This window comes from Melanaphis sacchari, unplaced genomic scaffold (genome assembly GCF_002803265.2).
Source record: "Melanaphis sacchari strain LSU unplaced genomic scaffold, SCAv2.0 Contig130_pilon_pilon, whole genome shotgun sequence".
Taxonomy (NCBI): Eukaryota; Metazoa; Arthropoda; class Insecta; order Hemiptera; family Aphididae; genus Melanaphis; species Melanaphis sacchari.
The window spans coordinates 210,310-282,398 of NW_020270535.1; the positions used below are offsets into that span (position 1 = coordinate 210,310).

Here is a 72,089-nt window from a genome sequence, read left to right on the forward strand (position 1 = left end):
TTTGTAATTCCGCTTTACTTTGTTTTTTTTTTCATTTTATATTTTATTTATGTGTTACAAACCTTACTTTTTCTCTATTCTTTTTTTAAACCTATTATAGTCTGTACATATTACGTGTCGAGTGTATTCAGTTTTATATTTTGGAGTTAAAAATATTAATAATAAATTAATTTTTCAGTACCTAAATAATTTATATTATTTTAAAACAGTTGAATGTTTGTGGTTTATACAGTTTACATTTTCTAAAATTATAAAAACTGTTTGAATATTTGTATTTTTCCACTAACACAATACTAACTTAGTCCTATATTGTTGTATAGACAAATAAATGTTTATTATGAATATAATAAAATATATAAATTAAATTTCTGAAATATTGTTAAAATATTTTAAATTGCAGAACATATACCTTTATTAAAATAGTACTATCTATAAAAATTTTGTTACTTTGTCTTGTTATGTAAAATTGAATGTGTTTGATATAATTTTAATTTGTAAAACAAACTATGCAATTAATAAGGTACAATATAAAATTAGGATATTTTTAAAACGTTCATACCTCACCATACTAGAACTTTTTATATTAAAATTATGTTTCAGTACAACCATATTCAATTCCATAAAATTAAGTTAAAAATCTGTTGGTTTTTTTTTTTTTTTTTTTGTTGCTTATTTAAAATTGTGAAAATAACTTTGTACAAAAAATAACGAGCTTATATTTAACTTTTGGTTTTTGCTATAATAATTATTTAATGATACAATAAACCATTTGTATTTTTAAAGCAATACACTAATCAATTTTTTTTATGTTGTTTAATTGATTTAAAATGTTTAGATTATGAAAATGATAATACACCTTATTATTTTATCCTAATTTGTCTAAATATTTTAATCGTGAATTAAAATATTGAATATAAGGGAATTAAATACATTCTAAAATTTTATTTCATAGTTTAAGGCTGGATTTTTAAGAAAAATTATTTCTGAAGTATGAAGATTCTATAAATTTGTATAAAGCCACACTCTAATACTTTCTGATGTTCAACAAATTATATAGGTTCTATATGAATGATTTAGAAAATACTTTTGTCCAGAATATATATTTAATTAAAAATGTTGAAGTTAAAGATAATTTTTGAACATATTTAACATTAAGATAAGCAGAGATCTGAAATTAGAGGATTATTCTTGTTAATTTTACTCCGCTGATCTAAACTTAAAAATATTAAAAAAATTATTTGTTCAATATTTAAAATTTATTTATACATCAATGATTTTAGAATACATAAATTATAAATTAATAAACAAAAATATTTATTTAAAAAATATCATAAAATTACTATGATAAAATAAATTAAATATTTTTTCTTGTATCATTATATAGTACCATAAATATTTTAGATTATATGAAAACGGTTTATTCAAAAACTTAAACATTGATCACAACTAGTGTAACTATTTATTACTACAACAAATCTGTAACAATTATCGGTGGGAAAGTACTTTCATACACATACATAATATGTAAACTAAAATATCTCTCTAACAGTTTAACATAGTAATAACACAAATAAATTGTATTTATTAATAGTTTTTTCTTCATTTCTATTAAATTTTCCAAAAATCTTAGTGGTTACTGTTTGTCAAAAAAAAAATATTATTATACATCTATAAATATATCTATACAAATAAAATCCAAATACTTCACTCACTGATCGCTCCATCCCGAAAACTACTCAACCTACGAACTTGAAATTTGGAATGGTGGTTCCTCTAATACTTTCACGGCGCAATAAGAAAGGATTTTAAAAAATATTGCGTTTAAGTGGATTAATTAATAATTTCAATTATTCGTTAATTAATATGAATGATGCGGTACAGCGGCTGGCTTCGCAGGTTTGCAGTGTTTGCTATCTGCAACTCATACTCATATCTTCTAGTAGATATGAATTGTTCCTAGAAATTTATCGATAAAATAATATCACGCATCACGCATACACCAATACTCATTACTCGTATTATATGTATAATTATATGAAGTAAATATGAAAAAATAAACAAAAATACACACGAGCGAAGCCCAAGTAATTATTCAGCTAGTAATTCATAAATGTACAAACGTCGCTGAAAATTAAATCAAACGGTAGGTAGGTATATTTATTATATATTTATACGGAATAATTTTTGCACATTATATAATCACGACCGATGTAGGTATATATTATATTTTGTTGGCTCTTGTCCAAATTAATTTCAGATTTAATTAATCTCCCTTCGAATGCGACAACAATAATGTTAATAGGAATTTATTGTACGTCATCGGAGATAGTGAGAAGGGCCACGAGTGATAGCCTCCGCGAATTGGTTATTATTTTTTATATGTAAACAGTAAACAATATTATAAAAATTTCGAAGTATGACATGAATAAAATAGAAGTAAGACGCAAAGACATTCTTCGACAAGAAGATGAAGTCAATATTTTTTGGTGTTTACCAACTAAATTCAACCCCTTCGATTTTTTGTAAAAACTTTAACAGATACACGTCATCGTATAAAATGGCACCTATAAAACTTTGTTATAATTGTTGTTATACTCACTTATTACCTATTAAGTATTAATTCAATGTAATATAATTTGTTATAACATTTTTATTGAATGTAAAAATTGTAAACCATAAATAATGTTACACATTAATTTTAACTTGTATATAAATAAAATCATTAAAAGTAATTTTTTATAATTAGGGTGAAATTTAAGTAGGTAATAAACAGCATATCTGCATGGCTGCATTAAGTAATTCTTTGTTTCTTAAAATTTAAAATTTAAATATTAAATATATTTTAGGTAGGTAATAGGTATAGCAATAGTTATCCTGTGTTTGAAAATTGATATCATGGCCTAAAAAATAGTATATTAGGTATAAACCGTGGTTGAAACAGTTTGATTTTGTTTTAATTAAATCAGCATACCGAGATTAAGTGATAGGTGAAACGTTCTTGGATTAAAATATTTTTAGCGTATTTATATTACTAAATATTCTCACCAATCAGTGACTTAAATTGTTTTATTAAGTAGCTATAAGTATTAAGTTGTTTTAAGATTTTACGTAATAGTGAATATATTTTTTGTTGACATCTGGAAGAGTAGCGGGAACATTTCGATTTATTCGCATCATTGGACAACAAACTAAAACCCAAGTAGGTATTCGTAAAAAATATATGTATAAAAAGTTTATGTAAAAACAATTTGTTTTATGCAGAAGATAGAGAAGCATGTTTAAAACCTTAACACATTGTTATGTAAGTTTCTTAGAAAATAAATCCATACAAATTCTATACTAAATATTTGCAAAAAAAAAATTCGTACGATTAATATTATGTCCCTTAATTGGGGAAACTTATTTCTTCAACTTGTTAGACGTTACCTAGCTCACAGTTGTTATTATTTTAAGGTTACAAACATTGGTATTTTGTGCGTTAATATCAGTGTTTTTAAGTTTAATAGACACAATAATTTTGAACTTTTTTAGAGTTTTTCTTTAAATTCTGTTAAAAATAAAAGTTTTCAGTTAAAAGATTAGAAAATGTAGTGCAAGGTTTTTCGTAAGTTGTTACTATAGAAGTTTAAAAATATCATAAATACACTAGTGAATTTTTATTTTTATTTTTTATTACTTAATTTTTCCTTTTCAACAAATATTTGTTAAATGTCGCTGACTCGCGAAAAACTATCGTTTATTATTCATATAATATAATACAGTCGCTGTTTGTTACAAAGAATAAAAAATAGTTCTTATGATTAGATATAATTTTAAACTTGTATTTTATACTTGGTCGAAACAACCAAATAGTAGGTACCTACCTAACTAAAAATCTGCGCATTTTACATTTAATATTAATATTAACGAAGTTTAAGAATATGAGTAGGTACCTTTTTAATTTGTCACGAATCGCGCCGTGCAGGATCAGCTTAGCGTACTGTACTACATAAAGTAACATACGTGATACGTGTAATGAACATCGCAGGACCATAAGAATATTGTTTTAATTATTATTCACGTCGTGTACATTCGCAGCGATGTAAATTGCATAAATGTAATTGTAGAAGACATAGAGCAATCGGCAAAGGGTGAAAACCCAAGAACCCTCTCTGGTCGCCGCCGCTGACAAAAATGGGTGGAGACCAGATCGCTAGTGAAATTTCGCTATTGGTCGTTCGGTCGGGACGGACGCGCGCGCCCCTCAGAAACTCGTTGCTGCTACCGTCAACTCGTCCGCGCGCGGCAAACGGTCCCGCGTCGTCGTGCCGTCCGCTTCTACTAGCGCACGGTTAATTTTTTTAAAAATTTTTCATTAGTAATTATTTTTACGCGCACACTACAGTGCACGATTATTGCACACAGCGAACACTCCGAATCTTACTTAGGTACTCCGAGACAATACTGTAAGCGGTGAGCGTTTTTTTTTTTCGAAAACCGCCGCAGTCGTATAATATCGTCTACACGACGTATAATCATACGCTCACCTAATATATACACTCGTGATAGGTGTATATTAAAAATCAAAAAGTTAACCGAACACACATCGAAATAATGTTGATGATGAACGATCTGGGATCAATGGCTGCCGGTATGATGCCGTTTGACCCGATGTGCGGTAGCCTCTACGAGCAGCAGCCGCCCAAGCCTCGCTTCATATTCAAAATGCCGCGAGTCGTGCCCGACCAGAAGAACAAATTCGAAACCGACGAACTCTTCAGGCGTTTGAGTCGCGAGAGTGACGTGAGTAATCTATTTTACCTCTATATACTTTTATAATTTAACATAATTTTTATTTTCATAAATATCTATCACACATTCACACATTGTAGGTACATATAGACACTTAATTTTATACCCTATGGCTTATGTTCATTTATATCATGATATATTTTAGTAGGTACTCAGCGTAATGATACACTCCGACATATGGTAGTACTACCATATATCGGAGTGTATCATTCGAACATACGATATTATAAAAGTATAAACAGTTTCATGTCTAATTGTATAGGTACCTACTATATGGTTTTTTTTTTTGTATTTTGTTATACCTAACTTAAAAGTTTACTTTATGATGTACTATGCAATGCAATCCATAAATAATTTTTACTCATAAGACACATGTAGACATAGGTATACATAATACATATATATAATACATTAGTATTATTTATTTACATTTGAATAAAAGTATAATTTTACTGTTTGATAGGTGTATAGGCTATATGCACGCTATAGTTAGGTAAATAGTTTATAATATAGGCAGATAACACAAATAGCAATGAAGACTACAAACTATAGACTGTTAAATAATTATATCAATAGTCATATCATAATGTTATAATATTGTTTATTATAGACTATTTATAAAAGTTTTGATGTAATTTTTACTGTGATTACTTAATTTTACGACTTATCAGGGGATTTATATATTTGTGTTTTAAAAACTAAACAAGAGATTTGCTATGTTTTAGGTACTTTTTTTTTCCATTAATAGGCTACATATATTTTTGTTCCTTTTAAATTTAGTCTTATTATACATTTAAAGTAAATTATAGCAATGAATTACTGTGAAAATAAATATTATCGATTTCAGGATTTAAGCTACAGATTTATTTAGATTGCTATTTTATTAACATATTGTAAATAACACTATTTAATGTCTGCATGTCTGAACATGATAGTAATACTATAGAAATACCACATTTTAATATTTTAATCGACAATTTATTTTAATTTAAATTATGTAAATTATCGCATATAATACACAATGTAATAAATAATAATATACATATAAAATTGTAGTACATTGTGTAAACATTTAAATGAAATTTAATCAAAAATTATAAGTAGGTAAATTACGTCTTAGTAGATATTATAGTACTTTACTTGTTATATAAAATATAAATGTTAGATAGATTGAGTATTTGAATATAGGTACACGCACTATTCTTTAAATATATAATATATTTATTATTGATTTGTTTATTTGAGTTTTGTACATAGCTGTACAAAACGGAGTTTGTATCGTTTTAAAATAAATACAACACTAATATAAATACAGATAAATACTTAGATATGCCAATTAATTATTACTTATAATAACTTTTAAAGAAATATTTATTTAAAAAATGAATCATTAATCATCAACACCTATATTATTGTATAATATCTTATAAAATATAACTGCCTTGTATATTCTTTTTTATTTTATTGAAAATAGAGGAATACAATCTGATGTCATATTTATTTGTACAATAAGTAAAAAATTAATATAAATTACACGAAAAGCTTCCTTTTATCACTACTAGTGCAAAAACCTTCAGTTTAAATTCCATAAGAGGATATTTAACAAATTTTACGTTACGAATGAAGAATCCATTTTACTATATTATTTGTAATATTAGACTGAATTGATTTATTAAAAATTTAAAGGTAACCTAACCTTGTCTAGAGCTCAACTATATGCTTTTTAATTGATATTTTTATTTTGAAACAAGTTTTGAGTATTTTAAAATGTACTATGTTAATATGTTATAACGTTAGTAGTAATAATATGTTCGAAGTTTCATTATAATATCATACCAACAATTATATTAAAAAATAATTTTGATTAGTTTAATTAATTTTTTTTTTTTAGATACCTATAGTCCATACTTATACATTAATTTTCATTTTAAATTATACAAAATTACGTTATTTAGGACTAATTAAACATCATAAAAAAATATCAAATACACACAGAGTAGTATAATTCTTCAGGTATTACTGAATATATATATATATATTTTTAGTCCTATATTCATAATTAAACAAAATAATTTAACAGTGAAGTTTGGTTTTCTAGTGACTTAAATGAATAATGTACATCGTTTGGTACAATTGGTAAGTGGTAGATATGTGTTAAAAACGATTTTTGAGTATTTCAAAGCAACCCCCTGCTGATTCAGGTTGGTGGGTGTTAAGACTGTTATTTATCACGTCATGGTATGAATTGCATTTTGAGTAGGTATTCAATTTTTAAATGAAAAAAAGTCAGTCTGCAGTATAAATGGCCCAAGTCTATTATGGGTATTGTATCATTGGAATTCGGTGACACAGTATACTTTTATTATTATTACATAGGGTTATATTATGAATATTATCATTATAGAAGGGTTGTAATAAATACATTTAACTCTAGTAAGTATAATGGTTAGGATAGTATAATGATAGATACATGACTAGGAAAAAAAATACTTAATGTCGTCAAATTTGAATGTATATACAATTGTTTATAGAAAATTTAAATGTAGGTTTACAATTATTATTTATTAATTAATGATATTACTATAATGTCTATAGTTAAATTATTTTATAATAATTAATACAATAAGTAGTGATTTTTGTTTAATCAGATTTTTTTTACATATATCACACTTGATGAAAATTGATTTAGGTACCTATTTAATTATCACCGAAGAAAATTAATTTGCTTTTTTTCAATAAAAATATTAATGTAATTTACTTTATTATTTCATAATTCATATAGATTATATTATAAATTTGTAAAAATAAGATTCACTAATTGTATTATCTTAGTTGGTGCCTTTTATTGTTAGTTTATATTATAAATAATGTTTTGATAATAAAATATAAAAATATAATAATTTAAATAATATTACATAATCACAATATATATTATATATTAAAATCATATAACTAAATGTTTTGATAATTTATATTTTCATTAGGTTGTTTATATTCTTCTCAGTTCTCATTTATTGGTTACTCTATTATTCAAAATAGTTTTGTATTTTTTTGCTTTTCATTGTTTTATGACTATCATAGCAACCAAAAAATAAAAAAATAGAAAAATAATAATAAATAAATAAAAGGAAATTATGAATATTGAATGTAAAAAATATCTTAAATAAAATATTTGAGGTGGTTTGAAAATTTAGAGGGGTTAGTAAAAGCATACAGCGATGATCAGAAATAAAATAATTTATGTCAGAATATCCAAATACATTACAATATGTTAATATGTTGGTATTTGTACTAATTTAGTTTCAATATAATAACCTTACACAATAATATTTTTCAATATAAAATAAAAATATAAGATTATTTTTTGATTTTAATGAAATAGAGTAGGTTATATTGGTTTTTATAATAATACTCGCAACGGTATTTCAAGTACTAAATTATTTGTTTTATGACAATGTCGACTGACCTTATTTATTTTATCTGTTATGCATGATCAATACTAAGTTTATGATTGTGTATAGTGAGTAATCAATCTGTATAACATATTAGTATATTAGGTATGTTCAAATAATCAAACGATAGTGAGTAATTCGGTTTACCTACCTAATGTCGCAAATCTACTTATATATTTTAATAATAATATTGACATACATATCTAAAAGAGCTAAAAAAGGTGAAAGATTGTATAACAAAAAATGAACGGTGAATCACGAAATTTTCCCGACTTTACCTATAATGATTGCCTTATAAGTAATTACTAACCACATTATTATAATTATATTATGTAGTAGATACTTTACGTATAAAACGTGTTTTATGTTTCTTGCGACTACCTAATTACAATAAACACGTTTACAAGTATGACGATGAGGTAGTGTCATGGTAATTATTACATTATATTTATATTTTTATTTGAAAAATAGCCAAATTGATTTATTCGTTTTTATCTACACAGTCCTCGCCACCCATTTTTATATATACATTTATAGTTATTAACAAATTTAATACTACTATTATTTGTTAATATAAATATTTTTGCTATAAACATAATTTCGTATAGTACCTAGATTATCTCAATTGGTATAATTAGTAAAACCAAATATTGTAGTATATATTCTATATACTAGTAATATTAATAATATACGTATACAAATATGGAGATATAACACATTGTATGCAGTTAACGGGAGGGGGGGAAAATATTAAAAATAACTTAAAATCTGTTACGACTTTTTTTTATTAAGCATTTTTTCCTAAATGGAACACAGCCTACGGGGGAAACCCTTTGCCTCCCTCCCTAAATCCGCGCCTGATTGTATGTACTAGCTATGTATAGATACCTACTATATTTATGCTTTAAACTTGATATTCTGACTAATCTGCACGTTTAGATAATAAATAATAAAAATAATAATACAAACACAAAATGTAAGATAACACACTGATATAATTTCTAAACTTGTGAGTTTGAGGTCAAACTTTTTATTATTAAATAGTAGTAATGTAGTGTAGGATTATACGTAAGTAGGTAATTGTAATATTGAAAATGTATATCGATATGTAAGGCTATGAATTTTAAAAATTACAACATTTTACTAATTAAAATAAAAAGATAAATTCGTAATTATTTTTATGACATGAAAGTTGTTGTAGACATAAATAATATGTCCAATATATTAAAAACCTACATAAAAGAGACCGAGGTTAATTGTCTTACTTTTCATGTTTATTATATTTTTAATTTATTGACTGTTGTGACTTTGAAGTTCAAACTACACTTAATAGTTCAGTAATACGTAACCTATATTACTAACTTAAGTTAATGTCTTATTTAAAAATTGGCAATTGATCAAACGAATAAAACTAAAATAAATAATCAAACCAACTGATCCCATTTATAAGGCAAGTTAACTCAATATAATTAGTTTTCTTATAATTAAAAAAAAAAATAAAGATATTAATTACTTAATGAACAACATATCATTATAGGTGAAAATAATAAAATATAAACTTTAGGTAGCACTTACTTATATATTGTACTTTGAAACTAAACAGGTATTACAAATTTAATTATAGTTAAACAATAATCATGTTAACACAAAGAAAATATAGGTAAAAACGTTAAAATATAACAAATATTTGTATTTAATTAATTAATTTTTAAACTTAGGTTAATATTTATGAATCATAAATATAAGTTATCTTATAATTTGATTTAAAAATATACAAATCAACTTGCCTTGATTTTAGAAGACCACTAGCCTTTAATGATTTGTTCATTAGTTTTAAATGGTAATGAATATGATAATAAGTTTATTATGTAGTGCTTGAATTAGTTGAATTAGAAAAAATTAAGTAGAGAAGCTCAATTTAAGAGTTTAAAATCTATGTATAAATTGAAAAATAATTTAACACATACCTGTGGCCCGTGGGGAAAGTCACCAACAGTTAACACCCCCAATCATCACTCGATTTTTTTAAATACTAAAATATTTATATTTTATATTTTTATGTTAATGAATACATAAGTTTATGATCATTTAAATATTCAATTATCATAATTTATTTTCACTAGTTACAATATTTTAAAACACAGTTGAAACTTTCCAGAAAAAAAAATTAAAAATTATAAAATATATTACATTGTTCTACAAATTGTAATACAGTATCATTGATAAAAATTTAAATTTATATTTGATGAAAAACTAACGTAGATAATAGATAATGCCGTTCCTCCATCGCATTAAAAATAATAATTGTGGAACGCAAATAAAAAATAACATAGTGGAGGAGTTCTGTCTTTTTGCGCATCCCTCTAATTTGAGCTTTGATTGTATGGATATACAGTACCTAAATCTTGTTCTAACCCTGCCTTAAGTGTTATAAATTTAAAACGTAAAACTGAAAAAATGTAAAAAAATAATAGTTGATAAAAATATATTGTTCATTAAAATACGAGGGGAAAATTTTATAATCATTTCAAATTGCTTAATAAAAAACGACTAATTTAGTTCAATGATACAGCTATTGTCCAACTGAAAAACTCGATTTTAAAAAACTTCTAATTTGGTTAACTTGCTTTGCTACTTAACTAGTTTATTGTCTATGTTTCTCATCAAAATATATTATTTAAGAAAAAATAAAGTTTCATGAAAAAAAAAAAAAAAAAATGATTATTTAAATAATGAATGAAAAACAAACTTTTTGCATTCAAATATTATAAATATATCTACTGATAATTATTGTTATAAAATGTCAAATCCGTCATTCTCCTTTCTTTAATCTTACGATAAAACAAAAAAAGTAATATGCTTTTAAATAAAATGTTATTCTTGAAATGGTAATATTTTAATAATAGTTTAAAGAAAGGTAAAATCGCTAAATTATTCACAATCCTGGTAAAATACTAGTAAGGCGTTGTTTTATTGAATCTTTTATTATAAATAATTTATAATTAATTGTAATCAACTTTATAGAAATGAATTCCATTGTTAATTTTTCTAGAGATATTCATACTATATAATATATCATCGTTAAAACCTTTATATATACAATTTATTTCTATAAACATATTACATAGATAAGAGTGTGCAACAGATTAAAAATTATAATTAACTAAAAATACAATACATTTTGTAATTTCAAAATGAATATATACGAGTAATTAACATTTTTTCATAAAAGTATGAGCAATGACACTTTAATATGCTATTATAACTTAGAAGTTAAAATATTATTCATGTACCTATAGATTATTGTATATATATAATATATATAGTATGATTATGATTTTTAAAGGTTAGACGTTAGACTCAATATAATACATACATCCCGAGTTTTAATATTTTGTCAAATATGTATAATATTTATTGTGTATTGAAATATAAATAACTTGTTTTATTATATGATTTTAGGTTCGATACACCGGTTACAGAGACAGACCACATGAAGAACGTCAAAGTCGATTTCAAATCGGATGCCGTGAAGGTCATGTAGACATTGTAAGTTCTTTTTATTTAAAACACAATTATCAAAAATTAAAATATAAACTAGTATTTAAATATTTTTCTTATTTTATACAATAACTATTCATTAACATAGGATAATTTAAAGTAAAAAAAAAAAAAACCATAAACTAAATTGTAAAAAATAATGTATTATACATAATTATCTTAAAATATACCTAAATATCTATATCTATCTTTTATTTATTTATCTATATTATAGGCATTCACTGCGACTGGAACCAATTTGCAATTAATGTTTACTCCAAGTATGCCGATTCCTTCATACCATCAATCTACCAATGGTACTTGTAATTTCGAAAAAGAACGAGGAATGGTAAGTAAAGCTCATAACAAAAAACTATCTTAAGAATAACTATAATTTGAATTTACAAAAACCTGCTAATGTTCTATTTGATGTTTTATTCATACAATCAATTTTTTTCATTATTTGATTACTTTAGTCTTATAACAACATAACATAAAATAAGATAAATAGTTATTGATAACTTAATATAATTTGGTTTTGCGGTCAAAGTAGTTTAGGTCAATGATCACTGCAAATGGTTTTATCTAAGTTGATACAACATGTTTATAACTACTGCGGAAAAAATATGATAGATTTGTGTCAACTATACTCCCACGTTTAATAATTTAACATGAGAATAGTGACAACATAATTTGGAATGATATATGATTACGTAAAAATGATAAAAAAACGCATTAATGGAATAGTATTTTTTTGTGATTTTAATTTTTAATTAAACAAATACACAGGTCACAGACGTATATATAACTAGCTACCTATTAAATTTACCACATATTATTATTATGATGTACGTGCTTGTAAAAATATTATCGTGTCTATATTTTGAAAGATGAAGTTTTTAATTTAGTATTTATTATTATTTATTATTTCTAATGTATCTAAAAAAAATAAATGTATCATGAAATTCGAAAATTGATTTTATGTAAGTACTTTATTTAAGCATTGTTGTATTGATTTTGTGACAAAAATGGTCCGTTTATCTAACCAAAAAGTTAGATAAAATTATTCCAATCCCAAAACATGTCATGCAAATAATTGAATCTACAGTAAACTTATTCTTCTTGTATATATCTTTCCAGTATTCGCTTGAATATTTGTCTTCATCGCGTATTTGTTTTATTTGTTTTCTATGACAGACCATTGTTGGAACTATTATTTTATTTCAAATATAAATTGATTTAAATACGATTTTATTTTAATAATAAAAAAAATAATAAAACTATAGGTGGTAGGATGTACAATATTTATTTATTATTACATTATAATACCAATGCAAAATCTGTTTTATTATACCTGCTAGCCAGCTATCGTAATAATTAAAAATACAATAAAGAATACGTAATGATACGATTGTACATAATATTAGATATTTTATTTTACTTATATTATTTAGAGATATCTTTAGTATATTTAATTTAAATGTATTTTGTACTTCAAAAGTTTCTTAGTATTCAAATTGTTTGGAATTTTGTATACCTATTTTTAGGTATTTCATGTAAAACTGTAGAAGTAGGATATTAATTAGTATAATATGTACCTACCAATAGTATTATATGGACCGTTGTAATATTTTCAGATGTAGTACAAAATGTAAATATTTTCTACAGACGTATAGCGTATAATGTAGTACTTACCTATACTTATGTTATATACACGACTTACTTACTAGTTAATTACATTTATGTTAAAAACCAACGATGTATAAGAAACGCACATGCCTTTTCTTTATGAGCTTTTATGATATAGGAAATCACAAACGCCGAATAAGATAGGCAGCCTCGATATAAAAAAAAATACACTCAATTAAATACTGCCAATACAGGTTCAGTTCAAATTTAAACCAAAGCATATTGCATATGTACGAGTATATGTACATAGTTAAAGATATAAAACATATGTAAACCGTAATTGTATATTATATCGCATACACAGATATTGAAGTGTAACCATTTCAAATTTCAACTAAAAATTACGATATCGTAAATTATATGTATGTGGGTACCTTTATATTTATATATAATATGTAGTTAATGACGGCACGTTTCTTTTCATATATAATATCGATTAATCAGTGTTCCACTCGTATAGCCCGTTTTAGGTTGTCAAAACGTTCTGTTGAAAGACATACAAACATGGCAATTTTACTCATCTATATATTAAACACGTGAACACACTACACTTACACACACATTTACAATAGATGCTTATATAATATGTATACGCAGTGTTATCAATGTAATATATTATTATAACATTTCATCAACTACTGAATAGTACAACAATAACAATATGGACGCGTTGACAATCAATGGGGGGCAGTGTTTACGAGACGAAAATGCAGGAGGAAGAGGAGTGTCTGTATGGATTTTCGCGTAGATTATGATTTTTTTTTTTTTTTATAATACAAGCGCGTACTTATATTGTAGGTTAGGTATATTATATTCAGAAAAGGGCAAATGGGGGAGACAAAAAAGAAATCCTTTTAAAATAATAATATAATACTCGTAATATTCTGCAACTATATATATATATATACGTAACATATATGTATACATAATGTACGAAAGGGACGCGTTCTCCCTTTTTCCTTTGGGATTTATATTATTATTGTCACACGCACACACAGACACAGCGCACATATAACATCTCACTCGGTCGAATGGCTCGTACGCATGTACAGAGACGGTGGCGACAAATACGTGTATGGTATTAAATAAGGGGAAACGGAAATCAATAGTGAAAGAGAAAAAAGGGCGCAAAGGGTGCCGTCGCCGCCATTTTGTTCCGGGTGCACACCAGATGCGACGGCCATTGTAACTGATTTGCTGCTAGTTTAAGTTTAAAAAAATGTAGGAAGTCTGATACACATATAGCTATTTAAGATATCGCCTAAGTGTATAATATGTATGTGTCGCCGAAAAAAATACCGACAAAGACGTTATATTATACTTTCTTTATCCCAGAGCCGAACAAAACGTTTAATCGGATGTTTTACTTTATTTTTTTACGACTTTTTTCTTTTCGAACCTAATTGTATAGCTGTTAAAAAAAAAATAGAAAAACAGACATACACCACTTTATCGTACTTCACACACGTTATATAGCCGAAAATAATACGTAAACATATTATATGCATCATATTATTGTTTGGAAATGCGTTTTATAGATATAACTGCAACAAAAAGCAGACATCAACATAATAAATGTAATTTATGATGAGTTACTATATATAGTATAAGTTTTACTATATTACGAATCTAGTGTCGCGTTTTTTAATATGATATATAAAATTGTAGGACCGTTGAATTATAGGACATTACCAATATTTAACTTTTATCTGACTAAATTCTTAGGAATATGTAGGGATTATATAAGTTTAATATTATTTACTCAATTATAGGAATAGAAAATAACTTTTAAAATGTATTTTTACGTAAAAATATAACTAAAAAAACAACAACAAGAACTAATTAAATTTTTTCATTAGATACTTACTTAAATTTACATGTTCACATTTAATTTGATTTAAAATATAACTTTTGGTTAGTAAAAAACTATAATAATTTAAGCTATTGTTGCGTACTTACACTCATTAATAAATATCTTATGTGGGCAATGATGATAAACTCTCTTTATTTTTAAGACTAGTAAATTTGTCCGGGTAAACATTCTGTTTATTTTAAGTACCTATTGTACTATACAATCAGCATTTTTCACAAAACTAAAAGATCAAAGTTTTAATCTACTGAAACAATGCAATTTATATACTGGACTTATACGTGAAACCTTTACTTTATTAATATCCTTACTATTATTATAGCTCACAGCTAAAGAAAATAATTTATATAATTAAATTTTTTTAAATTTTTTTGTTCATATTAATTTAAACATTAAATTATAATGAATCGATTATATGAAGAATATATGAATTTATTGCGTACTTGGGAAAGTTATTATTTATCTTTCAGATTACATTACTAAGTAGACCTGGAAAAGTGTACCATTGAGAGAGTTTACATATGATATTAAAATTGTAAAATTGTAAGATCTTATATTTACCCGTTTAGGTATAATAAGATTAAACGAAAATATTTAGATTTTCTTAATATGTATGTATTAATTTAGATATTCTAATGTAATGTTTAAAATGTGTTAATATTCTCTGAACTTTCGTTGATATCAAATATTATTATTGATTTCGTATAAATATTATTTTAAAGACTATAAAACCTTCTCCTCCCCCAAAACAAAAATAAATTAAATTAATGGTATACCATTGTTTAACAATAAACTAATAAATTTAATATTAAAACTATTGCCTAATTTTATTTCAATACGTATTTATATTGTATTTTTAAAAATTCGACTTTATTTGAATAAAAAGTGATTAAGTACTAAAATGTTTACTTAATTTACATTACAATATTCTAGTTTTTAACTTTGATTAATCTATCTATATTTTTAAATTCTAAAATATTAAGAGCATATTTTGTATTAATATACTTATATAAATATATTAAATACAGTTATTTATTTACGTAAATACTAAATAGTGTTCATATATTACGTTTAAATATATAGGCGAATGTCACATTTTATTATTTCCGTGATTTTTGGTATTCCTGGTATCAGATATATGATTTAGTTAGGCGTGTATATTATACGGTATGGCTCATTATTTCATCGTTTAACCCACCTACACAATAAATATATAAAAATAATAAAGCAATCTACGAGGGTGGTGTCAAAACGGTTAGTATTATTATACATATATATAATTCATACCCGTCACTACGTTAGCTGTCTGTCAAATCACCACGGGTGACTGGAACTGTTAGTTTTCACGCCGATCCGCCACCCTGAGAGCCTATTATATCATTAACAATAATCCATTGTTTAATATTCAGAATATGTTTTTATTCTCTTTTACGACTTTTGTCGGGGAAACAAAAAAATAGTAGTTTCTTTTTTTCTTTTTTTTTGTTTGTTTCCCGAACAAATCCCGACATGCTGCGAACACACGCACGCTGGGTAAAAAATATAAAAAAATTACCCTGGTGCATTCACAATAGTTTAATTTGCAATAAAAGCATTAAACATAGATTCGGTGAAATTATACACCCTCAAGTCATGTATGATTGTGTTTAAATCGTATGTATAATATAATAAAGACCATATATCGTCATACGGGGTGGTCTTGGAAATTTAAATAACTATTTATAAAAATTTATTTCATTAATTTGATTATAATATATTATATATACATGTATAATATACTTGTCTTGCTCCAAATGCATTTTTGTTTGGAAAATAATTAACTATAAAAATTAATTTTATTCATTAGTTACCTGCAAGATTCGCATAATTTTAGTGTACCGAAATTTACTCAGGCTACGGTAATACAATTTGAATATGTAATGCATTTTTATATCGGTGTTTCTATATACATCACTGAATCAATGTGTATGACTAGGTACCGTGTAAAATCATCATCGGCATAATATCTTCATGTCGATCGGTTACGTTGTACGTCACATTCAAAATTGGCCGTGAACAATAAAATAATAAAAGGACATGTGGACGTGTTTCTTTGATAGCATACATGCGTTCTAGACAGGCTTGACAAATTTTTGAAGGGCTGGTTGAACGTTTTACTGCAGGGTCTCAATTTCAGATGTTTGTATTAAAAAAAAAAAAATACATATTCCCGCACTCCCTAACTTAAGTGTATAAATAAGTGTAGGATGCTCTTTTATCGTGAACCGGTAGCGCGACAAAGCCGTTTATAATGTAAAGCGTATATATAATATATATATCTACATACCGGACACACAAAACATGCTATACATACATATTATATTGATACTCATACTATATCGACGCCGTAAGGATGGAAATAATTCAACACGGTCTGAAATGATTTTTAACAATACGTGAAATAAAACGTTATGGTTGTAATAATAATAAAAAAAATTTTTTTTTTAAATAACAAGACCATTAGGTATATGTACTATATTCTACTGTTTCATTTATCCCATATTATGTTATTGCTTAATTTGAACTTAAAATTACGGTATATTATAGGTGTATTATACCACCTATGTATAACGTTACATTAATTAAATCGATTTTTAAAAATATTTTTTTATACTTTTTTAGACTAAATACAGCTTTGTATTTATGGTAATTTTTTTTATGTTGAATTACTTTCACCTAAAATAAAGCATTTATATTATCAATTTTTGCTCTTATAATACAATTTTATTCAGAAATGATGGCATGTTGAATATTCACGAAAGCATAACTAACTGAAATTTACCTATTTATGTAATTTTATTAATATTGTATTAGTGGTTATTGATAATATAATAAAATAATCTTAAGCAGCCATTTAGTTGAGTACAATAGTTTGCTGTAGTAAATAGTGACCTTGTATGGGTATTAAAAAATGAATGAAAATACCGTTATATTAAAAACGAATATAATATATTTATAAGCTACTTGGTGGTAGCATTAATCTATAGGTATCTATATAAAACGATTTATAATAGTAAAAGGGAAAACAGATTATGGTCATTTAGCTAAAAAAATACAATACATATAGAGAGTACTAAATCTTTTGGTCCACGTGGATGTTTTTTTTAAAGGTTTCAAAAAAAAAACCTCTAATTTTTTATTATAGAACTTATTGATCGGTGTGATCCAAGAATTATACTATAGAAAGGAAAAAAGATCTTTTAGATATTCCTTTACATATAACATTAAGAATGATTTGTTATAGTACCGGATTATGTGAAATTGAATGAATGCATTTCCGTCCGGATGAAAGTAATGAAGACTTTTTTGCTGGAGGAATTATTTAAACTGACCGAAATGAAACACGTTACAAATTTACCTGCTCAATGGCTGTATCTCGGGTAGTAGACTGTTATTTGTAGGTATATTGATGTGTAGATCTTCGTTTTAAAAAATGTATTTAGTAATTGGTACACCACATGCAGGTGATACTCGTATTTATCATGTTATTTGGAGCGAGAAGACTAAATTTAAAGCAGCAGTATTTTAGTATAGTTTGAAGTTCAATAAAATATTATTATCGTGAATTTATCATTAGTTATAGTGTTTTGTGTCTAAAAAAAATATAAAATAAAAAATTCGGCATTTCCTTGTTATTATTATTATGCGTATAATAGGTCATAGGAGTACCTACTTAAAATGTACACGGTGCGGTAAATACCAAATCAAGTTAAATATTAAAAAGTGTGTTTTATTTATAAATTATTTATATAAGTAATGTCATTTTATCTCAATTTTTTTCACTTAAGTAGTGATCCTCATTTTCAATATACTGATCGAGTCTTTCTCGGTAGTTTTCTATGACCTTATATGGTAATTTTTGGGAAGATGGTAGAAACTTCCTGGGTTATTACTTACTTTAGGGCTTCTACAATTTGGGGATGTTGTTGGTAACTTAACTTTTGAGATAACCCAATAGGAAAAAAATTTCATTGACTCAAACTCGATGGACGCGGCAGACACTCGATGCAAGTTGGGTCGATTCGCGGCTGAACCGCTGATATTAATAAATTCTTCGACAACAATTAATGTTCGTCGTACGATATGTACTTTCGAAGGTATGATAAATATTAATAATATTAGTGAATTATTTGTGCTGCACTCTGTAGTATGATGCACCTATTCATTGATAATAATTGTCATACCTTGTTACGTATATAATACAAGCTATACGCGCATAGTTCATTTTCCCCCATTGATTGCATTGATGTTTTAAGGGGTGTTTTTTTTTTTTTAATTTAAAAACTTGTCGACTGATTGTCGACTGTTAATATTAACGCGGTTAATCGTTTTCTGCTATAATACGTTTTTTTGAAAAAAATCAACGCTGATCGCGCATATCCACACGTTTCAAAATAGCGATTTCTATAGTGTTTATTCGCGTAAAACATTTAAACATTATCGACTATACTCGTCGTTTTCGTGCAAATAATGCATTAAATAGGCACTAAATAAATAACAACCATAATTATGTACAACGATATGGGGTTAAACGGTGAAAACAGGTGTGACAGTATGACGGGTAGGTATATCGCATTTAATACTATATATTACGTATTATACGCAGTGTTGGCGTTCAAAGCGTATAATAACTGCAATCTGCAATCGTCACTGCAGCCTCCTGATACATAATATTATACCCATGTGCACCTACACGATTTCGTGTTGTATTATGTCTATATAGGAATAGAACCTGCACTCCGCGGCGTATTATTGCGCATCGTTAGACCTGTATCGTGTGTTATAAATAGGTCTATTATAATATGTGCAATTTATGTATTTACATAATATTATATATTATTATGTGTACACTGCTGCGGACCGGTTTGCTTATTCGGTCCCCGCCGTCGTTGAATAACAATAATAATGATGATGATGATGATAATAATAATAATAATAATAATAATAATAATAATAATACTGTAATGACTTGACGAAAATCTACGTGTACGGAGGGTGTCGTCGTTGTCGTCGTTAAACGATGCAGTATTGTAGAACGCATGTACGTGTATATAAATTGCTGCTGCTTCGGCAGATGACCTCGTCCCGAAACGTTTTATTCTATTTGAGTTATTTTCCAAGAATAATAGCCCCCCTGCTCGCTGTTATATATATAATGGAACGTCGCGCGCGCCCCTTTTCAAACCCTCTAAACGACTTCACATTTGTCAAATCCCAAGGGTAACTATAGCTGATCCGATAGTCCTCTAGCACTATAATGCATGTAAAATAATCATGACACGTTAAAACAATAAGAAGAACATTTTAACATCTATTAACGTGTCGTAGGTACCTAATCTATAACCTCCATAGTCGTTATACCTACGCGTATGTATATATATTTACCGCTGTTTAAGGGATCTATTTTACGATTTTTTTTCCTGTTGTTATTATTATTATTTTTTTCATATGACTATTTTATAATAATTTCTTTATAAAGCGTTATTTGTTTTGTCCCGAGTGACACGGAAATTAATTACGGATCGTTTATAACGACCGCGTGCGTTACCGGTCTGCCACGGTGGATATTGGTGTTAAAACGAAAGCGTGATAAAAAAAATAAAAATAAATGATGTAAGTACATATTATATAATACGGCGCATTGTTCGGAGTAAACAAAACTAACTATACGTGGGAATGGACGAGTTTACACAAGCTGTATGTACTTAAAATGATAACTCGAGCGATTTTTCGCCGGTGGTCATCGTACCTATATTACAAAGCTATTAAAAACGTTTAGAAATGTATTTAATAAATAATAACAAATTCTATAATATATTAAAATATTAAATAAAAGTTGTATTTTTTTCAAGCATATCCATATCGATTAATATGTGCTCACTCAGATTTCAAATATTGAATTTACACTTACTATTGTAAAAAAATCATATGAATGCACGTGATTATGTGTATGCTGAAGTGTTAAGTGTGAGAGTAAAAAATTGATTTGAAATTTCTTTACACCCATAAGTAACATATAATTATTTCAGTTTGAATATAATTTTGAAAATTATAACTATTTTATAAATTATATATAGGTAAATTTTTCTAAATTTGAAGTTTTTTGTAAAATGTTAATATATTTAAAATGGTATACTGTGATATTGTATAAATTAAAAGCTCAAAGTTGTTTTTGAAATGTACATATATTTTGTTCGGAGAAAGGAGTGCAACGTGTATAAAATTTTAAAATCTAAAGTATATGTGTTCCGCGATTCACTGATAAATTAAAAATAATATTATATCATTGGCATTACAATTATTATAATATCATCGAGATACATATATATATATAGTAATATACATAGTAATATTTCAACTTGGATATTTTTTCTAGAGTCTATATATTTTATGGTTTATAATAATATACAAAGTATAAAGGCGCAGATAGGTTTCACGTATTTTTTAGGAGATATTTTGTAGATTGTACTTATGAAATCCGAAACATTTCTTTTTTCATGGTACACACACCACATATATATATATATTTACATAATGTATTAAGTTTTTGGTAGCTTTTCCGTTTGGGTAGGGATCAGGGGGAGAACTTAGCCACTTTATTTGTTGTTGGCGCCTAAATACACAATGTATTGGTGCGTTTAATATAATTTGTAAAGCAAATATTTATAATGATCGGTGAATAAAAAAAAGAAAAAAAAGCTTGTTCGTTTTTTCCGTAAAGATTTACCTACCCTACGAAACCGTTTTAATTGATTTCCACTCGAACGCGCGTATGAGATATTATAGGAATAGGAATATAACAGTTGTACATGTGTGCACTACACTGTTTAGTAGGCACCTACCTCGTATTATATTATTGTGTAGAATAATAATTGTTGCTTACCTATACGGCAGCCAATCGATTGAGAACGCGCGTCGATTCGGAAGAATTTCTCAGCTGGAAACAACACACACACACGTCGTTGATATTATTTGATTATTTTTACCCTTTTTTATTATTATTGTTATTATTTACCCTCGTGTCGTAATGACTTGTACCTTATCCGAACGTTCTGCGCACCCTATCGTACGCGTACAACTGCTAACGCGAACGTTTTGTCGTCACATTAAGGCCTCTTTGACTCTCCCAGCGTGATCCAAAAACACCGAGCACATGACGTATGTATATGGGTACATATATTATTATCGCATCGTTGTCGTCCTTTCTTGAAAGTCCAATGGCGAGATTCGCGAGCGAATCATTATATTATTATGTCGGGTCGCTTTCGGACATGCATATACATATTTACGATATCCGATCGCGCGGTGCACTTGTACGCGAAAACTAAAATAAAAAATAAAAAATAAAAACAAACGCACTCGACTGACGCATATAGCAATAATAAATAATAATTGTGTCCATCATCAGTATATTAAATTTAGGTCTACACGTACGACGTGTGTACGTGTTTGTGTATGTGTGCGTGTGTGTTTGTTTATCGCGGACAGACATCTGTCAACAGTCAGCGCCGTCGAGTCCGTTTACGCAACCCTTTTGTCCGTCCCCATCGTATATATTATTATTATATAATATGTATACGCATTTTCTGACTGTACACACATAATATTATATTATGTCACCGCGGGCCCTCTTCGCCACCCCCCTGGCTACACAATCGTTCAAAATAAATAACGACTAGCGTGAAAACGACCCACCAACCCGATTGGCCGCTAAACGCATATTACCTATCTATTATTATTACTATTATTATTATTATTATACAAATAGGCGATTTTTATGCATTTATCGCCCGCTACCGATTTTTATTTATCGATGTCCATAAATTATTACGATTCGCCGACGTAAACGGTACCGTTGTGCAACCGTATCTACAGGACAACCGTTTTAATGTTCGTATAATATGTAATACGCGTGCCGCCCTATATATAATATGCGTGCTTATAAATGTATATAACTACGAAGGTGACAATAGATTAGGATTTTTAAATTTATTTTTTATTTTTTAAAAGTAGTTTATAATTTTTTTTTTCGGTTTTTTGTCGCAAAGCGAAATCCAAACAGTCGCTCATTACACAATATATTATGATATTATCGTGATTGTGTGTATACTAGACTTCAAAACGAGTTATCGCGAAGTGTGTTTGTTTTTACTTTCTCATTGACCTCACTCGCAATTCACGCGATTTACGTGTATTCCCCGTGAGTACCTAACCATATTATTTTATGGTTTACAATACATCTATTGGGTAAATATCAAATGTTTAAATTACGCAACTCATATGCGTCATAAAAATAACAAAATAAAATCATCGGAAATCAGCTTTAACAAACTTAGGTTTGTATAACATCTATTTCGCAAATCGGTTATTATCTATCTAATTGGGCGTGCACATTCATGTTGATTGTACTTACTGATAAAAATATTAGTATTTTTTATACGTGCAGCGTACGTGACGGAAACACCGTTCTGGGCACAGTACACGTGCATTGTTTCTCCTAATTATACGATCTAGTGACTGCTGCAGTAGCGATCACTTTTTACCAATCGTACGAGATGAGGTGTCGACCGTTACATAATAATATTATGACACATGCGGGTATTATATTATTTTGCAGCCGTTCGACTGTGTAATAATATTTTGACTGGATATGATCATAATATAATACCGACGTGGTTTGATTTTTTTTTTTCTCGCTTTTGGTCGTTACTTTTCTTTCGGATTGTTTTGATTATACGGAAAAAAAAGTCTCGCGCAGGACACACGATACGTGCTCGCAACGGCCAAAACCGCCGACTTGCACTGACCGCAATATATGATTATTATTACACACACGTACGACCGCAGTGGTTTTTGAAGATCGAATTTACATATCCGATTTCTCCCCGACCGACCTCCGCAACTTGTGTAATATCATAACCGCGGCCGAAGAGTCACACACACACACATCATATTATATCTCCGGTCCTGTCGTGATCCTCCACGGGCTACCGATCCCTGAAAACAGTACATGTATTTGTATCTTGATATAATATTATACGAGGTTATTTTTATACATAGGCATCTAATAATCTTCACATACAGAGTGATTCACCTGCAAGCACCCAAATCCCTATTTTTCATTTGATAATGAGTTAAAATTCTGAATTTGTGGATTTTTAAATATATTTAATGACTGTATTTTCAAATTATTGACATTTTTGAACTATTTAAGCAGTATTCTTGTGGTGCAGATACAGACTTACGTTTTTCAATTGACAACTCACTTTTTCTACGGTAAATTTAAAAGTGAAGATTTTTGCTGAACATTCTTATGTACGTAGGTGCCTAATTAAAAATTCAAACGAAAATTATTTTAGTTATTAACATTTAATATAATACAGATAAGAAATATAAAAATATTAATAGCTCTTAAAAATGGTTTTATAAATTAGACGTAATATTGAATTAAGTATATATACTTGGATCATGTTTATAAATTATAAATATTGATGGAACAATAATATAAATTACTTAAGTTTTCAAATCACCGAGGCCCCCGTATCTTATAAACCCATGAGAACGAGCTTTTTGACCTTAGTACACTGAAAAGTTAAATAACTCAAAAACCACTATAGAGCGAATGTTTCCTTTGCACTTAGTGGAAAACGGATAGTTTATCGTTTGCTGAACAGAAGCTTTTACGTCTACAGTACTTATCCTTAAGTAGTAAAATTAATTCCAGGAGCTTAAAAACAATACGATCCTTATAGGCACGTTTGAAAATTCCAAAAATCGTTTTTCAATAATATTACATTATCGAAGAATAAAAAAGAGGTAATCACGCTCGGCCAATCGCCCTGTACTCAATATAATGTATTATACGCGTGTACCTACTATAGTTGTAGGCATACCATTATAATATATTACAACAATACGTTCGCGCACATAGACGTACCTACCTACATTATTAAAATAATAATATATTGTGCGTGTGTGCGCGCGCGTGGAGACGACGGAGTAAAATACAAAACCACCGTCGCGAGTAACATCATCACCGTAATGTATCGCATAATATAATATAACATTATAATATTGTATCTGCCCGACTGCTACAGCCGCTATAGTCTGGGTGGCCCTGTCTACGGACGTTACTTCCGAATCGACAAACTCGGTATGCGCATGTATCGTATGTTGCACTGTGTGTCCATATATATATATTATATATTATTATTATTATTATTATGTACATATTTTGTGTGCGTGTAATGACGTCGTAACGTACCTCCGCATTGGCTCATTACCTCGCACACGGTCCGAGTCCACAATATTTTCTAGTGCCGTCTTCTATACGTTATAGTATCGTACCCACGCGGCTACAAAGGTCCGTCGACGAATATATTGTATCGCGTGTTATTATAACGAGACCATCGCGAAACGTACACGCGAGGGATACGGGGTACGAGCGACTTTTCGACGAGAAAAATGAGCGTCCGCGTCCAGGTGTTCGTATTATTTTTTTTATCGATACATTATACACTATAGTGATAACACGTTGTGTTGCAGTTGGGCTCGCCTGTTGCGAAGAATTAATAAAATATTATTTCGATAAACGCGTGTTTAGGGCTTGCCGCGTTTGCAAGTCCTCTATATTTTTGCCCTTTAGATTTTTTTCAAAGCGAAATCGGGCCTTCAGTGCCTATATTTGTACAAATGAAACAACAAAAGTTATAACTTCTACGTGTGCGCCTCTTTAAATTTTTCGTATTTAGAGATTTTTAAAGTAGATAAAATATAAATTTTTTAAAGTAGTATTACGAATTTCTTATTTTATAAATCAAAACACCATTGATCTTGATAATAGTGGAGTAGGGCTAGTGAGAGTAGTGAACCAACATTTAGCGAGAACCCCTTGTGATGTGTATCGCAGTCCACTCCATTCATAAAAAAAGTTAAACACTTATAAATTATAATATATAATTTATAATATTATACGCTTTTAATAATTACTCTCTTGAAATTCAATTTGTATACATTGAAACTTTTAGAAAAATATTCGAATGTAATTAGCTTTATTAATCAAATTAGCTATGGAATATTAAATTAAACATGTTAAACAAATTATTAAAAAAAGTAAAAATTAAAAATGAGTAAAAATATTTTTTTAAGAATGTTGTTTTTTAATAATTTTAATTATATAAAAAAAAATTTCAAAAACTCGAGTATTTTACTATAAAATAAGTGACTACTTTTCGTCGAAAGAATCACTTACTTACTTACTTACTTAAACATGATAGTATGATAAAAATTTGTTATTTACAATATTATTTACGTGCGTAAACAATCCGGTGATTTTGATTAAGTTGATATTCTCATAATCAGTTTGTTGTTATTAATCATACTGTCTATAGTTCGTATATAATATAGTCTATATACTTTGTTCTGGTTATTTTAAATACCAAGTTTGTATATTTGTTATTATAAGCTTGCAAACATATTTTATCCGAGAACATCGAATCTACTTATAATAAAGTATATAGATACATATTATACGGTACTAAATCCCACGAAACTTTAACATTTTTCAAAAAAAATTCTCATCTAATGAATTTGCAGTAAAGAGGATTCTCATTTTAAGAACAAAAGTTTTCATCGCCCAAAGAACACAATTCTTGAGCAGTACAAAAGAATCTTATATAAATTCAAAAACATAGTCTAAGTGTGTTTAAAAGTTTCGACAAACAGAATTTAAAGCAATTCGTTAGTAAACGAATAATTGGAGTGATCACGCTCGGTGAATCGCTCTGTACACCAACGCGGGATGCTGCAGTAGCACTCTTTCTGTAACGCATACGCCGCCGTCACCGCAGCAGGATTTATTTTATAGATTGAGAGATACCGTTTCGTCCGTTTCACGGATTAGTCCACGGACAGAACATGATACAATATAATAATATTATATAGAAACGACCGTGTGATTGCGTGTTGAACACGGATTTATGACTCGGACGCGTTCACGTGATGATAAAAACTCGTGACAAATCTAATTACGGCAGTTCGCGGCGAAAGGGTTTTATGTTTTTGTTATTATTTAAACGGGTGTGTAGCACTGAAGCGGCGCGTACATTGAGTGAGTGAGAGAGTACAATGTCCAAACCCTTTTTTTAATTTTTTTTTATCGCTCTTCGTCGCCGGGCTTGTCGTATACCTAGCGCATAATATACATGACGGGTCGCGTATCGTCGTTATCCACCGATTATCCGCGCGTCGGACACTTAACAAAAGAGTAGAGAAATAATGTTTTATCATTATTACTATTATTATTATTATTATTATTATTAATAGCGACCCGTTGCCAGTCGTCTGGTAATTGAGACGAACCCGCGCACATGTATACACGTCACAGCGGGGACGTTGAATTTTGTTTTCAATTTCTTCCCCGTCCGGATCGCAGCTACAATAAACAATGCGCACGAGTGTATATTATTATATTATACATAATAATATAATATTATTACGATGTCAAACCATCGGTACTCTGAGTCGATCAATTCATATCAGTCGGCATGTATAATGTAACAATTATTATTATAATAACGCACAAAGCGTATAATATAACACATTACGTTATACGAGTTGTTGTTAAAATAATAATATTATAATGTGAATAATTTAATTTTGTACTCAATCTGCCACGGGCGAAATATTTTTGAAGGAGATGATAATTCGTACTATACGATATGGTAAACAATCGACGACTATATTAACAGGGATAAACGATTGTTGGTTTTACATCATTCGCGGAGTGTGCGACATCTTCAACTATAATATGTATATGTACTTACTGTATAGTGTATAATATGTTATTATAATATTCTATTGATGCTTTTTAATTTTTAATCTATGACACTGAGTACCCGCTTAACGTTCGACCAATGCTGAACATAATACATATGTTGATTTGTATAATATCTATATTGTTGAGTTTGTATACGAGTGTTCTTCTTGATATTTAGCCATGTTAGGTTTTCTGTGACTTGGTGCATTGAACATTGCATGAAGTGGTATTTAGTGGTAAAGCGATTTTATCGTCGCGGTGACGAGACGAGAGTTTAAGTAAAAGTACACGAATATTGTTAAATCCGGAGGCGTCGTTTTAAGATTTTGCGTAAAATGTTTGAAAGTAAAACCCAACAAATCGTAATCAAAAGCATTTGCTAAATAGATCCATACTCTCGGTTAAAAAATTATTATTAATCATTACGAAATTATTGTAGAAATGATTACTTTTTGTTCGTTAAGAAATGAAATCTAGTTACAATATAAAACTTTATCCAAGTATAAACTAGTTATGATTAATTATGAAAAATGAATGAGCTAAAATAAATTAGAAAGATTATTCAAGATATCCAACTAATTTAAAATTATTTATAATATTAAATAAATACATACAATTAACGGGATGAATTGAAATTTAAAAAAGTTTTTATCACTTTTATCACTAAATTGTAAAATTATCAAAAATGTAATCGTTAGTGCTAAAAACGCATCTATCAATTTTAATATAACATAAATAAATAGAATGCAAATAAACATCTTTGTATTTGGTATCCTGCAAATAATTACATTGATTATAAATGTAGGAATTTACTTATATGGAGTATTGACTTTCGATGTAAAACAAATATATGCGTTTTTGGTAAAAAAAAAAAAAAAATTCGTGGTTTTGTCGGTTAAAACATTTAAATCTATTACGAGTAGGTACAACTAATGAACTATGTATTCGGTTGAAAACTCGAAATTATGAAATCGGTATTGGTTCTGTAGTTTTTTTGATCAGTTGTACTAATTAAAAACTATTTTAATTGGTAGTGTTTAATTAAAATTGGTCGCTTCCTCAAATGCGGTCGTAATGTTGAATGTTTGCAAGGTTGAGAAACGTTTGTAATAAAAAAATTGGTTGTATCTAAATGTAGTTTTCACTTTTCGTTTTATTTTATAATAATGAACGCTTGAAAATTAAGCAAAACATTCAAAATTCAAATTTTATATATTTTTTTAAAACATATAATAATTATTTCCATGGTTATATTATCGATGTGAACACATAGAAGGCTGTATGGATTTCAAACCATATGTACCTACATAAGATTTACAGTATTTAATTTTAAGAAACTAAATTTTATATAAAATAACGAAGACTTCTAAAGAATTTTCTACTTTTGATAGACAATCTATGTTTTCGTATATTTTCAAAACATTAAAATTATTTAAATAAATATAAATATAGTAGTGAATATTAGTATATATTAGTATAATATTAGTAAGTTGTGTAGACAAAATTACAAAGTAGGTACCTATCGTGACTAAGGAAACACTGAATGGACTCTTAATCTTGTCAGATAATACTCTTATGAACTATGAATTCTGAGGTGTTAAACTGTTAAAGTGATGAATGATGGTACATTTTTGTTTTATGCAATGATTTATGATATTTACAAATTAAACTTGAGGTTGTTATTTAAAAAGGTTACGTCGTTGCTGTCTTGTTAAAGTAATTTAATATTTCAAACTTTGATAAAAAATGGTTTTTAATGAAATTTTATTATATTAAATCATAATATCGTTTAGATTAATTATTGAATTCAAAATAATATTATATTTACTAATATTGTTTTAATTTTGTATTAATGAAATTGAATTTAAAGATTTTTATGGACTATTCTTCACGAGACTTTCTCGATTTCCTATCTCCATTTCATTATTATGCTTTCACTGCTACCGAATACTAACATTACTAACACACTGCAGCACACCTGTATTTGTGGTATATTTTAATATTGTATTATAATAATCAATTTTAGAACCCGACTACGTTTAAAATAATATAATTATTGTCCGCATTACTCTTTGGAATAATATATGTTCAAGTGCCTCTGCACAATATTATACTCGTAAATATGTAGCTACATGTACAATATAATATATATGACATGCTGTGCGTATTGGATTTTTATAAATGTTATTAAATTTTTTTCTTTAGCAATAAATCGACCTATAGAATTGGAAAGAAAGAAATTCCATATTCAATATAATAATATGTTCCGTATATACATATATATTATGTACAGTAAATTTAAAACGCAGCAGCTGAGAGTTGATTAAGAATGCGGCGGGATGCATGCAGAGGGGGCCATTCGCAGTATACGGGGCTGGCTCGTACAATAATACATATATTTATTATACATATAATATTATATAAATCCCTGCGAAATTATTTTCAAAGTGTATGGTATGATACAAATAGGACAGAAATGTGGCGTATTCATTGTTCCCGTTTATTTGACGTTGATCCGGTTTCTCGTGACTTTATATCGTTATTGAAACTTGTGTGTGGATCGAAAAAGAAAAAAAAAAGGGTTGTGTCCACGAAGTATTTATACTCCGTCTATAAGGGATCGATTTCTCCGCATTCACGCCACTGTTGTGATGGCGTGTGTTTACTCGGGTTCGTTTCATCGCCTCTGAAAAAAAAAAAAGAAATAAGAAAGAAGGAATTAACCAGAAAAATAAATATAATAGTAAACAAGTATGAAGTATTATACCTATCCTATAGGTATATTTGTACACGGGATCAAAACGCCTGCGTTCAGGTGTTTATTGTGATCTACCGTTCAGAAATGATGGTTTTTGTTACGGAAATATCGCATGCGAGTAGTGAGAGCTGCGGGAATATGTTATAGTAGTATATCAATGGTGGATCATGATTCATGATATACACTTTACATTTTATTTTGGTATTCCGTAATGTATAAATGCGTAATAATCGAATCATCTTAAAACGTATTAATAATATGATAAAGTACAGACAAATTATCGCTTTATACATAACATAATACATTACGTATGCACCAAAATATATTTTTTGATAGCATAGTTATTAGTCAAACTACTCATGAAATAAAATAAAAATTGTATTTTTTTGTTTCACTTAATTGTTCATTGATGTTAGTGGCTGTGCGTTGAAAAAAAAATAGAGTTGATAAATCAACGTGAAAATGTGATTTATTTTAAATGTAGCATGAAAAAGAAAGAAAGATATATTAGATCCAGAGGCTCGTAATCTTTTTTACCCTGGCCTGCCAAAATTCTAAATCTACCTTATTATAATACATACGTAAAGTTCTAAATATACTATCTAACGGTGTACCATGTACCTACTCGTACACAGTTCATGATTATATGGACATCTAGGTAAGGTAATATTATAATTCAACTGTTGTAAATTCACACGTTTCGATATTGTTGCGCTTCTCAAAACTTTAAAATTTAAATCTTTAAACTTAAAGAACAAAAATTTAAAAAAACTTGTCGCTTGTGCTGTTAGGTACTTTCGTATTTTATGACATTCCATATTTTATGTGCGGATTACAGTAATATATATATTATATATACGTCGTGCGATGTGTACATAAACTTATTTTACATGCTTACGCTAACGAGCTCTGGTTTAACGTGAGACAAAGGACACACTGCAAACACTGGCGCTGTGTTCTTATTATAATATATGATTATTTTTCGCTAAATCCTGTCCACATATTATTATTATATCATACGCGAGTGTATTATGATCACCGGGCGAAATCATATTATTATTAGTAAAATATATTCCCGCGTGCTCTGTACGAGTATAATATAATATATAGGTGAATAATAATGTACTATGTCGTCGGCAAGAACGTTTCGCGATTATTATTATATTATTGTCAATGCGTCGTACGCGCGTTTGTTTTGTTTTGTTTGATTTTGTTGTGTGACGCTAATGAGAAGCACACGTCTTGAGGAGAACACGTGGCGCGCGCGTTTCCACAATAGATCAGAGTTAAAAACAATGCATTTCCATGCGACGCGATTGTACTCCGTTTCCACGTCTAATTGGATGTTGGTAAACAAAAGGACTCACTCGTGATCCTTTTTTTTTTTTTGTAGCGACTGTATATACACGTATAACGCATATAACGCCAAAAGTAGGGGTAGCACTTGATGTCCTGCTAGTATATTTACCTATATACTTATATACATACATATTAAAACGCAATACATGTTATAATAATATAGCATTATTAGATATTCGTCATTTTTGTCCCTTAAAAGGACGTCATACACGCATTTATTGCTTCTATCTCGGGTTACACCTAACGTTTAGCTAAGTTGACTTTAATATTGAAGTGAATTAATGAAATTACGAATTACTTATGAAACTTAATCAAGAGAAAATTATTATGTACTTCCTTGTATTTTCCTGTGTTCGTATGTCGGTTTAATCATGATAGTTCGGTTTTTAAGCTATTTGTAAGAATTTTGAAGCTGGACTATTATAAACGCAAGACTAACTAAAAAAATTGAATTATCGTAGAAAATCCTACAAACAATCAGATAGAGGATTCTTAATAAGAAAATATTCAAATTTATAGTGTGATTTTCTCGTTTTAATTACAATTTATATTGTTACCTAGATGATTTTTGCGAATGTTCGTCATTAGATAATATTATTATAATAGTTTGATTTTGAAACGTAAATCAGCTATGTATTGTATACTATCGGACCATACAGACCTAAGATTTTTTTTTGGCGACCCGCAGTCGCTAGGATCATTAGAAAATTAAGTAAAAATAAAAATAAAAATTAATACAATCTTTTTTTTTGTGTTTCGTAACTATGTTAAAGGGAGAGATACAGTTTGATTTACATAGAACATATTATTATGCATAATAAATACATATTACATTTTTTTTATAATTTATTATCTTTGCTAATTCTCAGCGATAATTTTAATACATTTTTATAAAATATTATTTTTTCTATGGGTGAGTTTTTTGTATGTCCCACACAAAGTATTTTATTCGCTATTTTTGTTCTAATTAATACATTATGTTTATCTATATTGTAGATTTTACAAAAATCACTATAAATAATATAATGTATTTTAAAAAAATCACAATTTAATAAATTTTCCGTGTGTTTGCCCATCATACTATATTTCGTTTTTTCTCGATTACGATTAATCGTATATTAACTCGGCGCTGCGGGTCGGCGTGAATGTCGTAAAATTAGGTCGTAGATTTTTATGGTCCTGCGAACGGTTCAGGTAGTATTAGATGATTACTTTTCAGAAGGAGGTATATATTGAACTTGTGATGGATTATTATTATTAATATTATTATTGTCGTTTAACGAAGTGGCGGCATCGCACATATACGTTTGAAAACAACCCGCGACAGGACGTTTATACTAACCTACCTTCTTTGGGGTTTGTTACGTTCTTTTAAAAATTATTGTAATAATCACGACACCGAAGAAATGATAATGTGACGGTATCGAGGGAAAGAAAAAAAAATAATAAAAAAAAAAACCATTTTGTTTCGACTGCAATATTGTCCCAAGCAATACAATCGCGCAGTCGAAGCATATATATATATATAAGAGGCCGTTTGTGTCTTCGGAGGATGAAATTTATCGACGATTTCAGTACTGGTTTCTAGCAGCACCGTATCCGTCCGTCCGTCTCTACTCCTCCCCTGTACATAAGTATATAATATTAATATATTATTATAATGATGGGTGGGTGGGGTATTTGAGGGGGTCACATAAATCGACATTTACGGTCTTGTCGGCGACCGTGTTTGAGTACGCGAGTATATAATATCGTCGTTTCTTCTAATAAGTATACTTTGTTTTTTTTTCTTAATTTGCCAAGACCCCATACTAATTTTTTTTATCGTGTTCTCTACCTTTCGGTTTTGACCGACACGCCGCCGATTTCTTCTCCTCGTCCCTATTTTTTTCTTTCTCTCTCTCCCTTTCACACACATACACAATATGCTTTGTACGCATACGGCCTGGCTGAATTTATAATGATTAAACATATACATGTGATGTCCCTAACCCTCGATTATAGAAATTGTAATTCAAACACGACGGATAAACGGTTATATTTACGGTCATATATCGCGTTAAGTGCAGAGATGAAGTTTAATATCATCGTTTTCTTTGTAAAAATGATATTATAATGGATTCTCATTATTTATATGTATGAATATTTGAAAAACATGACAGGACATAATACATACTTGTATAATTTACATGTGTATTTTTGTATTAATAATGTATAATATTTATTACGTAAATATATAAGCGGGACGAGAAGTTTAATCTTTTCCGACTAAATAAAATTGAAAAATATACATATTTGGTACATTTGATTATTTTGAATGATATTACAATAATTAAATCGAATTTAATCGTCTTGTTTACCTAAATTATATGTACTGTATTTAAATAAAATATTAATCATAATTTAAACATTTAAACATTTAAACATTGGTGGACTGTAAATATATAATATGTTATTATAAATTAAAATATACGAGTATACAATATGTCTCACCGTGTCTGTCCTCATCTATTACTTTTTTCTAATTCATATTTTTGAAGTATTAGCATAGTCACGGTTTTATGTAGTATACTATATGAGCAATCGTTATATACGATTTTTAGAATTTATTTTTCAATTTATTTAAATTTAAAATTAATAAATGAATACATTAATAATATTGTTACACAAGTGCACAGCCAATACATAAAAAGCTATAATAATTTTCGTAAATTAAAATTCTGATTTTAAAAGATGAACTATACATTTTCATCGTGTTCTCAAATAATAATTATGCATTTCTCAAACACGGTGGACACTTTTTCAGTTCTTCTATAAGTAAACCCAAACTAATCTGACCAAACAATTTTTAATTTTTGGCACGAAAAAAAAAATAAAATATCATAAATCATTTATAAATTTAAACTTGCTAAATTATGATCATATGCTAACTATAGTTATTATTATTTTTATTATTATTACTATTATTTTTCTTAAAAAAAAATATTTTTACGTTTTCGTCGTGTACAACGTACACAACTAGTTGGTATAGCTTGGTCTACCTGTATGATATAATTGTTATATTCTTTGTTATTTGTTTCTGATTTTAACTAACAAACTGTACATATATAGTATATATGTATATATTGCGCTTACTTGTAACTAATTTCCATCAATTTGTCTTTGCCCACATAGGTTCACATACTGTCGCATTTCATAATGAATGGTGTGTGCGTCCGGTGGAAAGGGCGCATCGACTTGGACAAATTGGACGGTATTGGTTGTCTGGAGTTTGACGAGGAACGAGCAATGGTGAGTGTAAATTATTTACTGCTATTCAATGAGAAAATCGTGCCCCCTGGAAACAATATTTATATATACGACACGTGTTCAATTCTCCACCAAAAGCATTTTGTGTTTGACGTTTTAAAACAATTTAAGTTCACGTAGTTTTGATGCGTTTAAAAAAGCATCACATTTTTCTTCATCCATAATCGTTTACGAGATTTTTTGTACTCGTGTCTTATAACATTATATTCTAAAGATACTTTTGTCTAAACGTATATAATGACCACCGGCGTCGGTCTGGCCCAATTGGTCAATTGTCGACATTCGATCAATAAAACGATTTTTTAAGCATAAATGCTATTAGCAGTAATGTTGTCTACATAAAGTTGTCGTATTAACGAACCGTTATAATATATTTTAATGTTTATTATTAATATATTATATTATTATTATGTAATTGTACCCAAAAAATTATTTGTAAGTAAATATTTTATCTAAGCATTTTTTTTTTTTTTGTTTTCGTTACCGTAGATCGAGAACAGGATGTTGCAAGAGCAAATCGAGAGATACAACGACCGTATCAGAGAATATCAGGACAAACCTCGTGCCTATAGAAACCAAGAGCGCGGTGTTACTGATTCAGATTTAGACGTGAAAAGAAGATTGAACTATTAAATCATTAGATGCATACAAATATGACTTGTGCGCGTTTATACACAATATATATCTACATAATATTGTAGTGTGTTTGTATCTTTATGTATTTATGTGCGTGTGTGTGAAAAAGTACTCGTTTTTATTATTTTTTTTTTATAATTAGTTTTTATTTTTGTTATTTATTTATAGAATTATTATATTATAATTATTATTATTTTTTTTTTTATTTTTTTTATTTTTTATATATTTATATTCTAACTCGCGTATAATGCATTTATTATATATTATTATGAATTGCGTTTGCACGTCAAACAATCAATAGTTTAAAATATCGTCATACCATTATATATATATTGTATTACCTAAATTTAAATAAGTTTTTTGAGAAATGTGCAGAAATCGATATTTAACCTTCTGAACAAACTGTAAAACTCTATTCGATTGAAAGCCGTTCGTTTACTTTTGGAAACCGTTTGTAACTTTATTGCTAGGTTGCATGAAGATTAGTCATAAGCTGAAATCACTAAGCATTCAATGAATCAATAATGTGCTAATGGTCCCTTAAACATAATTTAATGATCGGAAATTGTTCCAGTAAATTTTAAAGAACCGTTAAGTTTATCAATTTTTTATGCAACTTGGCATATACATATTATATTATTATATACTTTTGATAATATAGTAGTTGTGCTTTTTATTTAACATAGAAGATTTAGTGGTGCATTTTCAATGATTTTATAACGATTCTTTCTAAAACGAAACTATTATTTGTTCTTACATAAGCGATAGTAGCTTAAAATAATTTGAAACGAATAAAGAGGGTGTAGTTTAGATTTAAACTAGGGGTAGTATATGCGGTCGAAAAATCGTAGCAAAAAAAAAAAATAAATAAAAAATAAACTTGTACATTGAAGTATTTACAAGTATGTTACACTAAGAAAAACACACATCATGGTAAAATCAATACATTCATTAGAGTCGCTCAGAGTCTAAAATAATACGTTTAGTTAAATCGTAGTTACAGTATATGTGCAATAATTTTAAATATAAATGAATAGGTCATTTTTTTAGTTTCGTAAATTTGTCGACACAAAAGTTTAATATTGCCTAAACAATTAGTTTACGAGTACAATAATAAGAAATATCAAAGCGCACATTTTTAAGATTATGTTTAATTGTTATTATTATTTTAAAAATGTGAAAGTAGCACAAAACTAAATTATATGCGTCCAAGGGAGTAATTGCAAAAAAAATAAAAATAAACTAACTTTTTTTTTAATTGAATTAAATGCATACATTTTCTTCTTTCACATTAAATTATAACCTTTAAACTCAATTTTTGTCAGTGACTTTTTCGAAAAAATTATATCAGCTCCATGGAGTACGAACCAACCGTTAATACGCCACTGGATTGTAATCTTAACCGTAAGACATATAATTATTAATATAATAATACATTATAATATACTTATCTATTATTGTACGATTATAAGACTTGTAAACCGATACATAAATTTAAGCGTTAAAAATAATTGTATAACGATCATATTTTATAGTTTATTATACGTACTCATAAACGGATATATTATATAATAATTATATTGTATAGTTCTTTTTCCGTATTGGTCGATCCTCTCCGACAGTCCTATTCAGTCTCTCTCCTATAACCTAACCGTTTGATGTCAGATTTTCGTTTCGACCTCAGCAGAAGAACACGTCATCATCTGCATGGTAACGTACACGGTAATACTCGTAGTAAATCGAAAACGCGGTCAAGGTTCCAGCACGGAATTTCTGTGCAATATTACGTGTCATATGTACAGAAATAATAACGACACTCGATCGGCCGAACACGTCGATGACCCGTGCTACGTTATGCGTACGACGGGTATACACATTAATCACGGCACAGAAATGTGCTTTCGCGTCGTCCGATACATAGGTACGTCGACCAATAATTATTATTATGCCATATTATATACATATATATATATATGTAATATGTATGGTTATTTGCCACCGAAACGCGAACGTTTATATTTTTTCACCCACCCGTCATTTGAGCGCCCCCTCTCATTTCGAGAGCACATCGCTATACCGTGTTGGTACAGTTTTCACGGTCGATTTGTCCCGATCGAGTGACGCGACCTATAGACCGACATCTCTGGAGCGGCGCCGCCGGTCGGACACCTTTTGACGGTGGAAAAAATTGAAAAAAACGAAACAATAATACGACGACAACAACGATAAGATGGATAAAAAGCGGTCGGCTCGTACATCGAGGGGGGGGGGGGGGGGAAATGCTACGACAAAAAAACCTTTGAGTTTGAGTGTCTGACGGACAATGTAATATACGGCGGCGTGCTGCACGCGTTGCCAATTCGTCACTTTTTGACACGAGCACTTCCCGGTTTGGCCGATCATCACATCGGGTGCCCGGTGAATTACAATAATAACAGTCACGAAGTTAGGTATACGGTTGGCATACAATGTCATGTGCCGAGTTCAGCCATTGTAACGGATACGGTGATGTGCAGGGTATGTGTCGCGTGACAGACGGGTCAATCATCGCGGCGAAACGTCATCGATCTGTTGACTGTTGGGTGTATGCGTGTATTGTATTGTGCGCGGGGTACAATAATAATAATAATAATAATAATAATAATAATAATGCGATGTGACGTTGGAGCGCGAAAATAGCAGTGAAAATATATGACGGGCGGAATAAAAATCGACGACCACCGGTAATGGCCGGTGTTCGATCTCCCCGTGCGCATATCGTATCATCGTCGTCGTCGTCGTCATCGATTTGCAGGAAATACAGTTTTTTTATAAACGGTTCGGCTTCGATTTGACGGATGATTGATCGGACCGTACACACATCATAAACACGCATAAACGTTATTATGCGTATGAAAATAATTGTATTATTACGATATTGCGTAACGGTATTTTTAGTTTCCGCGCCCTCGGCACGCATATTACCTACCAATGTTTTATATTTTTTCTTTTGATTCGGAAATTCTTGCGCGGGACTGCTGCACTCCACGCGTCGTGCCCCAAAACTCCACACATGCCTCCAAAATATAACGTCTGCGTAAGACGACCCGTCTAGCTCACCTATTAGCACTCAGAAACCGTTACATTAAAAAAAAAAAAAAAAAAAAACAGTGGTCCAAAAGTGACAATTTTGTCAATATAATATGTAAGAGTATATATAGTTTTTAGACTACTGTTCAAAAAAAAAAAAAAAAAATACAGTCATGGTGCCTAGATGAACGAATTATACGTAAATTATATCATAATGCATTGTTATAACTTGCAAAAACATTATTTTAAAACATTTTTTTATTTATTCTGATACTGAAATTAATTATTCAAATACCTTGTGTTAAAACAAATCTATGTGTTCTACTTGCACAAGAGGTTATATGAGATGAGGCATGGAGTTAGGTATTTGATTTTTTTTTTTGTATTTATTATTATATAATAATTGTATTCTATAGTAGTAAAACTGTCAAGTGAGCAATAAATTAAATTTAAATTTAAAAAACCATCACGTAGGTAACTGCTCTATCGTACAGTATACGTGTAGGGTGTGTCTCGTAATTAAATAGGTCACTGTGATAGATGTGTTACATTTGAATTCAATAATGAATCATTGTGAAAGATAAAAACGATTTTGAACGTAAACGACAGATATACGTTTATGAAGTATATTTTATAATATATTAAATATTAATAGTAAAATAGCAAGAATTACTTACTTCAGTAATTATATACAATTTTAATAAATATTCGTATTTAAACTTTTTTTGTTTTGTGACTCAATTATTTTGAAAAGTCTCTTTTTTTACTTTTAACACCCTAAAGATTAAAGTACAAACCAGATCCAATTTGTTAATAGAAACCACCCTCAATGTGAAAAATGAAGGCATTTTCTCCACTATAAAAAAAAAAAAAACACATCGTTGTAAAATTAATACAAATTTATTGAAATGTATTTATCAATCCAGCCAAAATCAAAAATTTAAATATTCCTATAAAAAAGTTAAAAATCTGGTTAATGAGTGTAGAGGAGTGAATACTATTCTAAATTGTTAAAATTCAATCTTCTCCACTAGTTTAATTTCAGATATACGCCACCGTACACTATAATAAAAAGCAAACATTTTACCGAAGGATTTGGTTTTAAAATATTGCATTATCTAATTTTTTCTTAAACGAAGCATTACTTTCTATTTGATGGCTTGTTTTTGCACTACAGTATTTATACACTTAAATTTTCATCGTCGGTGTTTTAAATACGAGACAGAAAAACAATTCAGACAATTAATGCCTTTCATAACACTAAAATAATAAAGTATTTTATTAACTGACCTTAAAATCAAACAATTAAGTTAAAAACACGTACCTTAGGAAATAAGTTTAAGCAATTTAGTAATTTAAAACAAACATACATACTGAAAATATAATTAAATCACATTTTTCTTAAAAAATATTTTTGTGTAGGATAGGAATTTTTTGTTTCATATAAACCATAAGGTATACAAAAAATACTGAGGTTACTACGAAAAGTTTTATCATTGTTTTCCTAACCATCATAACACTATTATTGGAAAATTTGTCTTCATACAATAAAGAATGAACTCATTTTTATTGGAAATACTATTGGGTTTATTTTACATGATACTTTCTCTCATATATAAGTTATAGATTTTATAGTTTTAAATATCGTTTTAATGCGGTCCAATAAGTATGTCAAAATGAAAATCTGACGGGCAGAGCTCTTAACAGTCTTAACCTAGAAAATGACAAACGCTTAGAGGTGTCTAACTATTCCAGTAATTACATTTTTTAAAACATGTTAAAAAATAAATAGATTATAGGTCATATTTTTATCATATATAATTATTTGATAGTGCAGAGCTCTTTGTAGATTCATGTACGAGTACAATGTTCAATATGGAAATAACCTTCTAATATTATGAAAGAAATGTGATATAAGTTTATTATTTATATATTTATATGTAAAAATATGAAATATCATTTTTACCCATTATCTATATAGATAATTCAATAATATCCGTTCCATTACTATGCATACTGGTGACTTCGCGAAATGGCATATTATTCTGTCACTGCACGTTCCAATGTGTACGTGGCGGCACGGAGAGTGATAAAATATTTAATAATGTCTCCCGATGTAATATATTATATATTTATACATAATGGCTGTGTTTGCGAGTACTCTGGAGGGATTCAAAAGTGTCTCGTGGCAGTCAAAAAGAGTGAAAACGAAAAATCGTATTTTTCATCGGATTTGTACAAAAGAGCCGCGCGCGGTGTACACACGACATAATATTGTATACCTGCTGTAATACCATTTCAACGACGTCAAATGTTTTATTCCGTGTAATATCATTTTTCCTTTATTTTCTTTTTCGCACTCGACGGAGATACACGTTACAATAATAATAATAATAAAACTGTGGGGGAATATCATAAATCATCAATGTTTCGGCGTCGAGTGAAGCGTTTTTACTTTCCTCAGTGCACAACGACGGCTGGCGTAAATGATTTACAGTTTCTTTTGAAGTCTACCCCATTGTGTGTAAACATTTCTTTATTTTTACCAAACAAAGTTTTGAAAAAATGTATTCTGACCATACGCCTGTGTATAAATACTATGTATAGATACTACATTTATCCATAATCCATATATATATATATATATATATATTTATTTATAGCCATTTATAGCGCGTTGTAAACAGTGCTTATATTCTATTTCGCTGGGTCAGATATTATGCGTAGAAACACTTTTCGGATGAAAGGAGCTCAGTCGATTTCGATTTATATACATCAACATAAAAGAGCAACTAACGGCAAACGGGGACAATATCCCCAAGCATAAGGATAAATATTTATTTATTGAATTAAAATCACAATACCTATATACGTTCAATAACGATTCGACTGAAAAGCCAGATAATAATATTATGTAGGTGTCATTTAAATACCTGCCATGTCATGAATTAAATAAAAATACCAATACGTACTAAGTATAATACTTTCATGTAAAAAATGCACATTTGTACAACCATTTTGTTGTTGTTGCATTCACTATAAATTGATTAATTTTCAACTTTAAAACATTGTAAAAATTTGTTTGATGTTAAAAAAAGCATTTATATTATCTTGCTGTTTTGAAAGTTGTATACATAATTATAAAAAAAGTCGATTATTGATGTTGTTACTATTTTTGTTGAAAATCGTATTATTTAACATACAGCTATTGCCAATTACTATAACTATCAAGTATAGATTTTTTGTATTAATGTATACTATTGTCGTGTAACTTGTAGTAAAATTCGTCATAATTCACAAAAAATAAAAGTGTATAATTAAAAGTTTTATTTGATAAGTATTATCGTACATAAAAAAAAAACTTTAAATATATTTAATTACTTAATTAGGTAAGTTTACTTAATGTAAAATATAAACCGTTAATTACTAAAATTTTCTTATAGACGAAATATTATTTTATAACTTTATTAGATTTTGAATAATAGTAGGTATAATAATATACTTTAATATCACTTCAATACTCAATAAAAAATAATAATTGTTAAATAGGAATACAAAAAATAATACTGTCATTATCTTGATACTACTACGTGATTCGTAGATAAATCATAAAAAAATTCAAAAGTAGTATAAAAAGGAAAAATGTATACTATTTCATAAAAATCTATGCTCTAGTTATGATCCGTGGACACAAAACAGTGAAATGTGTAAGTCTAAGAGGAAATAACTGTTCCTACTTACACCCTCTCACGGACACTTTTATGTAAATTATTTAACTATTTTCATAATGTCCTCCTTTTTAGACACACGCGTTAAGAAGAAAAAATAAAAACTGTACCATTTTCAATATTAAACAGCGCATGTCTATATAAATACAAGTATATGTGTATAATACGAGATATATAAACTGGATTTAAGTATACTTTGGCTATTATTTTTTTTTTCTTTTACATCATATGCTGTTTTTTTATGATATTTGCGGTCTGTGTATGGCGTTGAGAAGTCATTATTGATTTATAATTTACAATAAATCATTTATCGGTCTTTACGTTCATGTTTTGCAACAATACACGGCTCATTTACATTTAATAAAACTCGTATATAAATGACACTTACAACATTTACAACTATGTACGAATAAAATTTAAACACTAAATTTTTTTACTCCAAAACCACGCCAAGACTGTAAACAACATAATGTTTTAGAAATTATATTAATATTTTATACTGCAATAGTAATATATCATTTATCGGTCAAGAGAGTTCTACTCATTTACCATAGTATATTATATAGTTCTTATTGTAGATCATTTCTTAGTGCCTTACACACTATATTATTGCTATAAACTATGTAAATATCTAAACAAAACTGTCAGGAGGAGGGACTTATGAGTCAACTTAAACATAATTGTGTATTCGTGATGAAAATACTAAATTATATAAGTATAAATAATAAATATATATTAGGTATATCTATAATCTCTATATGCTAACCGTGGTCAAAAAAATTTTTTTCAACTATCCTAACACGGCCTGTCACTCGTTTTCTCCCTTCGAACTTGCTGTGTTTACGCCTGTGAGTTATTATTGTAGTATCGTATACATAAACTCTCACGTTGTGTGAGGAGATTTAAGAGATCACAGTCGGGCGGCAACAGGTGCAGTGGCCTACCGGATCGGCGAGAATAATCGCGACATAAGATCATCGGAGTGGTGTACTGGTGTGTGATGTAATATATATATATATACTCGTATAATATAATATAATATAATATGAGTACACACTATACATGTATAGAAAGGGACGCGAAATTGAAACGTATTAGCTAAATGCATTGTTATGATATCTACGTGTGTAGGTATATGCCGTATAGAGATTGCGTTGACGTGGAAATTTTATTATACATGTACATATTATATGTCATGTATAATATTTGTATATACATATGGTTGTATATTCAAAGATATTTTTTTACTGTATTGCAATACTGTCGTCCTCCAAAATCTCTTATAATACGCACACGAAGTGGGCAACAACACACCTATATACAATATACTTATGTATAGCAAATGTGTTTCGTTATCAATCAAAACAAAAAACGATGAAAAATTAATTGACAACTATTATTATACATAAATGCAATGTGACAATGTAAAACGTACCTACTATTTGTGTTTTGTATATTTTTCAGAGGTGATCATTTTCTGCTATGCCTAAAATTATTGAAATATAAATTCACGAAAATGTTCGAAAATAGATAAAAATATGTTTAATATATTTTTTAGACAAAAGTAATTTAAATGCATTTTTTAAACTTAAATATAGTTTTTTTTTTTAAATTTCGAGTCTGATAAAAATGTATTATTCGCAACAAATAGTAGGTACATTTTGTTAAAAATTATTATGAATATAATTTAATTCAATTTAAAGTTAAGAAATTTAAAATTTTTTGACTCAACTAAGAGTAATCTTACACTTTACTAACACTTTCTAAATTAACATTTTTTTAAATTAAGAAAATATAAAATACATGGGAAACAGATAGTATATATTAATTACGTAAATTAAAGCAATACACATCATAATATATTTTAATATTTTTAATAACTTTTGTAAAAACAAAAACAAAATAAATAAAATATTAAAAATAAATACCCTCAAACTTAAATAATTTAAAATATAATTAACATTTATAACAATAAATTATGTTTAAATACTTAAATTTAAAAAAAAATCTTGCTTGACTACTACAGGCAAATAAAAATGATTTAATTCCATTGTTTAGACCTATCTAAAGTTTTGACGGGCATAATAATTAAAATATCAAATTTGTAAACGATTGTCTATTTTTTTAAATTGTGTTGGTAATTTTATAATAAGATAAATAAATAACTTTTAAAGTATATTAAAACTATCTGATTTAATAAAATATAACAATAAAAAAAAGTTTAAGGCACAGTCATTTTTGTAAATAGTACGTTTTTTTTTTATTTTTATTATTATTATAACAATCATCCTCGACTACTATGGTCATTGGATGTAACGAAGCATAGATACATAGCTTATGACATAAAGACTACAGTATAGTTAATAAAGTTAATAACACATTTTTTTTTTTTAGTGTATAAATAAAGTTGGATAAATCGAAATAATAAATAGTAAACAGATATGCAAAAGAGGGTTTGACAGTACGTTTTGCATCTATACATTTTCCTTTCCTTTCTATACCATTTATCTACATGAAAATATTATATACTAGAATAAAAATCGTATGTTTTGAAAAAATTGACGTAATTAGCTCGTTTTGATCACATTTTTAAAAACTTTTACTACGCAATGTCGGAATCTATATTGTAAATAATAAGTGTAACCACAAACAGTAAATAGTTCATTTTGACAAAACGTATTTGTTTTGACTTAATCTGATGACACCAATCGATTAGCCGCCATTTTAGACATATTGTTCAATGTGTAACTCAATTTTGACAAAAATGCCAATAGTATGTGTTGCATTGTCACCACATGCATATACTCGTGTGTATAATATATTATAAAAAAAAACTTTCGAAAATATCATTCATCTTATAAATATAATATACCTACTCAGCCGTCCGCGGCGATTCGACTGCAGTACGTCCGTATGTCTGCAGACGCGGTTCACAGTCTAGTCTCGTACATCGTCTGTCTGTGTCTATAGACGGACGACTATATATGTATGCACCATGCACGCCGTATTATATAATATTATACCCAACGACGTATATCATATATTATACTAATGGAAGGCTATTAGTACCTGTGCGGCGCGCCAAGATAAGAGATCGCCGCAGATCACCGACAACCATGGTGGTGATGGTGAGTCCGGGGGAGGTGTGAGTGAGAAAGGACCAAAAATAATACGCATTCCGTACACGCAGATATCCCTCGAAAGCAGTGTGCGTTGTTTTGGGATTTTACCAACGAACGCGTGCAGATGAATGTCGGGAACAGATAATCTCGAGGTCCCGAATCGTCTCCCTTTGCTAAGTAGCAGAATAATGTACCAATGATGTAGTATACATAAATATACGTACGTGGGGTCGGGAGTCGATTAATATCCGTCCACCCGGATAAATAGTGAGATCTTCAATGGTAATATTTCAACGTTTTTCTTTAAATTCACGTACATTGATTAAGTAATAAATTTGTTTTCTTTTAAGACTCCTATACGCAATATACTCGCGTGTAGATTATATTATATCTATACGACGTATCCTTGGACATATTATATTATATTGTATAAAGACGACGTCAGGGCGTGGGCATTGTACTCACAATATTCGACGGTTTTCTTTCACAGTATACATTACGCCATCGTCCCCTAGCGTGAGCATCACTCGCACAGACATACCACACATATACATATTATAATTTATTTACAATATACATTATATACGTATAATACATGTATAAAGTAGACAGATCGTTTGGACTGCAAACTGGGGAAGCTGTAACAGGTATATTATGCGGCAGTACAATATTCGGAGGTTTCGAGGAATCGGCACAATGCGCGCCAAATGTCTATATGCAATCCGAAGAAATGCGTACCTATATATTACGTTGTATTAAGGTCAACGGACACAAATTTTACTGTCTTTTTTTTTTTTATTCCATTTATTTTTCCCACGAGCCGTCGTCGACCATTCCTATATTACGCATAAACAGGAGTATATAATAAATAATAATAATACATTATAAACATATCACGTTATTCTTTGCGATGCACAAGTCGCCTGTGTTAGTATTTTTCACGCAGTAACAAACACATTTATCTATCAGGCGAAATAGCAAACAGTGTGGTATAACCTATAGTATTTCAGCCACCGTTCTGTATGGAAAAATGTCATTGACGTTTTCAGTAATCGAAACAATCAATATTCCTACCTAAGCCTCATGTAACACACATAGGTACAATGACTACAATGGAAATTGTTATTTTAAAGGTAATACTTACTTATTTTCATAAAAAATAGGTTTAACGTTTTTGGAAATATTATTTCTACAAATTTAATATCGTTTAAAAACAATAGTTAAAAAGAAATTCTCTTCTTAAGCCATATAACCGTATGAATAACAACATATATTTTTAATTACATATTGCAAAACATACTATTTTGATAAGAATTTAAATCCAGGAATTTATATCAAATTCCGAACAAATGTTTTTTTTAGTTAATAGGTATTCTTAAATGAGCGAAGTAATCCACCAAAGTTTTGTGAAGTACCTTCATTCAAATGGTATATCGTAATTATTTCAAATTATGTACGAAAAGTTAATTCCTTGACTTTGTCCGATTGTTAAAAAAAAATACGCCGATGTTAATCAATTCGGTAATTTTGGGAGACCATCTTTACAGAAATTTTAAAATTATCTAAAAAATATATTTTAAAAACATTCATATTTTTTAATATAAGTGTATACATCAGTGTTATTGTGTATGATTGCTATTCGCAATAGTGAAATAGAAAAAGTTTTTATTTGTTTATGTTATCGTTTTGTGTGTAAGAAACGTTTTTTAACGGCATGCGTTAATAATATAGCGCAAGAGCCGTAAAATTATTAATTTATATAAATTAGTTTCAAAATATTTTCTAAGGAAAAAAAATAATGAAACATGTGTATTAAAATAATAATCACGTGTTAGTTTAAATATCGCTTTTGAAATTACGATTTTATGCGGCGATTAACGATAAAATCTCTAAATTATAGTTTTATCGTTAACTTTTATTTTTTTCCGTAAACGTAATATTATTATTACTCTTCGGTATTCGCCGCAGTTAATTTTATTATTTGGGATATGAATATAAATAGGCATTAGTCATCAATAAAAAAATTACATTAAAACCAAGGTACAATCATTACGATGGCAATGACGGCGATGTATTGAATATTACTTCACGGTAAAATAATAATTCCAAAATTATATTTATATATGTATACAATATACATCACTATAAAAATAATTTTGTATACCTATAATATAGATAATATTGTGTATGCAAGACTTGTATTTTAGTGTTTATTATTTTTGGAATTTTAAATTATGTATTAGGTTAGCCAGATACCTATGTTATTCAATATATTTGAAAATCTGGTCAATAAAATTTGAACTTTATTGGACATAATTAACACGGCACACTTTAAACTTAATTTTTATGGAAAAGTCTAAAATTAATTTCATTGGTGTATATTAGCTGAAATTTGAAAACTAAAAAATATTGTATATTTTAATTCATTAAGTTAACATTTACTTAAGAAACGAAGAAAAATGAACTAATGCTGGTGTTTTATAAAAAATGTGAAAATTGTTTGTATATGATTTATTTTCACTTAAATTTTAAATAACGAAAATTCTTTAGCATCATTATTACAATAATGTATATTTAAAAAAAAATATGTATTCTTACAGATATAATTTTTCCTAAAATTAACTCTTCCTTACTAAATTCAGTACTCATTTATTTTAAGACAATAAAATTAGTGATTAAAAGCATAATTATAAATAAATTTAAATAGCATTTAAAAAAATTAAAATATAAATATTTATACATTTTTAATAATTTATTTATTCTTAGAGAAAATGTCAATATACTTGTATTGTATATTCAATTTAAAACCTGTATACATTTCTTGGTTTTGTAAGAACAGATTAACTTAACAAAAAATTATAAGGATATACATTTTTTTTAAAACATAAAGTGCAAGATCTTACATTTTACAATAATGTAATAGCAAGGGAGTTTTTGTTATTTTAAAATTTAAATAAGAATACGTTAAAAAATAAATTTTACACATTTCATAAAATATCGATATGGGTTAATTTTTCTTCATTTCATAAGTAAGGAGTTATCTATATTTATTATTAAATTATATATATATATATATATATATATATATATTATTTTAATTATACGCTTATGAAATAAGTTTTTCATTAAACTTTGAGCTCAAATAAGTACCTCTATTAATTATTTCCAATCAAGCTCGAATTTTAATAATCAGCTTTTTAGATTTATAGGAATATATTTCTAGCTAATATTCCTTAAAATTTGAATTAAAGGTATCACTTCATATAAATAACATATGTAGTAATTAAAAAGTACTGATAAAAAGCAATGATATTTTGAAGATATATTACGCTATACCTATATAGTATATTATTATATGGTATCTGTCCATTTGTGTTAAAGTTTGATTTTTTTTACGTTTAACTTAAATAATAAACTTATGTATAAGCATGAACCAAATACTCCAATATTTATATGACAGTGATATGCTATATAGTAGCCCTTGGACATATTGCCATATTGAAGATTATAAAAGACCGTATAATTTGCCATTTGGTATTTTTTATGAAACAATCTAATTTTTATTAAACAAAAATTCACGAAAAAATTGCTATTGCCGATACGATTTTCTATCATCTTCAATGCTAATAATATGTGATGTACGTTTAATATTGTATATTGATAAATTAATAATGAGCTTTGACGCTGACGAATAATAATAATAATATTATTTATCATGTAAATGATTATTATTATATTAAAATATTGCTCGATTCACATAAGTGCATTTTTACTATATATTAATATAGAAACGTATTTATTAGATTTTTTTGATGTACTTATAGCATACGAGTTTATACACGCATGTATGCGTAGTACACGGATGTTATTAAAATTCCAATCGATAGAGCCTATTATTGTGTGTAATATTTTGTTCATTTTTAATAAACCACTGCAGCCGGGCGCAGACGAATAGTAGAATATGCATTGTTGAATAGTAGGGGTCCAGAGTTAGCCAAGTCGGCCCGTTTCTAAAATTCAAACAATTCGCAAATCTTACTTGAGTCGTATATTACTATTATAATACATACGAACCGTGAACACAAATGTGTGTGCTTGTGTGCGTAAGTCAGCAACGCGCCCGGTGCAAAAATTCAAATTACGCGTACGCGCACACAGCAAGGACATACGTTACACGCAAAGGGTTATTGCACAACCCCTTTCAATAAAACGCTTTCAGCCGTGTTGTTATTAGATTTTTTATTTTTTTTATAAAATCATAATTCGTCCGATGAAATATCGACGATCGTTTAGTGCACCTGCAGCAGCACTGCACACACTGCAGTTATCGCGCGCGACATGTGTAATATTGTAATTAACAAACAATTTGTCAAAGCGAAAACAATAAATAAATGAAATAATAAAAAAGTGAAAAGGGTTGTTTTACGACTGTGACAATTATAAAAAAAACAGACGGAGAAAGTGGGGGATGTCGGATCGAGGATTTTTTTTATATAATGTGATCCACGACGATATTCAAATTGTTTCCTGTCCACCCTCGTCGTTCAGCGACGTATCTATAAGCTCGATAAACGACCCCGCATTTGCATGGCGGATTTAGATAATCGTAAATTATGGCCAACGTGTTAATTTAATGAAATGTAACATCGAAATTACGCTATATATATATATATTATACGTATGTGAGGAGGGCACTATTAACGGAGTTGCATTAAAGCAATTATAATATTTATAAGTATAACGAAAATCCTTTTTTGAATAGGGAACCGTGGAATCAAATTCGGAATTTCAACCGGATGTAATCGCAGTCGGCGGTGCAGAAGTCACAACTAAGAAAATTGAATTAAATACGCATTATATTACGCTTAACGATCTTACAGATATATCGATTCGGACGCATCTTATATTATTAAGTCATACATAATTATGATTAATAATTTACAAATTCGTAAAACAATATCAACCAAAGTCAAGTAATCTTTAATAGACAACTGAACTAGAATAGTCATTGTTCATATTTTAATATAATTGTTTACTCATAATATAAGCAGAACAATGTTGTGACCAAAAATCGGTAAAATATACGAATAGCGATCAGTAAAGCTTAAGTACGTAAAATTTTAAGCTTATACGTACAAAATTATGTACGCATAAGCTTATGTTAAAAGCTATAAAGTACATATTATATGAGTATGATTCATTGCACTGCGCATATAAATGCGCTAGTATTTTTTAGTATAGTGTTTTATTATTATTTTTTTTTTAATCTACAAATAGTAGTATTTCTATGTCTGATACACAAATTGGTGTAGAATTAATAATATGACTTTTAAAATCTTTTGATAAATTTGTTTTTAAAACGACGTCAGTACAATATCCTGCCTACACTGTTCGCGTGTACGTATGTATCATATGTACACTATAATAATGTATACTTATAATAATAATGATCATCATACATTTTCAGTCGGAACGCATGTTGTGCACAAACACGAGTAAACGGGAAACGGTAATAAGGGTGAGAATATATCCGTATACAGTATATACCTACAGTACACATTATAACATGTACGTATCACTTATTATATATATATATATATATATATATATATATAATGGTTCTGAGTCACAAACTGAGCAAGCTCCCTGTGATAAAAAAAAAAAAAAAAACACTCCCCGTCACATTTGGTGGCGAAAAAAAGAAGGGTAAATAACGAAATTTGAAAAAAAAAACACGTTTTCCCGTCGTCGGCGACGGCAGCGGCAACGCGGTATCTCTGAAACAGTAGTGTCCATAAAATGTATACCCGATTAAATAACAAGTATAACGCCCCGCCGAGATGCACTGTGTAGATAAGCATATACGTGTGTATATGTGTATGGTTATCCTCCAGTACTATGTTACGTATCAATTTCGTTGCGAGGGGCAGATGATCCACGGAGATAATAAATAATAAGTAGCATGTTATTATACTACTAGAAAGGGAATAATACAGTACATATTATTACATTGTATAGGTACATCGAAAACTTCGACCCGAACGAAATCTTTTACCGGTGCGTAGGTATAATAAGACGTTGCGTAGGGAGCACGCCGTACGCCTGTATCTGATACATTAGATCTAAATAGTATCGGCAAAGAGTGGGTATCTACATTAAACTTTGTTATAATATACATATTCGTATTTAAATAGTGTTTGCTTCGTGACATTACGATGTAGGTAATTGTATTATTGAAATGGGATCTACAGTTTATCTAACATATAATAAAACAAATCTTAAAACCAAACATACTATTGAGATTACAACGATTATTTTCATGATTTGCTTTATTAACTTGCCTACTTAATTCAAGAAATATTTTTGGTGTAAATTCATAAAGATAATTACCAATCTTAACGATATTAGATTTAAGATATATTTTAAGCATTTTTCAAATCTGTTTCCTTTTTTTTTTTTGCTCAAATCAAAAATATGTTTTAAATTTAAGAAATCATAAAATAAAATAAAAATTATTTTTTATCATTAAGTCATAAAAACAGTTATTGTATGATTGCTTTATACGTATATTATCCATTTTAATAGCAAAGCAACACGGTAAAAGATCGAAAGATAGGTTAACTTTAACTCAGGTGAAGTTGGATAATAGGTACGTTAGTATACTTATGAATATACATATTATACTGTAAACTATATTTAACTATATTTAGTTTTTTCAAAAACACAAAAATTATCATGAAAGTAACTACAACTGGTCATCGTAACAATGCGCAACCATCTCATATAACAAGTAGGTATTAAAATTCTCTGGGGATCACGCGCGTGATGCAAGGAAACAATACTACGATTAATAGCATTTATGTCACCACACTTATCGCGGAAACGACAACAACCGAGTTCCAATTGACGCGTTTGGTACCTACTAGTTACTAGTAGGATAAGTTTAAAAGGATATTTTCGGAGCAAATTTCTTTGACATAGCTGGACCTTCGAGTCACTGAACTTAGCTAAATATTACCGGCATATATAATTTAATCACAGTAGATATATTTAGCAGACCAATGGTTGGGAGTAAATTACTTAAATATATTATGTTAATAAAATGCACATAATAACAATAACATATTATTATACTTCTATTATATTTTTAGCCAGAAAAAAATAATACCTTTGTATTTAAGCTTTATCACCATGATACAAAAGATAAATCTTAAAATAAAGTTAAAATAAATGTTATTTATTTATACTTTTTAATAGCTTGTATTGAGTCATATACCTATGAGTCATGCGAATATTAATAAAAACTATGAAATTTTAAATACAATGAACTAATTTTTTCTTAGTTTTTAGAATATTATTAATTATTATTTATATATTTCACAATGTGCGTATATGAAAATCAATTAAAATTCTTATCTTAAATAAAATGATCTAAATTTTTTCATAAAATTATTAATTTATTTATTTGATCATTTTAATAATGTGTAGCACTGCTCGCTGTTAGTTTATGTCGAATGTCTTTTGTTTTTTTATTATAGTGAAAAAGTCTACACCTGTTTATAAATCGATACCAATAAGAGCTTATTATGTAGCAGATGAAACATTTTTTTACAGAATTATATAATCAAAATGTTTATTAATATATTATTCTACTGTCTTATTTTTATAATTTCATTCTACTAAAAAACTAATCTTTTTTAAAATACTAAATATAAATGCCTACACTTAAAAGGAAATAATAAAAATATACATAAATTTAATACATATTAAATTAGGAATATTTTCTAAACGTTTTAACAGAGTTGCATGTTTTTCATTAATAACTTTATAAGTCTACACATGTTCCATAAGTTTTAACTTATTAGTTATTATTGACTTGTAAAATAGGTTATAAGTTGAAACAAATTTCAATAAACAAAAAAAAAAAAAAAATAATTCAATGCATTTATGTAAATTAGTCCAGTTTTCTTGATATGTTTAGATAATTAACTGCACATGCAATCGAAAACCTACAATAGTTTGAACGTAGTCGAGATTAAAATTAGATTTTCAGCTATATTATAATTTATTAAATGACATCGCTCATTATATAATACAACCATGGACAATTACATTGAACTTAGATAGTATAATCATAATATAGCTTCGAATTTTAATATCGTATCTGGGGCGTGACACAATTACACAATATTAATTACGGGAAGCTAATAACAACCCCAGGCAAAGGGACGACCCCCAAACAAATATGTGTACAAAAGGCCTTTGGTCACCCATTCATATATTTTTACGGGATATAGGCGTGACCAGTTCTGGACAATATGCATTTACTTTACGTCTAAAAAAAAAAATGATCATTTTTCTTGTATTCAAATTTCTAACCGGACCCGTCTAAAAGGGCCGGTTTTGAAACAATGCTGTAAAGGGCTATTTTAAATGCCGATTAATGTAAAATGGGCGTGACGAACACATCGCACGGTATGTTTCACATTGTGAATGCATAATTAGTTTTTTTTTTTACGATTTTATAACATCAAACATTTAGTATTAGCTAAGCTATGTGTGTTTTTCAATGAGAAAATAAACCAGTCATGTTACTTTTCGGCCCCTATTTTACGATTCGAAGAAAAATTCTGTGTACATTATATAACTTGTCATTATAACCGTTAAATAAAGTCATAAAAATACATAAAATATGATAGGTAGTTCATATTATGTGTTATATAAATAACAAAATATGTTACGTGAGATTTTTAAAATTGAAACATTATAATATCTATCTAAAATTAATTTTAATTTTCTCCATAAATACAAGTTTATGATAAAAAAAATTTAGGTAACAATTAAAATATTTGTCATATTTTCTATTTACTATTATGTATTCAAATTTATTAGTGTGCATAAGCAATTAATCATTAACGTAATCTACTACCCATCATAATGTCTTATTTATATAGCATCCACCCATTTTACTAGTTTATTTGGCTGCAAATGAGCATTATTATAATATAATTATTATATATAGATAGGTTTAGTAACTATCATACTTATTATAGATAGATATCTAATATGAGCATTAAAAAGGTAATTTAATAAATATAAAGGTAATAGAAACATCTAAAATTATTGAAATATAGCTAACCGATTAAATCGTTATTATTTACACAAATACGAGTAAAGCAATAATATAATACATAATTTACAAATATAAAAACATTGGCATTGTGTTATGTGCACTTGGAGAAATATTAAACAAACAAGTACCTATGTCTTAAATTTCTACATTCCTACTTTCTCCTAATTTTTGAAAGTTTTTAAGTTTAAAATATATTTTAAAATCTTTCATACATACATTATATTTAGAAATTATTCTAAAACATTAAGCACAATACCGAATGGTTTATAGAAATATTTATAAAATTATAGTTTGTTTAAGTCCTGAATCATTCCTAATCCAAATACGATTTCATTTGAATCACCAAGGCATGCTATTTACTCACAATTCGATTTTACAATATAATGATCTATAATCTTTACACATTAATGATTCATTAATCATAACACTCATAACTTATTTTGACGTATCTAAGTCATTGTTACCGTTAGTAATTAATGGAATTACTCCTAAATAACGTATTATAACTACCTACGTAAAGGATTTTTTTTTTATTTTACTTAATCTTGTGTTTAATAGGTATTACATAATTACCTACATGACTACATCGGATATTCAGATGATAAATTAGACTATTAGAAGTATAAAATATTATATCAAAATGTTTTGTAATATTATAATACTAAAGTTGAAAATAATTAGAATGAAATCAACTATGTAATGCAAAAATAAATTATTTAGTATTCCCATAGCCAATAACATGTTATTATAATTAAATACTAACTGTTATACGTACAGGTACCTAACAGCTAATAATATTAGTGCTGTATAATTTAATACTTACGTGTTTAAATTTTATTGAAAAATAATATTACGTGATATTATAGTGCACTGATAAAATGAGTATTCTTGTTAGAAGATTTATTATTTCCATAACACAATATATACATGACATGCTAATATACATATTACAGTTAAGACTAGTAGGCAACTTAAATACTATGCAATATTAACTTTACTATAATGTAAAAGTCTTACCTTTCGGTTTTTTCTTTGTAATAAATGAATCTTTTCAATGAATATTCAAAATTATTCGGATCGATAACATCAAATTATTGCACTATTACGACATAAATCTTAATAAAAATTATTATTCATTTATTATATTATTCACGCACAAAGAATAAACGAATCGCAAACGTCATTTAGTTATTAATTTTAACAGTAGACACTAATTATAAATTTCTTAAAAACTATTATTATTATTGTTTTTTTTTTTTTTTTGTTACATAATTTAAAATCTTTATAAAAAATTACTACGACAAAAATAGAAAAGTCATTTTTATAAATGATTTTAAATTATAAAAAAAAAACTTTCAAAAACGTTAACACTTTTCTAAATGATGAGCGTTTATTATTTAAACCGTGTCTAAGAATTTTCATTACAGGTCGAAAAAAACAAAATAAACATTTAGGTATATGTTTAGAGGTATGTATATTATATACCTAAACGTTATTGTCAGAACATGATTTTATTACCTGGTCCATTAAATAATGCACTATAATAATAATTATAACAAACGTTTAGCCGTCAATATTTTCATACCAGTTCTTATATACCGGGTAACCCGTTTACAGCCGATATTCAGTTATCAGTTACACTGTTACCAAGTCTGATACCGCAAGAACGATATAATGTAGCCAATGGTATTGTTTTCAACCAATTCCTAGACTATCTAGTATTTTAGTATCTAAATACTTAGATGAATAAAAGATCAATAATAATATTATAGTTTTCAATTTTCACGCAATAACTATGTATATATAAGCCCATATATCTGTGAAAGATATATAGGATTATTGGCGACAATAATGGTGAAGATTTCAAAACCACTTATATTGGCTATCGTATATTCGTAAGTACCTATATCTATGGCTATATATATAATTATATCGGTAGTAGTCGGTTTGGTTTGATGAATAACGGAGCTACGGGCAGTATGTTTTTGTTGAGTTTATTTACTAGCGTTCATATGCGTTTTGAAACCATATCGATAGTGCAATTTTATTAAACTGGATGACTAGATGAATACATTAAAAAAAAATCGTTCTAGCCAATAGTTGAATAATTCCTATCATATTAAATAATACAAAATAAATGCAATATTTTATTATTATTATTATTATCAATAACTAACTAATTAATAATTATTTATTCATAATTTACTTCAATACATTATTATTCAATAACAATTAATAAATACTCAATAAATTATTTTGACCGAGACCTTTAAATGCATGGGGATTTATGCCATGGAACAGCTTGCATTACAGCAGCCGACTATGGGTTAAAGTGTCGGGTAACATCAATCTTTACAATTAATTGTTTTGCTTTTTCAGATGCATTTGATATTTTATCATGACATTATCAATAATATTATTATTATATTCTATGTTGATCGTTGCTACCCGCTTACAATATATTAAGATGATTTTCATAAAACATCGGCATGCAGAATGAAACAGTCGACTGCTGATATTATACATGATTGCCAAAGAAAAACAATACACATGAAATGGACAAAAATATGAATAAGGTACGTAAAATACCGATTTATAGTAAATATATACGTGAACTTCGTATCTAATTGAGAGATTAATAATCAGAACTTGAAAATTGTAGCGAATACTTTTCTTTTTTTATTAAGTCGTATAGAATATCAAAAGTAAGATAAAAATTTGTTTCATGCTTTTTTTAGTGTCGAATAAGAAATTTTATTTTGCTGATTTAAAATTTTAAGTTTTATTTATGGGCATATTTTTTCATAATAAAGGAAATAAACAATAAAACTCTAATAAAATATACAAATACGCGAACGAAAAAATGTATTTTAATTTTCAAATAATAAGTACGTTATCGGTTGTTATTGCCTATGACGTCAAACAATTTATTCGATCATTCACAATAATTTGATATATTTTTTTAAATTAAATTTTTTTTTAACACCCTCTCCCTCATAATTCAATAAAGTTTTTATAATATATTATTACTTACAATATTATAATTATAATAAATAGGTATTGTAAAAATATTGTATGAGGTTTGCTACTATTTTATACATTTTTTTCTTTATTTATGTGTTAGTTGTTTAATGTTATATGATAACAACTATATTATTAACCTGAGAGTTGAGTTAATGTCATTTTCATAATTACGTTTGTATATACGTGAAATAATTTGGGATAAACTTTTATTTGTTTTAATATTCATGCTGTGAATAATATACATTTTAAATTATCAATATATAGTTTTAAAATGTCAAATTTAAAATAAATCAAGATAACTGTCGTAAATGGGCCACTGTTTAATCAACTTCTCCCATCCATGTAAACTGTCACCTTTGACAAATAAGGTTATTGTGCATCTTGTGTATAAATTGTTTATTTCAAATAACGATATAAAATGTCAAATTTGTATGGTAAAGTTGAAAATTATATCATATTTTTTTTCATTAAATAAAACTTTAAACGTTTATCATATCGTATCGAAAATGTTTTAGTTATTTTAAAATGCATCATTAAATCTTCTTTTTTACATACTTATGTAGTTTTTTCGGAAATATAACATGTCAACCAAATAAAATAATGTTTTATTAGTATTGATTATTTCTCTAAACATTTTCGATGGACGGAAAATAATATATACAGATATTCCAGACCGTTTCGTCAATATTTATTAGTTATTCATGTATATTATTATATAAGTATATATTATACATTATATGTCTTATGTGTTATGTATATATTGTGTTTTAACAGCTTTGCATCACTGCACTGAGAGTTGATGATTAATATATGCTACAACCGCACCGTGAGAGTACTTTGCACTTGTGTTTGATTTCGTCTTATTTCGTATTTCATTTCGCACGGGCGCTGATCGGACGAAATGGGAAAAACGTGTAGCAACGTATGTAAAACTGTCGGCGGGTGCAGCGTGCGTACAGATTATATTATTAACGGTCACTGCTGCTATAGCAATAGACCTATGTGTGAGGGATCAGTCGCGATAGAGAGGAAATAGCAGAGAGAGGGTGAATTATATTGGAAAAGGGCAAAGAGAGAGGAGATGGAGGAGAATATTCAGCTACACAGACACTATTGGCACACGCGCGCACTGAGTCGTCGTGCGAATAATTGTTCTATTTGAACAGCTTCCGCGCTGGTCCAAAAGAGGCGATGGATTTGTCGGCTGGCGTTCGGCACACAGGTTCATATTTATAATATACATGTATCAAATACTTGGTTTAGACGTATGCACGCGGAGAGAGCGCGAAGCTGTTAATCTAAGCTTTTTTAAAAATTCAAGAGTTATTTCACGGTGACATTAAATTTTAATGCAGGAAATATGATTTAATTATTTTTAATAATTTTTGAATAAAATGGAATCTGTTATAGGGTGTAGGCGTATAATATTATGAGATAGACTATTAATGATAATGAGTATATCTTTATGTTATGTATTAACGCATTTTGATGATTTAATACAAGGTTACTTCTCGTATTTTTGATAAAAATATCGTGAATAAATAATTTATGGTTATTTAGTTCTTCAAGTGGTGTTACTGGTCTTCTTTCGAAACAATTTATTTTCCTTTATCTTTTTGTATTACGTACATATAGATTGTAATGTATCTATTCTTATACAATGGTAATAAAAAAGCGTTTGGAGTTGAACCTAAAACGCTTCACTTATCAGAATTGTTTTTCATAAAAAATTTTATATCATTAAATTGAAATGTATCAAATTTATTAGTTACACTCTACAGAGACTTACTTAATGGTGATGACTGATGAGGTACAACTCGAAACCTAAAATACAACAGAGGGAGTAAACTAGTTTTCATATTTACATTTAATCCATTTAGGTATCTGTTATAGAGTTATAGTCTATACTAGTACAACTGTACAAGATATCTCTAAGTCTTAGCTTTTACCTCATTAATTTTTATAAACCGTTTATAAAAGTTTTTAAAGTAGGCACTTACTAAATAAAATCATAAATGATTTAATGTGCGATACTAAATAGTCTGAACGTTCGCACCTTATACCTTTATACACGTTGACATAAAGTACAAGTAATTTGAGCAGTATTAGAGATGACGGCTGAAACGTTCAATGTTTAGCCAACACACTACACGTTATATAATACAATATTATATAGACCGCGTGCAGCAGCTATGCAGTCACCCTCTTCTTTCTACGGCACGGTTTTGGCGTCATAAAACATATACAACACGCTCTGTCACATGAAACGATTTTTTTCTTACCATTTATATTGTATCCATTCCACGAAACATATGGCGTTTTCTATTACTATACACAATATACGATATGTGTGTGTGGTGTATATACCTACGTCATACATGTATACATTATAGGCGCGTCGTGGAATCGAACGACGTTAATGCCCTCGAAAAAAATAGTAATAATATAAAACGATGCGTATAATGTCCGCGCTCGCTAATGTATTAGATAGTAATATATGGTTTGAATATCCGCGAACAGTGTGTAATAGTATCATTGTCCCTCGAAGTATAGATTGCATCACATTCTCACGAGTCTGTAGCATACAGCCGGGTCAGTTATCCACCTGCACCAGTCGCATATTATATTGTAGTCCACTCATAATATTATAATGCACTGAGAAGGTATATCATAAGTGCATTTCTGTTTTGATTTCGGCCGTACGTATATATGTATAATTTTCATTATTAATAAATATTATTCATTGCCTACGTATACGTGTTGTATACTTGCATACTATATTATACACTTGTTCTTACATGCAGATAATAAGAATAAAAAAACAAAAAAAAGTAAACGTTAAGTCTTGACTTGTTAAGTCTAAAAATGGGATGGGACTAATTGATTGAAAATCGACTGATACTAAAAGACTGTATATTTACTTGATTATATAATATTAGTATAAGTATAAATGCATGTACAAACTTAGATTTGAATTTTGGACTTAATCTTTAAGACTAAAGGTTACCATATCTTAGAGTAACTAAGACCATGTATACAAAGGGATAAAATTCTCTTATACTATATCAGAATTTTATAAGTTAATTAGTATAATAAAATAATAATTTTACAATAAATTACATAGTATTTCCTACCTATAATTATATAACTATATCCTATATTAATTCTTATAATTTTTTTTTATTATTATTACAATTAGTGGGAGAAATCAGGAATATAATCACACAGTGAAAAGGTATCTAAATTTACTATTTTTTGGGCGCTTTAAAGTATAACATCAATTAGGTAGATATTCGTACATTTGTATAAGATATCAAATAACCAAAAACCTTGAAATAAAAATAAAAATGTTTCATTGATACAATCTACAGTGGGTTTAGTTAAGAAATAAAATTAGATTTAAATTAATTTAGATCTAAAAGACTAGATCTTAAATTTTTAAATTAATAAAATTAATATTGAAAAATATTGATTATCACAACTTAATTAAAACTATAATCAGTAAATATTTTTGAATTTTGACTTATTATTATAATATGTATATTAATATAACTAATAAACAATTTATAAAGTACATTATTAATTATTATTGTATATTATGTTAAATATTTTTATTGTTATTTGTAGTACCATAATAACAATCAAACAATGTATTCAAGTTAATTGCTGTTATTAGTAGATACGTATAATTTATATTACTAAACACCTCTATTGCCATTTAGAAATACTATTCTTTAGAATATTTAATATATTTATAATCCAATAAAAACAGAAGATGTATAATTAAATGAATCGTATTAAGTTTTAATAGGTAGCTACATAATATAATTATTAATAACCAATTAATACTATATTTTATTTGAAATCATAGAAAAATAATTAACAATTATTTGCTATATTATTAGTTTCTTTTTTTTTTTGAAGTTTTTGTGTAGATTTTTTTTATTTAATCATTATTGTGTAATTAGATATTGTACAAAGAAAGAAACGGTTTGACACGTCTTGAGAATCGTATAAACTATGGCACTTTGTATATAATTTAGTATTGTCTCGGTTAAGTGTTATCCACCTGTTATTATGTCTAAACGAGTCTTAAAATTGACCGACGACCGTATGCTTAATGTACTTCCTGTATATTATATCTGTCATAAACCCAAACACAAACAGACACGCACACCCATACATCATTTTATTATTACATACAAAATATATAGCAGGTTTTTATTATATAACTATTATATTTTTTACATTTGTAACAAATAAAAAGATATCAATATGTATCTACAATACAGCTGTTAGCGTGACCCCCGTGAATGAACGGTTAAACACGTAATTATTTAGATACGGGAACGTGGCACGAGACAACGTAATTTTTTCAAATATCTAAAAATGCAATACTGTCGCACACGAAAGCCTTATTATTTATATAAACATGTGTTAAATAGTATTTTATCAATCTATTTTATGCTTATAACTGTTCTGTAAAACGAAAATGCTAATAAAGATTCTAAATTTGGTAGGACGCGGAGCAATAAATCCTATATTGACAATTCTTTGTGGCACTAAGTCCACACAAGTACTTAACCTCCCGTTTACACATTTTTATAAAAGTATAAAGTGTGTGTTATTAACGTCCATGTGAGTAAATTTTATTGAAAAAATAATATTTAAATATAAATATAAAATATTACACAGTATAAGTAAACTTAATATACTATACTTACCCTTTCACAAAAAGGTGAAAAAAAAAATAAAAATGTGCTTAATTTGAAGTAAATAATTATTTTTAAGAAATGGATACGCATCATGAAGCGGATGTTCGTTGAAATAAGAGGTGGTTGTGACATATTATTTATTTAAAAAAAAATTATTAACTTATTCATTTTGATATTTTATGTTTGTGAATTATTACCAAATTAAAAAAAAAAGTTTTTTAAATTAAGGAAACTTTTTAACACCTTTATTATAATATTATACACGTTTGTATTTATAACAAATATCGTATTATGTAATAAAACCTTATTAGTTTATATTTTCACTAATTATATTAATTTTAATAAACTTAACGATTAATACTGAAGCTATAAAGTATTTAAATTACTGCTCATATTAGGATTTTTATTTAGTATAGTAGTATTATATAGGTTTAAGTACATTAAAATTACAAATAAAAACTATAAGAAAGAATTAAAATGAAGAAAACTAAACAAATCCAACGGTAGTACGACTAAATATTATTAGAAAATATAGAAAAAACGAGTTTTCTTGTACACATAGTGCATTCTATACACTGCTGCGTATTTTGTAGAATAGATATAACTAATTATAATAGTCAATACTAAAAATAAAACAATTCGCATTAAAATTCACAAGCAATAATATTATTTTATTATACAATTTTATAGTGTAAAAATCAATTAATATAACTTTAGTTTTATCTGTTTAGTGAGGTACTATCTGAATCTGTTATAAAGATAATATTAGTTATTAGTATTTTTTTTGATTTTGTATTCATCATCATACATGGCAACAACTGTAATCCATTATTTCAGACATAGATTTTGCATTTTATTATATTTTTTACCAGGTTTCATACGTATTTTAATAATTAATTAAAAAACAACCTATTTGGTACTTCGAAATCCAAAATATTAATTCTGCTGAGTTTTTTCAAATTTATTAAAATGAAGTATATAACTTTTATGTATTGCTTTCTTACCACCCAGAAAAAAAGAATAATAAATAAAATAATAAATAAAATTACAACAATCATTATATATATCATCATTGTACAAACCAGTTTTGTACTTTCAGTGTATAAATTATACCTACTATTAGATGTAAATTAAATAACTATATACACAAAAATACGAGAAAATTTACATAATATACTTATTATTTATATTGCCAGTAATAAAGTCCTCAGTTCTTATCGACCTGTAAAAATTTATTCGTTTTTTGAAGGAAATAATCCGACATTATGACTAAGACTAATTAGTATAATAGTCAAATCGGCAGTAAAAAATAATAGTACGTTGTTTTTGTGGCGGGTACAATTACGACCGTTTACCTGTACCGTAAATGTACGGATGAACAGTGGGTAGGTAAAAAAAAATATCGATGAAATTGTTTTATAAACGTCTCACGCGCGTCAGTCGCGTTCGAAACGCTCGGAAATCGAAAATCGTCGAGTATTGTGCCCCGTAATTATGTAAGGTAATTTGGTCTGAATTACAATTTAGTCCTCCATCCGGCGATCAATCGTTTTTTCTTACCCCTTGTCTTCCCTCCCATCAATTCATCCACTCGTCGGTGATGTAGCACTGTGCGCTTCGACGACAATAACAACGCGGCGCGAGAGTTTCTAATGACCCGGGACGTAAGGAATATAAGCCAGAACGGTCTGAACAGGTGCACGACTATATTATTATTATAATTATTATTATTTTATGGGTACCGAGTACGTAAACTATAAAACAAAATAATTCGGTTTTGCTTTGGAGAAAAAAAACACAATATTTTTTGTAATACCTTTTTATCGATATTTTGATTTTATAATAAATAACCATAAGAAAAAAAATTCTAGATAACCATGCTTGGCTATCTAGGAAACTATCTTATTAAAAGTAAAAAAATACAAGAAATGTTTTAGGCTTGTAATTGTAAATTAATAATAATAATTATAATTAAATTCGCTGATTTTGTTGAAGATTACATATTATACTATTATTATTATTATTATTATTATTATTATTATTATTATTATTATTATTATTATTATTATATAACTCGTGTAAGTAAATAAGTCTAAAATCACTACTATTCTGGAAATGAAAAATTCTTCTCATTTATTTTGTGTTAACTAGAATGGTTTTTATTTATTTTGCAAAGACAATGTAGTATGGTAAATCATACTATTACGGCACCCAATAAAAACTACCTAGACAATTATTTCGTTTTACAGAGTATCGGACTTATTATAGCCATGGGCGCAAATCACCGAAAAATATTATGGGATGAGCATCAAACATAAGTTTAAGAGGAAATAGATTCATATTATGCGTTTATATCTCTATTAATAAAATAAAATGAGTCATAAATTTAAATCAATTATGGACATAATATCTCACGCAAAACAAATAATTCATGCTAATATTATTATAATATTTGCAATTTTTACATTAGACGCTCAATGACACTATATTCTTTTTTATTACCTATATTTATTTAAAATAGTTTTATTATTAAGAAGATATATGGATGAGGTTTTTAATTATTATTTAAGATAATCGCGGGATTCGGAGTGCTAAAATTAAAATCCAGCACGTCATTAGCACTTCAATTTGCGCCAATGAATCTTATACCTTATAGTATAGAAATTGTTAAAAATATAATATATTTATAAGCACGCGGTGTGTTACACAAAAATATATGACAACATTGTTTTATGTGTTATGATTGTTATGAACATTAAAGTGGTGTAATAATAATATCTACTTTATTATACTGGAATACGTGTTTACAGTATTTCTGGCCAAATATATTTTTTCGTGCATTATTGTTGTAGGTCATTCCTATTATGTCTTTCCATTTCATTTTTCATTATTTTATATTGTGTTTTTTCGTTATTTACTACTTTATACAATCTATATATAATAAGGCATTGTTGTTATATATTTTTTTCTTTTTGCATTTATATTATTTGGGGAACGGATTAATAGTACACTGGGGTAAGAACTAATATCTGACCATAGGATCTATAAGCGGAGTCAGCTTTTCTTTTTATAATCGACAATTGACTGTCGACCAATAATAACTATCATGCGACATAAAAAAAGGGGGATGTTTATATACTTTATGAACGAAAAATACGGAATGATTGATGATTTCATTTGAGTCCGAACAAATCTAAAAGGGTTAGAAACGATTGCTTTTTCGACTCGGATCTATTAGAAAAATGACGATAACAGATTTTTCTATACTTACAAACGACGTTATTATGTCAAATCTAAATGGTTTTTTTATTATTCATGATGTACATATCTATTGTTTGTGCTAACAAAACATTTAATCAAAATATTTATTAAATATCAGAAACATTCAGATAGTTTTATAATCTACCCAAGACATATGCCAGTTTGTTGTGAATTTATTTTATGAAGAACAATAAACTTACAATTGCATACCTATGTACCTATTATATGATTAGCGTGTGTTCAAATATCTGCAATTTTTAATTATCATTTCAGGTGTACGGTAAACTTTGTAGTGTATTAAATTATAATATAACTAATACGCTTCATAAAAAATAACAACTATTATAAAATGTTATAAAATATAATGTTTTAATTAAATCACGAACAGAATTATATAATAAGGTATTCATCAATTCAGTGCTTCTCAACCCTTGTGTTATGGGGATACACTATTAAAATATTTCATACTCTGTGACACATGATAAAAAAATAAGAATAATGGGTAATATTTCATTTTAATAAATAAAATAAAATATGTCGATAATAGGTAACTTATTTTTAATCATCATAGAAATTATATCAAATACATTATATTTTTTGTAAATCGAGTCAAAAACAATTGTATATTTGTGACATTTAATAAACTTTGTGCCCCATTAGGACTTATTCAACGACATACTAGTTGAAAAACACTGCATCAATGTTGTTAACTGTAAAGTGTTACTATAGAGTGTAAAAATGATATGCTTACCTAATTTCTAATTTTTCAATAAAAATAAAATTGATAAGTAAACGATGAGTTTAAAATCAACCCCTGGAATTAAATCATTTTAATAAATTATAAATCGCATGACAAATTATACATTAGTTGGATAATATTATAACCATGTGTTACAAAATAAATGGGTATGTATGTGTGTGTATGTCGTTGTAGTAATAAGTAGAGTGATAAGTAGATGTAATTTCAAGGGAAATAAAGGTAGAGGTATACGAGTAACGAGTACGTTTTATATACACGCCAGTAAATGGTCGATGAATTATATTATTATTATTATTTATTCAGGTTTATGTTACGGAGTCGTTCTAAATAATCCGTTCCAGAGGTTTGATGTCATAATTCATAAATGTATATGTATATGTGACATTCGGATACCGATTTTGATCTAAAACTATCCCCGTCATTGTGACGCCGCCGAGTTCTATTATACTATGCTGTGCTTAACGCATGTTTTGCCAGTGTGTAACGAAAGAAGGAAAAAAATCACAATCATAATAATATAAAAGGGTATAGTGTTAAAAAAAAATCTACTACTGGGGGACCCGAACTTAATGCCCGGTAAATTTGCAACACGCGTAATATAATCTCGTCCATTTCTAACCCCTTTTTGTGTTCTTCTGCTCTTCCCCTAATATTTTCAATACCTCACTATATTGTACACGGGAGGTCTATGCACGCGGCCACCGCCAAACGATTGGGCGTTAAAAACCGTATAAATACTTGACAACAGAAGAATTTTTTTTCCAAACAGTCCAGGAATGTTTATATTGAAGAATGTAATTTAAATTTTAGCGTGATAGAACAGTGATATTACAAGTATAGTATGGTAATTGCGTTAAAAAAAAAAAAATAACTGATATTAAGTATTAAAAACAGAAAATAATATAAAATTTTTAAAAATAATATACATAGTTTTTTATAATATTTTATTTTATAAATCACTTTTGTTCTTAACAACGTCAAGAACGTCATATTTTTATTGATAATATTATAATTATTTTTCACAATAGCCATAAGTTGCAAGAATGCCTCTAATTATTATTTTTACGAACAGATGGCTGTCCACTTTCAGCCACGTCACATCAGAAAACTCCCGACTTCTTGCCTCCACAGTCCTTCACTAAATGAGTATTTTATTAATGTTACATACCTGCACAATTTGGTTGTATTAGTTTTAGAATTTTTACTTCGTCAAATATCACTTGACACTATAGCTTTGGATAGTTGCAATTAAAAAAAAAAAAAATTTAAAAATAAAATTGTAAGAGATTATAATAATATTATTATAGTCTTTGTAGGTACATCAAAGTATATAGAAAATAGAATTTTAAGATTTTTCCGCATTTAAAATCTTTGTAATTCTTTTTTTTTTTTTTATTGTATAATGATTAATAGCTGGTACATAAATAATATTTATGCAAAGATCGTACTTCTATGTATTTACAATCGATAAATAATAGATAATAACAATAATAGCTGTCACTTTAATAATAAAAAATCATAATATTATATAATATTACGGTTCCTTTACACTATAGAAACCTTAAATATTTAAAATAATTTATTACAGATTTAACTCATAATTGATATATTTCTACAATTCATAATAGTCATTTGACTTTCAACTCTCAGTAGGTGACAATTCCAGAGCAGTACCATACATCGCTATTATAGTTTTTACTTTCTAAACAACCTTCTGCACAATATTCTATTTATCTTCACTAGGATGCATGCTGATTTCTGTTTATTTTATTTATAGAGTCGTTTAAATGAATTCGTTAGAATTACGTATACCATATTATCATTGTCTCGAAGAAATAAACACATTATTCTTTATCCGCACAGAGTTCGTATGTGGTTTGTCAATTTCTGGAAACGTAACTCGCCAATTGATTTATAATTGTATAGAATAATAGAAGATGTATCGAGCAGGTAATTTTTAAATATGTAAGTGTAAACGTAACAATAATTTAAATCTAATTGATGACTTGTAATACTTGATAATAACATCCCCGGGGCGGCTAGCATAGATGTTAAACCTCAGAACAAAAATAGTTATTCAGTGGTTTCACATTGTTGCAGCTATTATTCTTTAAAATATTATATACATATTGAGACCCAAGACACAATAAATGTATTGTACACAATTTTTTACCTACCTATCAACTTAAACATCCGGTTAAAAATTAATGGTAGTTAAACCTCAAATTGTATAATAATGTAACGGTTCACATTACTTGATTTATTAACTAATATTTATTTTGGCACAGATACCGTTATACCGTTATAACTTACTCTGTTATACAATAAAATATTTTTTTTCAATATAATAACAACTTAAAAATATAAAGTATTACTTATTATAAGAAAAAAATTACTTAAAAATATATTTTTTTAAATTTTTTGTAGGTATTTCTTTGAACGGCTTACCTTCTGGGAAATGGGAATTTTCCTATTTTCGGGAACGAAAGTTTCCAGAAAATTCTGAGAGTGTTAACTTTACATGTGCATTGTATAAAAAATACATTTTTAATGTTAGCTAAATTATTTTTATTGTATATTTCAATGATTTATGCGATTTATTAATGAACTTTTGATGTTTGATATATAATATAATCATCTGTTACCTAAACCATTTGAATGTATAGGTGTATCGTACGGCTTTAAAATGCTTACACGTAAAAAATATTTAGTTACAGTGGCTATTTATTTACTTAGATAATTTATAACAATAAATTAAGATTTTTTCAAAAGCTCTTCATACTATATTATTTATTAGTCGATATAAACATTATTAAAGCTGCTTTTACTATTTATGAGATCACATTATGCTTTATATAGCCACCTCGAATTTAAATTGTTTAACTTGTGAAAAGGTAGCTACTGGCTAGATATTAGGTATCTAGTTGGCTTTGATGTTTAACGCCTTAGGCAAGTCATATATAAGTATATATATATATATTTAGATAAATAGATACTGCGTAGTATAAACTATAGGTCACTGGAGCATAAACAAAATGATGGTAAATAAAATGAAAACTAATCAACTTTATTCTAAAAATGCTTAAGTTAACTACTTCAATGATTAAGTTTATATATTATAGTAGGTATCTACTACCTAGTATCTACTTATATTTTAAACAACTAACATATTGATTATAAAGAAATATCTATTCATTTTTTTAAAGTAGAATTTCCTAACGATATATTTTCAGAACCACTTAGCCATCATATCGTTCATGTGTAGATTAGGTGAGAATGAGTGGTTATTATTTTTTATTTTATACTATTATATTGTGTAATTTGTAAGTGAATATTTTAAAAAAAAACTTAGAATTTAGATTTTTTCCATTATTTGCATAATACTATCTACTATTTCAACAATGAAATGGTATTGCAATTTCGAGTAAATCCGAAACATAAACAAATAACTTCATTCAAAGTGTAATTAAACTTAAACAAATTTTAAAATATGATAAGTTATCATTGATAACGATTAAATGTTGTCTATTACGTGAGTGCAATAATGACAAAAATAGATATAATTTTACATATAAAATTAAAGGTTTATACTCTTCAATATTCAGAGTCCAGATGGTATAATACTCTGATTTTAAAATATATAGTTTAGAAAATACGTCGAAACGCTAAACATTTTGAGGTATTGCCGGAAGTGTTTTTGGCACGAGCTAAGGATATTTAGTAGGCTGTCATGTAATCGATTAAGGACTTAAGAGGTCGTGGGTTAAATTTCACAAATGAGTTGACACGGCACACGTGTTGAGTCTGTAATTTTTCAATATATATTATGTGATCCTATTTCAACAACGTTACGTACTTAGGCCAAATACCAGGTATAAAGCAATATAACATCTGTTATTTTTAATATATTACATATTTATAAAGAATAATGACAATTTATTATCGACGGAGTATTTCATGTAAGAGAAAAACAGATATTTCTCAAATTAATTTTCGATGATACAACATATTACATAAAATTATTTAAACTGTTTGATTATCTTTTAGAGTATTAAAAAATAACATTATAACTAAAAAAAGCACTCAGTTATGTAACCATTCTGCTCTGTACAGTAGGTGTCGAGTATACCTCGTCATTGAATAGATTAAATAGATTAAGTATAGATAAATTGTGTAGGTCACTGTAATGAATAATTTAAACTTGAATTCAATTATATACCTATTGTTGTATATAATAAAAAATCTAAGCAAAAATTATCTAAATTTTTGGTAACTAAGGTTACCGAAAGTTGAAAATTTCAACCTCTCAAAAGTACCAAATATATATGCAAATTACTATCAGAAATGTCCCTTTAAGTTTTTAATTGAAACATTATTCTACCATAAAAGCACAATATAAACACATCATTGTAAAATCAATATGTAAATTTTTCGCTTCGCGTAGATTTTAAAATAAGTAAAAAATAAATATAAAATAAAAATAGAATAAAAGGACAAACAATTCCATAAGTGCCTATACCTACAAGAATAATATAACATACATATATATATATATATATATATATATATATATATACCATTAAAAACCAATTTGATGTAATATATAACATGTACATAGTATGTACAGAGTATTGTGTATACTGTTATAGTGTGTATATTAACATAAAATTATGAGAATAATAACTAAAAGTGAATCAGCATTATGGTTTCCAAGTCAACTTCACATTTCTCTTATAACATAAACAATTTTTTTTTAATTTAATTCTTTATTTATTCTTTATGTAAGTCGTATTTATAACAATAATGCCCATAACGTAATTTTATATTATAACGATAGTGCCAAATAACGAGACGTGGATCAATTACACTATCAGCTAAAATATTTTATTCATTTGGGAAAATACGACAAACTACAGATTACGGCACGAGTACGTTGAAAATCACCCGTATACAATTTAAGTACGTACAAAACAGTTTCATAAGTTAAATATTTTTTCTATCATAAATGAAAATCCTA

General features: G+C 27.8%; 1 protein-coding gene across 1 annotated transcript; it reads left to right on the plus strand.

Moving 5' to 3' along the window:
- Positions 1–4,273: 4,273 nt before the first annotated feature.
- LOC112591296 (protein big brother-like) lies at positions 4,274–36,367 on the plus strand. The gene is made up of 5 exons (XM_025335067.1): positions 4,274–4,782; positions 11,706–11,792; positions 12,019–12,132; positions 35,490–35,606; positions 36,114–36,367. The coding sequence occupies exons 1-5, from the start codon at positions 4,594–4,596 to the stop codon at positions 36,255–36,257; spliced, it is 651 nt and encodes a 216-aa protein (XP_025190852.1). The 5' UTR covers positions 4,274–4,593; the 3' UTR covers positions 36,258–36,367.
- The last annotated feature ends 35,722 nt before the right edge of the window (positions 36,368–72,089 follow it).

Bases quoted from the DNA above. Each gene is read 5' to 3' on its own strand.
- LOC112591296 (XM_025335067.1), top strand. From the start codon at position 4,594: ATGTTGATGATGAACGATCTGGGATCAATGGCTGCCGGTATGATGCCG. The intron at 4,783-11,705 runs GTGAGTAATCTA...ATATGATTTTAG, and splicing joins GTTTGAGTCGCGAGAGTGAC to GTTCGATACACCGGTTACAG. The intron at 12,133-35,489 runs GTAAGTAAAGCT...TTGCCCACATAG, and splicing joins TCGAAAAAGAACGAGGAATG to GTTCACATACTGTCGCATTT.